We start from the raw sequence: 69,365 nt of genomic DNA on the forward strand, positions 1-69,365 counted from the left end.
GCTGGGAGGAGAGGGGTTACTGAATGACAGTGTGAGGGAGCTGGTTTAACATCAGTACAGATACAGTCAGTAACACAGGGTGCTGGGGGGTGAGGGGTTACTGAGTGACAGTGTGAGGGAGCTGGATTAACATCAGTACAGGTACAGTCAGTAACACAGGGTGCTGGGGGGAAAGGGGTTACTGTGTGACAATGTGAGGGAGCTGGATTAACATCAGTACAGGTACAGTCAGTAATACAGGGTGCTGGGGGGAGAGGGGTTACTGAGTGACAGTGTGAGGGAGCTGTATTAACATCAGTACAGATACAGTCAGTAACACAGGGTGCTGGGGGGGTGAGGGGTTACTGAGTGACAGTGTGAGGGAGCTAGATTAACATCAGTACAGATACAGTCAGTAACACGGGGTGCTGTTGGGAGAGGGGTTACTGAGTGACAGTGTGAGTGAACTGGGTTGAAAATAAATATTTTGTTGTTTGACTTTTAAATGAGAAATGAAGTACCATCTGGGACCCCCTGGGGACCTGCAACACTGAAGTCATCACTAAAGGTTTGTGAGAAAAGCCCACATGTAAAACAGGATTGTAGAAGGAAGAATTTTCCTCACACTCACACTCTCATATTCCCCTCTCCTCTGTCCATTTAGCCACTGATAATGCATTGACTCTACGGAACCGGCCTGTGCTGGTCGACCTCAGAACAGAGCGTTCAACGTATGATGTGATTCCACAATCGGACAGCACTTGCAGAATAATCCCAATTACAGTGACAACCAATTTAAGAACCAATTGGCTCTCAGTGTGGCTTACTTGTACGTGCTAGAGGTACACATATTCACACACAGGACCCTGTCCTTGGCAGACACAAGGAGCATTGCACCTTTCTCAACTCAACAAAAGCTTGGGGCACAGCCATTACCGATTCATTCTGCAGGGCAATGCTTTGACCAATTAAGAGTTGACCTGCCTGGTCTTAATGTAAAAAAAAAGCCTGGCAGCGGACTGTTCCCTACTGCATTCTCCAGACAACACCTCTACCGATAAGAGTCCACTAGCCAACGAATCAGCACTCTCTTCCCGTTCAGTATAAACTGTAGTTCCCTTTCCAGTTGGTGTTCTTGTGAAATGTCCTGACTTCAAGCCAAAACACGTCCACAATATGTCTCTTATTTTAGCAATGCCCAAGCTCTGTATTCCCAAACAATTACTCTCTGAAAAAACCCTACACCCCTCACGGTAACACTCTCTGATATATCCACATCCCTCACTGTAACACTCTCTGAGATACCCCACATCCCTCACTGTAACGTTTTCTGATATACCCCACACCCCTCACTGTAACACTCTCTGATATATCCCACATCCCTCACTGTAACACTCTCTGATATACCCCACACCCCTCACTGTAACATACTTTGATATACCCCACACCCCTCACTGTAACACTCTCTGATATACCCCACACCCCTCACTGTAACACTCTCTGATATACCCCACACCCTTCAGTGTAACACTATCTGATATATCCCACACCCCTCACTGTAACACTCTCTGATATATCCCACACCCCTCACTGTAACACTCTCTGATATATCCCACACCCCTCAATGTAACACTCTCTGATATACCCCACACACCTCTCTGTAACACCCTCTGATATACCCCACACCCCTCACTGCAACACTCTCTGATATACCCCACACCCCTCACTGTAACACACTCTGATATACGCTACACCCTTCACTGTAACACACTGATATACCCCACACCCCTCACTGTAACGTTCTCTGATATACCTCACACCCCTCAGTGTAACACACTGATATACCCCACACCCCTCACTGTAACACTCTCTGATATACCCCGTACCCCTCACAGTAACCCTCTCTGATATACCCCACAACCCTCACTGTAACACTCTCTGATATATCCCACACCCCTCACTGTAACACTCTCTGATATACCCCACACCCCTCACTGTAACACTCTGATATACCCCACACACCTCACTGTAACACTCTCTGATATACCCCACACCCCTCACTGTAACATTCTCTGATATACCCCACACCCTTCACTGTAACACTCTGATATACCCCACACAACTCACTGTAACACTCTCTGATATACCCCACACCCCTCACTGTAACACTCCCTGATATACACCACACCCCTCACTGTAACACTCTCTGATATACCCCACACCCCTCACTGTAACACTCTCTGATATATCCCACACCCCTCACTGTAACACTCTCTGATATACCCCACACACCTCTCTGTAACACACTCTGATATACCCCACACCCCTCACTGTAACACTCTGATATACCCCACACACCTCACTGTAACACTCTCTGATATACCCCACATCCCTCACTGTAACACTGTCTGATATATCCCACACCCCTCACTGTAACACTCTCTGATATACCCCACACCCCTCACTGTAACACTCTGATATACCCCACACCCCTCATTGTAACACCATCTGATAAACCCCACACATTTCACTGTAACACTCTCTGATATACCCCATATCCCTCACTGTAACACTCTGATATACCCCACACACCTCGCTGTAACACTCTCTGATATAGCCCACACCCCTCACTGTAATACACTCTGATATACCCCACATCCCTCAGTGTAACACTCTCTGATATACCCCACACCCCTCACTGTAACACTCTCTGATATACCCCATATCTCTCACTGTAACGGCTGAAGGCACTGGATACTGCAAAGGCTATGGGCCCTGACAATATTCCGGCAATCGTACTGAAGACTTGAACTCCAGAACTTGCTGCACCCCTAGCCAAGCTGTTCCAGTACAGCTACAACACTGGCATCTACCTGGCCATGTGGAACATTGCCCAGGTATTTCCTGTACTCAAAAAACAGGATAAATCCAACTCGGCCAATTACCACCCCATCAGTCTACTCTCGATCATCAGTAAAGTAATGTAAGGGGTCATTAACAGTACTATCAAGTGGCACTTGCTTAGCAATAACCTGCTCACTGACACCCAGTTTGGGTTCTGACAGGGCCACTCAGCTCCTGACCTCATTACAGCCTTGGTTCAGACATGGATAAAAGAGCTGAGCTCCCGAGGTGAGGTGAGAGTGACTGCCCTTGACATCAAGGCAGCATTTGACTGAGTGTGACATCAAGGAGCCCTGGCAAAACTGGAGTCAATGGGAATCAGGGGGAAAACTCTCCACTGGTGAGTCATAACTAGCACAAAGGAAGATGGTTGTGACTGTTGGAGGTCAGTCATCTCAGTTCCAGGACATCACCGCAGGAGTTCCTCAGGGTGATGTCCTCGGCCCAACCATCTTCAGCTGCTTCATCAATGACCTTCCTTCCATCATAATGTCAGAAGTGGGGATGTGCGCTGACAATTGCACAATGTTCAGCACCATTCGCGACTCCTCAGATACTGAAGCAGTCCATGTCCAAATGCAGCAAGACCTGGACAATATCCAGGCTTGGGCTGACAAGTGGCAAGTGACATTCTCGCCACACAAGTGTCAGGCAATGATCATTTCCAACAAGAGAGAATTCCAACCATAGCATCTTGACATTCAATGGCATTACCATCACTGAATCCCCCCAACATTCTGGGGGTTACCATTGACCGGAAATTGAACTGGAACTGGACCAGCCATATAAACACTGCGGCTACAAGAGCAGATCAGAGGCTGGGAATCCTGCGGAGAGTCACTCACCTCCTGACTCCCCAAAGCCTGTCCACCATCTACAAGGCACAAGTCAGGAGCATGATGGAATACTGCCCACTTGCCTGAACGAGTGCAGCTCCCACAACACTTGAGATGCTCGACACCGTCCAGGACAAAGCAGCCACTGCTCAATTGGCATCCCATCCACAAACATTCACTCCCTCCACCACCGACGCACAGTAGCAGCAGTGTGTGTACCATCTACAAGATGTACTGCAACAACTCACTGAGGCTCCTTTGACAGCACCTTCCAAACCCACGACTGCTACCATCTAGAAGGACGAGGGCAGCAGACACACGGGGAACACCACCACCTGGAAGTTCCCCTCCGAGCCACTCACCATCCTGACTTGGAAATATATCGGCCTTCACTGGTAAACGGCAAATGTGAGCAAAACGGAGTCCATGAATTTCTCAACAAAGTCAGAGGTAAGACAATTTACACTATCTACCGTATATTCTAACGTTCAGGTAAGAATGAGGCAATGGGAATTAACAGGTAAACTGTGGTCGAACACACTGCACAGTACCATAAATGGCAAATGTGGCCAAAACAGAATCCATGGATTTCTCAACAATCCACCCAGGCATCAGTAAACGCCATTGAGTCAACCTGTCTCACTGAAACTTCGCCTCTCTCTGAGGGATTCCAGTCTGCACCTTTTGAAGATTCCCCCACCTTGGAATTCTCTTCAAAGACTGCTCCAACTTGGATGGCCTCAACGACGGCTGCCCCTTGTAGGGTTTCCAACTCGTCTCCCAAAATTCCCTCCCCCGGATTCCGACGACTGCACTCCAGCCCCAACTCAGGGGCGCAGCTTCGGCTCTTTGGCTGTGCCCAGTAGGGCACAACGGCCCCCGAAGGGATACCTCTGCCCCAGCGGCCCACGGCCTCCTTGGATCCTCAGGGTTTCTCCAGAGCCTGCTTCCGTGACCGGGGCTCAGACGGCATCAACTGCGGCCTGCTGCGCTCCTCCTACCCCCTCCTGCTCCTTCCCTCCCCCTCCTCCCATCCCCCCATCCCATCCCCTCTCCCCTCCTCCCCTCCCACCCTCCTCCCCTCCCCCCTCCTCTCCCCTCCCCCTTCTCCCCGCTCGATAGGCACCCCATCCACCAACATTCACTCCCTCCACCACCGACGCACAGTGGCTGCAGTGTGTGTACCATCTACAAGATGCACTGCAGCAACTCACCAAAGCTCTTTCGACGGCACCTTCCAAACCCACGACCGGCACCATCTAGAAGGAAAAGGGCAGCAGACACACGGGGAACACCACTACCTGGAAGTCCCCCTCCAAGCCACTCGCCGTCCTGACTTGGAAATATATCGGCCGTTCCTTCACTGTTGCCGGGTCAAAATCCTGGAGCTCCCTCCCCAACAGCACGGTCGGTGTAACTACACCACAGGGACTGCAGCGGCTCGAGAAGGCGGCTCACTACCACCATCTTCTCAAGGGGCAACTGGGGATGGGCAATAAATACTAGCTTAGTCAGTGACTTCCACACCCTGTGAATGAGTAAAATAAATAAATAAATAAAACATACATGGCTTTATCCATCGCGCGTGGTGTATAAAAACAAGGAGTTATGTTGAACTTGTATAAGACACCGGTTTGGCTTCAGCTGGAGAACTGTGTCCAGTTCTGGGCACCACACATTAGGAAGGATGGAGCCTTGGACAGATTGCCGATTGGATTATGGGAATGGTTCCGGAGGTGGGATTCTTCAGTGACGGAGACAGAATGGAGAAAACGGGGACCGTTTTCCCTGGAGAAGAGAAGGCCGGGAGGAGATCTGATCGAGGTGCTCAAGATCAGGAGGGGCCTGGACGGAGCCAAATGCGAGAAACTGTTCCCACGCGGGAAAGGATCAAGATCGACAGGGGTGACGGGCAAAAGAAGCGAAAGCGACAACGCGAGAAAAAATGTTTTCGTGCAGCAGGTGCTCAGGGTCTGGTATGCACTGCCGGAGAGCACAGTGGAGGCTTTCTGAAGGGAATTAGACTGTTATCCAAAAAGGAAGAATGTGCAAAGTGGCATGGAGAAGATGAGGAAGGGTGTGAGGGGTTGGGGCAGGTAAGAGTGTGGGGACACAGCTCAAGGCTTTTGGTCGAATGGCGTTTTGCTGCGCTGTAATAAGGGTGTGTGTGTGTATGTGTGTATGTGTGTCCGTCCGTCCTGTAATGGAGGCTATCCAGACCCACAGTGCCCCGCGGGGCGGAATAAGCCCTACACAGGGCTAGCGCGCAGGCGCACGAAAGCCCGGCCAGTCTGAGCTTGTGGGAGGAGAAAGGGGAGGCGAGCCGCGCAGGCGCGGTGCCGGCCAGCTGGCAGGAGACGCAGGCGCGGTGCCGGACGGCCCGCCGGAGGCAGGGGTCGCATGCGCGGTGCCGGCCGGACGGGTGAAAGGCGGGATCGCATGCGCGGTGCCGGCTGGAGGAAGGGGTCGCATGCGCGCTGACGGCCGGCGAGAGAGAGAGAGAGAGAGGTTTGAGCGACCGCCGCTGCCGCCGCCATCGGAGCTGGAGGAGGGAAGAGGGTGAGCCGATCAGACCTCTCGGGACCTTGTTATCCACTCCGACCACACAACATCCGAACGCTTTGTAGTCACCGGGCACCGTAACCGACCCGTGGTCCAGGTTTGTGTGGGCTGGATGTGGGGAGGTGGGGGGAGGCGGGGGGTCGGGGAAGGGCCGAAAGCCGCCATATTGTGGCTCCTTTGGGCTTCTCGCTCAGGCGCCCAAAATGGCGGCGCGCCTGGGCCGCGCATGCGCACATCCCGCCTTCCGGCTGACCCATAGAGGGCTTTCTGGAGCGCAGGGCATTGTGGGAGCTGCGGTCCGCCATGACTGAGCCTCCCTCAAGTTATATATTGCAACTCCGCTCCCCCACCCCACCTCGCCGCCACCAATACCCCCTCCCCACCACCACCACCACCACCAACAACACCTCTCCCCACCACCACCAACCCCCCCTTCACCACCACCAACAACAATAACACCCCCAACACCCCCTCCCCACCACCACCACCAACAATAACACCCCCAATACCCACTCACCACCAGCACCCCCCCAACACAGCCACCATACACCCCCTCACTGCCACCACCCCCCTCACCCGGGGGGGGTGGGGGGGGGACGAGTAAATTCCCCAGGCCGACAACCTCTTCACCACCCGCCTATTCGATAAGATCGTGGCTGATCTGATTGTGGCCTCGATTCCACTTTCCTGTATGCCCCCCTACTTCATAACCCTTGACCCCCTCATCGATCAAAAACCTGTCTAAATCGGCCTTGGATATAATCAGTGACCCAGCCTCTGAGAGCTGTCTGCGTCTGAATGTGTGTATGTGAGAGAGCTGTCTGATTGTTATGGGAGAGAGCTATCTGTGGCTGAGTGTGTGTGTATGTGAGAAAGCTATCTGTGTCTGAGTGTTTGTGAGAGTGTGTGTGTGTGAGAGAGCTATCTGTGTCTGAGTGGGTGTGTGTGAGAGCTGCCTATGTCTGAGTGTATGTGAGAGTGTGTGTGAGAGAGCTGTCTGAGTGCGTGTTTGTGAGGGAGCTGTCTGTCTGACTGTAAATGAGAGAACTGTCTGTGTCTGAGTCTGTGTATGTGAGAGAGCTATCTGTGTCTGTGTGTGTGTATGTGAGAGAGCTGTCTGTATCTGAGTGTATGTGAGAGTGTGTGTGTGTGAGAGAGCTGTCTGTGTCTGTGTGTGTGTGTGTGTGAGAGCTGTCTGTGTCTGAGTTTGTGTATGTGAGAGAGCTGACTGTCTGACTGTGTATGTGAGAGAGCTGTCTGTGTCTGAGTGTGTGTATGTGAGAGAGCTGTCTGTGTCTGAGTGTACGTGAGAGTGAGTGTATGTGAGAGCCATTTGTCTGAGTGTATGTGAGAGAGTGTGTGTGAGAGCACTGTCTTGTCTGAGTTTTTGTGAGAGTGTGTGTGAGAGCTGTCTGAGTGTATGTGAGAGTGTGTGTGTGTGTGTGAGAGCTGTCTGTGTCTGAGTGTATGTGAGAGTGTGTGTGTGAGAGCTGTCTGTGTCTGAGTGTATGTGAGAGTGTGTGTGTGTGAGAGCTGTCTGTGAGAGTGTGTGTGTGTGAGAGCTGTCTGTGTCTAAGTGTATGTGAGAGTGTGTGTGTGTGTGAGAGCTGTCTGTTTCTGAGTGTATGTGAGTGTGTGTGAGAGCTGTCTGTGTCTGAGTGTATGTGAGAGTGTGTGTGTGTGTGAGAGCTGTCTGTGTCTGAGTGTATGTGAGAGTGTGTGTGTGAGAGCTGTCTGTGTCTGAGTGTGTGTGCCTGACTGTATAGTCAGACTGGGCTATATCACCTTCAGTTGGACCGACAGCTGCACAGCAGAGTATGAAATGGCACTGGTTGTCAAGGTCACCATCAATTTCTATGCATGCTGTTCCTTCCGGGTGAAAGCAGACTTCGTAGCCAACATTCCACAGTTTTCCATGCTCCGTTATAACGGCGGGGGTGGGGGGTGGGGGGCGGTGGGGAGGTGTCTGAGAGCTTGAATGGCAGGAGAGGGTGTTTCTTCATCTTTTTTAAGCCGAGGGTAGCGGGACGAGCAGACACGTGGCTTTAGCAAGGTCGAGAAATTCCAAATTGTGCAGGGAATCCCAGCTACACAAACCTGGCTCTGTGGGCCCCATGTTTACATGGAGAAAGATATAGGAACCACAAAGTTGACTGCTCCATCAATGTTCAGTTGGTGTGTGCAAGCCTGCCCAGAACATCACCTTGGCAAGTGCCTGTTAAACTGACAGCAGTCGCAACAGTTTCACTCTGAGGCAGTCAGTCAGTTACCCCCAAGATCCTTGAGTCACTGTGACAAATGAGAAACGAAACTCAGAAAATGCTGGAAAAACTCTGCAGGCCTGTCAGTGTCTGTGGAGAGAGAAACAGAGTTAAAGTTTTGAGTCCCTGTGGCTCTTCTTCAGAGCTACAGAGAAATGGAAATGTGATGAAATTTATACTGTTTAAGGGAGGTGGAGCTGTGTGTGTGTGTCAGTGTGTGTGTGTCTCTGTCAGTGTGTGTGTGTGTGTCTCTGTCAGTGTGTGTGTCTCTGTCAGTGTGTGTGTCTCTGTCAGTGTGTGTATGTGTCTGTCAGTGTGTGTCTGTGTCTGTGTGTGTGTGTGCGTGTCTGTCTGTGTGTGTGTGTGCGTGTCTGTCAGTGTGTGTCTATGTCTGAGTGTGTGTGTGTGTCTGTCAGTGTGTGCGTGTCTGTCAGTGTGTGTGTGTGCGCGCGCACCTGTATGTGCGCACACGCATCTGCCTACCTTGCTGTCTGTGTGTGCATCTGTGTGCGTACTTGTGTAAAACTGTGAATCACTCCTTCCACAGGCCCCATTTCCCGTCTCTGCGAAGCCCTTGGTGAGATGGTCACGTGATTTCTTGGAAAGCCTGTGACTGAGGCGAGTCTATAAAGGGAGAGGGCGGGAGTCTGGAGGTGGTTTTTAAACAGCTCGAGCGAGCCGGGCAAGGCTCTAACATTCTCCTGGAGAGAAAGCAGCTCCTCCTCGACCCACCCCAGCTGCTGCTGGACCGAGATCGGGGGAAATGTGAGTTGCGTCTGGGGGATCGCATGAGCGTTCTGTTAAAACCTGCGTCCGTGTTGGAACTTTTAAATAAAATTATCCATTCACGGGACGTGGGTGTCGCTGGCTGGGCCCAGCATTTATTGCCCATCCCTAATTGCCCCCTTGTGTTCAAAGGGCAGCTAAGAGTCAGCCACATCACTGTGGGTCTGGAGTCATGTGTAGGCCAGACCGGGTAAGGACGGTAGATTTCCCCCTTCCCCTAAAAGGGGACATGAGTGAGCCAGATGGGGTTTTTTACGACACTCGCCAGTGGTTTCAGGGTCATCATTAGACTTTTAATTCCAGATTTTTATTGAATTCAAATTCCACCATCTGCCCGTAGGTGGGATTCGAACCCGCGTCCCCCTGCAGACCATCACCCCGGGGTCTCTGGAATACCAGACCAGCGACATGACCACAGCGCCACCTCCTCCCCTAAACTTGGGTTTGGATTCAATGGGACTGTCAGGGGGGTGATGGGACCACATCCTCCCTCCCCCTAACTCGCCCCTCCATCTCCCTAACTCCCCCCTCACCCTCCCCTAACTCCCCCCTCCCCTAACTCCCCCCTCCCCTAACTCCCCCCTCCCCCTCCCCTAACTCACAAATCCCCCTCCCCTAACTCCCCTTCCCCTAACTCCCCCCTCCCCTTCCCCTAACTCCCCCCTCCCCCTCCCATAACTCCCCCTCCCCCAACTCCCCACTCCCCTCCCCTAACTCACCCCTCCACTCCCCAACTTGCCCCCCACACCCTCTCCCACCCCCCCTACTCACCCCCCCACTCCCCCCATCCCTCTCCCCCACTCTCCCCACCCCTCCCCCCAACTCTGTCACTCACTCTCATATGCTCACTCACTCACACACTCACTCTCACACCCACTCACACTCTCACTCTCACACCCACTCACACACCCATTCACACACCCACTCTCACACACCCACTCTCACACACCCACTCTCACACACCCACTCTCACACACCCACTCTCACACACCCACTCTCACACACTCACTTTCACACACTCTCACACTCACTCTCACACACTCACTCTCACACACTCACTCTCTCACACTCACTCTCTCACACTCACTCTCTCACACTCACTCTCTCACACTCACTCTCTCACACTCACTCTCTCACACTCACTCATAAACACTCTCACTCACACACTCTCACTCTCACACACTCACTCTCACACACTCACTCTCACACACTGACTCTCACACACTGACTCTCACACACTGACTCTCACACACTGACTCTCACACTCTCACACTCTCACTCTCACACTCTCACTCTCACACTCACTCACACATTCACTCACACACTCATTCACACACTCACACACACTCATACACACACACTCACACACTCACACACTCACTCACACACTCTCACACTCACACACTCTCACTCTCACACTCACTCTCACACACTCACACTCTCACACTGTCTCACACACTCACTCTCACACACTCTCACTCTCACACTCATTCTCACACTCTCACACACACACTCACTCACACACCCACTTTCACATTCACTCTCACACTGACTCTCACTCACACACTCACATTCACACACTCTCACTCTTACACACTGACTCTCACACACTCACTCACACTCACTCACTCTCTCACACACTCACACTCACTCACTCTCTCACACACTCACACTCTCTCACACACTCACACTCACTCACACACACACACTCACACACACACTCACACACACACTCACACACACACTCACACACACACTCACTCACACTCACACACTCTCACTCACACTCTCACTCTCACACTCTCACTCTCACACTCTCACTCTCACTCTCACACTCTCACTCTCACACTCTCACTCTCACACTCTCACTCTCACACTCTCACTCTCACACTCACGCACTCTCTCACACATTCATTCTCACACACTCACTCTCACACTCACTCACTCACACAACCCACTTTCACACACACTCTCAGACACACTCTCACACACCCTCTCACTCACACACTCACACACACTCTCACATTCACACTCTCACTCTCACACTCTCACTCTCACACTCTCACTCTCACACTCTCACTCTCACTCTCACACACTGACTCTCACACACTGACTCTCACACACTGACTCTCACACACTGACTCTCACACACTGACTCTCACACACTGACTCTCACACACTGACTCACACACTGACTCTCACACACTGACTCTCACACACTGACTCTCACACACTGACTCTCACACTGACTCTCACACTGACTCTCACACTCACTCTCACTCTCACTCTCACACTCACTCTCACTCTCACACTCACACTCACTCTCACACTCACACTCACTCTCACTCTCACTCTCACACTCACTCTCACTCTCACTCTCACTCTCACTCTCACTCTCACTCTCACTCTCACACTCACTCTCACACTCACTCTCACACTCACTCTCACACTCACTCTCACACTCACTCTCACACTCACTCTCACTCTCACACTCACTCTCACACTCACTCTCAAACTCACTCTCACTCTCACTCTCACACTCACACACTCACTCACACTCTTACACTATCTCTCCTTCACACCCTCACCCTCACGCCCTCTCCCTCCCTCATCCTCTCCCTCCCTCACCCTCTCCCTCCCTCCGTCTCCCTCCCTCCGTCTCCCTCCCTCCGTCTCCCTCCCTCCGTCTCCCTCCCTCCGTCCCCCTCCCTCCGTCCCCCTCCCTCCGTCTCCCTCCCTCCGTCTCCCTCCCTCCGTCTCCCTCCCTCCGTCTCCCTCCCTCCGTCCCCCTCCCTCCGTCCCCCTCCCTCCGTCCCCCTCCCTCCGTCCCCCTCCCTCCCTCTCCCCCTCACGCTCTCCCTCTCCCCCTCACGCTCTCCCTCTCCCCCTCTCGCTCTCCTCTCCCCTCACGCTCTCCCTCTCCCCCTCACGCTCTCCCTCTCCCCCTCACGCTCTCCCTCTCCCCCTCACGCTCTCCCTCTCCCCCTCACGCTCTCCCTCTCCCCCTCACGCTCTCCCTCTCCCCTCACGCTCTCCCTCTCCCCCTCACGCTCTCCCTCTCCCCCTCACGCTCTCCCTCTCCCCCTCACGCTCTCCCTCTCCCCCTCACGCTCTCCCTCTCCCCCTCACGCTCTCCCTCTCCCCCTCACGCTCTCCCTCTCCCCCTCACGCTCTCCCTCTCCCCCTCACGCTCTCCCTCTCCCCCTCACGCTCTCCCTCTCCCCCTCACGCTCTCCCTCTCCCCCTCACGCTCTCCCTCTCCCCCTCACGCTCTCCCTCTCCCCCTCACGCTCTCCCTCTCCCCCTCACGCTCTCCCTCTCCCCCTCACGCTCTCCCTCTCCCCCTCACGCTCTCCCTCTCCCCCTCACGCTCTCCCTCTCCCCCTCACGCTCTCCCTCTCCCCCTCACGCTCTCCCTCTCCCCCTCACGCTCTCTCCCTCCCCCTCACGCTCTCTCCCTCCCCCTCACGCTCTCTCCCTCCCCCTCACGCTCTCTCCCTCCCCCTCACGCTCTCTCCCTCCCCCTCACGCTCTCTCCCTCCCCCTCACGCTCTCTCCCTCCCCCTCACGCTCTCTCCCTCCCCCTCACGCTCTCTCCCTCCCCCTCACGCTCTCTCCCTCCCCCTCACGCTCTCTCCCTCTCCCCCATGCTCTCTCCCCCATGCTCTCTCCCTCATGCTCTCTCCCTCACACTTTCTCTCTCTCCCTCATGCTCTCTCCCTCACACTTTCTCTCTCTCCCTCATGCTCTCTCCCTCACACTTCCTCTCTCTGTCTCTCCCTCACACCCTCTCTCTGTCTCTCCCTCACACCCTCTCTCTCTCTCCCTCTCCAGGATGACTGGCGTACCGAGCAGCACTCCCAAGCTGAAGCAATGGATGATCCAGCAGGTGGACAGCGAGAAGTACCCGGGCCTGGTCTGGGAGGACCGCAAGCTGGGAATGTTCCGGATCCCCTGGAAACACGCCAACCATCAGGACTACAGGCACGACAAGGATGCCGCCATCTTCGAGGTAAGCCCCCCAAAACCACCGCCTCACCCACTCGCCACCTTCACAGCAACTGCAGCCAAGGTCGCAGGTTGAGGCTGGGCTCGGTGCGCGGGTGGGGGGGGTGGAGGGTGTGGGGAGAGGAGCGGGGATGGCTCAGAGGGACAAAGGCAGAATGCGAGGCCAAGCCCTGGGCTCAGTCGACATCGCGACGATGGGAAATAATTTCTGTGGGTATTTCACGCCCAACAACAACAACTTAGATTTATATAACGCCATTAGAGCGAAGAAACCCTCCCAAGGCCCTTCACAGGGGGCAGGGAGTCAGTCCACGTGCGACACCGGGCCGAATGAAGCCTTCCGAAGGCAGACGACCCAGAATCTCGGTCTCCGAGGTCGGTTTTTAAGGAGCGTCTCAACAGAGGAGAGAGAGCGAGCGAGGGAGGTAGAGGGGTTGAGGGAGGGAATTCCAAGGCTCAGTGACGGGTGGGGGCAGGCACTGAAGGCAGGGCCGCCAATGGCGGAGCGCTCACCTTTCACCCTCAAGGGTCAAATCCAGTCTCAGGCTCGGGGTGGTGGTGAAGTGGGGAGGGACGGCATCACCCGGGGTTTGAATGAGAGCCTGGGTCAGATATTGCGATGTGTTTGATGGGGACAGTGTAGAGGGAGCTTTACTCTGTATCTAACCCCATGCTGTACCTGTCCTGGGAGTGTTTGATGGGGACAATGTAGAGGGAGCTTTACTCTGGATCTAACCCTGTGCTGTACCTGTCCTGGGAGTGTTTGATGGGGACAGTGTAGAGGGAGCTTTACTCTGTATCTAACCCCGTGCTGTACCTGTCCTGGGAGTGTTTGATGGGGACAGTGTAGAGGGAGCTTTACTCTGTATCTAACCCCGTGCTGTACCTGTCCTGGGAGTGTTTGATGGCTACAGTGTAGAGGGAGCTTTACTCTGTATCTAATCCCATGCTGTCCCTGTCCTGGGAGTGTTTGATGGGGACAGTCTGTGTGTGTTGTAACATAGGTACATGAGTCAGCCACTCGGTCTCTCGAGCCTGCTCTCATTCGATAGGATCATGGCTGATCTTCTACCTTAACTCCCTCACCTGGCACTATCCCCTTGATACTGTTACCACTTGGAAATCTATCGATCTCAGCCTTGAACATGCTCAGTGACTAAGTCTCCACAGCCCTCGGATAGAGAATTCTGAAGATTCACCACCTTCTGAGTGAAGAAATCCCTTCTCATCTCAGTCCTCACTTCCCCTTTATCCTGAGATGGGAGTTAGATCCATCTCGTTCTCCGCAGTAACAATCTGTCCTCTCTCTCCCGCTCTCCTTCTCTACCTTTCCTTCACTCTCTCGCTCTCTCCCTCGTGCGCTCTCCCTCGCACGCTTGCCCTCTCTCTCTCCATCTCGCTTACTCTCTCTTGCTCTCCCCCGCTTTCCCTCGCTCCCGCTCTCTCTCTCCCTTCCTCCTGCACTCTCACTCTCCCTCGCTCCCGCTTTCTCTCTCCCTTCCTCCTGCACTCTCACTCTCCCTCGCTCCCGCTCTCTCTCTCCCTTCCTCCTGCACTCTCACTCTCCCTCGCTCCCACTCTCTCTCTCTCCCTTTCTCTTGCACTCTCACTCTCCCTCGCTCCCGCTTTCTCTCTCCTTTCCTCCTGCACTCTCACTCTCCCTCGCTCCCACTCTCTCTCTCTCCCTTTCTCCTGCACTCTCACTCTCCCTCGCTCCCGCTCTCTCTCCCTTCCTCCTGCACTCTCACTCTCCCTCGCTCCCACTCTCTCTCTCCCTTCCTCCTGCACTCTCACTCTCCCTCGCTCCCACTCTCTCTCTCCCTTCCTCCTGCACTCTCACTCTCCCTCGCTCCCGCTCTCTCTCTCCCTTCCTCCTGCACACTCACTCTCCCTCGCTCCCGCTCTCTCTCTCCCTTCCTCCTGCACTCTCACTCTCCCTCGCTCCCACTCTCTCTCTCTCCCTTTCTCCTGCACTCTCACTCTCCCTCGATCCCATGCTCTCTCTCTCCCTTGCTCCCGCTCTCTCTCACTCTCACTCTTCCTCACACCGCTCCCTCACCCTCCCTCATCCCCGCTCTCTCGCCCTCCCTCATCCCCGCTCTCTCGCCCTCCCTCATCCCTGCTTTCTCGGTCTCCCTCATCCCTGCTCTCTCGGTCTCCCTCATCCCCACTCTCTCGGTCTCCCTTGCCCCCGCTCTCTCGCCCCCACTCTGTTGCCCTTCCTCGCCCCTGCTCTCACACTCCCTTGCCCCCGCTCTCTCACACTCCCTCGCCCCCGCTCTATCGCCCTCCCTCCCCCCGCTCTATCGCCCTCCCTCCCCCCGCTCTGTCGCCCTCCCTCGCCCCTGCTCTGTCACACTCCCTCGCCCCCGTGCTCTCGCCCTCCCTCGCCCCTGCTCTCTCGCCCTCCCTCGCCCCCGCACCCTCACCCTCCTTCGCTCTCTTGCCCCTGCTCCCTCGCCCTCCCTCGATCTCTCGCCCTCCCTCACCGCACTCCCTCACCCCTGCTCTCTCGCCCTCCCTCGCACCCCCCTCGCTCTCTCGCTCTCTGTCTTTCCAGGCATGGGCCAAGTTCAAGGGGGCGTACAAAGACAGGCACAGGTTGAACCCGAGGACGTGGAAATCCCGGCTGCGCTGCGCTCTCCACAAGAGCAGTGATTTCCAGGAGGTGCCCCACCGCTCGCAGCTCAACACCTTCGAGCCCTACAAAGTCTACCAGATCGTCGAGGACAGCACCGAGAAGAGTGAGTGAGCGTCCGCTGCTCGTGGTGGGGGTGGAGGGGTGTGGGGCAGAAGGGGAGGGTGGCATTATCAATGAGGGAGGGGGTTGTCGGTGAGGTGGGGGTGGGGAAGGTGCGTCGGTGGATGGGTGTCAGTAAGGTTGGGTTGATCAGCGGGCGGGTGTGGGACATGTATCAGCGGAGTGTTGGTTAATCAGCAAAGAGGGGATTTATCAGTGGGAGGTTATTTATCCGCAAGGTTGGCGTTTATTGGCGATGGGATTCACCCCCCCCGCCCCCCAACCGTTCCCCACCCTCTATCGGGCCCTGTCTCTCTCTCTTCTCTGACCCGTGTTTTCTGGGCTCTGTTCACAGAGAGCCCACCGTCGACCGTCCACCTGATCACGGTGAAAGTGCAGGGGTGCGAGACCGTGGGATCGAAGGACCCGCTGCACAGCTCCCCCAGCAGCCCGCTAGGAACAACGGAGAAGGTGAGGTTGGGGGGGTGGTGTGGGGGAGGGGGAGCATGGGGGCCGTGAGGAGGGGTGTGCAAGGATGAAGGTTTGTGCCATTTGGTGGCGAGGCAGGCAAGGGAGAGGAGGTGTCGAGGGGACCAAGTAGAGGGTGGCCTTCCTGTTCCATTTTCCCAGCAGGTAGAGAGTGACTCTCCTGTTCCTGTTTCCCAGCAGGTAGAGAGTGACTCTCCTGTTCCAGTTTCCCAGCAGGTAGAGAGTGACTATCCTGTTCCCATTTCCCAGCAGGTAGAGAGTGACTCCCTGTTCCCGTTTCCCAGCAGGTAGAGAGTGACTCTCCTGTTCCCAATTCCCAGCAGGTAGAGAGTGACTCTCCTGTTCCTGTTTCCCAGCAGGTAGAGAGTGACTCTCCTGTTCCCATTCCCCAGCAGGTAGAGAGTGACTCTCTTGTTCCCGTTTCCCAACAGGTAGAGAGTGACTCTCCTGTTCATCTTTCCCAGCAGGTAGAGAGTGATTCTCCTGTTCCAGTTCCCCAGCAGATAGAGAGTGACTCTCCTGTTCCCGTTTCCCAGCTGGTAGAGAGTGACACTCCTGTTCCAGTTCCCCAGCAGGTAGAGAGTGACAGTCCTGTTCCCAATTCCCAGCAGGTAGAGAGTGATTCTCCTGTTCCCGTTTCCCAGCAGGTAGAGAGTGACTCTCCTGTTCCCATTTCCCAGCAGGTAGACAGTGACTCTCTTGTTCCTGTTCCCCAGCAGGTAGACAGTGACTCTCTTGTTCCTGTTCCCCAGCAGGTAGAGAGTGACTCTCCAGTTCCCATTTCCCAGCAGGTAGAGAGTGACGCTCCTGTTCCCATTTCCCAGCAGGTAGAGAGTGATTCTCCTGTTCCCATTTCCCAGCAGGTAGAGAGTGACTCTCCAGTTCCTCTTTCCCAGCAGGTAGAGAGTGATTCTCCTGTTCCCATTTCCCAGCAGGTAGAGAGTGACGCTCCTGTTCCCATTTCCCAGCAGGTAGAGAGTAACTCTCCTGTTCCCGTTTCCCAACAGGTAGAGAGTGACTCTCCTGTTCATCTTTCCCAGCAGGTAGAGAGTGACTCTCCTGTTCCAGTTCCCCAGCAGGTAGAGAGTGACTCTCCTGTTCCCATTTCCCATTAGGTAGAGAGTGACTCTCCTGTTCCCATTTCCCAGCAGGTAGAGAGTGATTCTCCTGTTCCCGTTTCCCAGCAGGTAGAGAGTGACTCTCCTGTTCCTCTTTCCCAGCAGGTAGAGAGTGACTCTCCTGTTCCCATTTCCCAGCAGGTAGAGAGTGACTCTCTTGTTCCCGTTTCCCAACAGGTAGAGAGTGACTCTCCTGTTCATCTTTCCCAGCAGGTAGAGAGTGACGCTCCTGTTCCCATTTCCCAGCAGGTAGAGAGTAACTCTCCTGTTCCCGTTTCCCAACAGGTAGAGAGTGACTCTCCTGTTCATCTTTCCCAGCAGGTAGAGAGTGACTCTCCTGTTCCAGTTCCCCAGCAGGTAGAGAGTGACTCTCCTGTTCCCATTTCCCATTAGGTAGAGAGTGACTCTCCTGTTCCCATTTCCCAGCAGGTAGAGAGTGATTCTCCTGTTCCCGTTTCCCAGCAGGTAGAGAGTGACTCTCCTGTTCCTCTTTCCCAGCAGGTAGAGAGTGACTCTCCTGTTCCCATTTCCCAGCAGGTAGAGAGTGACTCTCTTGTTCCCGTTTCCCAACAGGTAGAGAGTGACTCTCCTGTTCATCTTTCCCAGCAGGTAGAGAGTGATTCTCCTGTTCCAGTTCCCCAGCAGATAGAGAGTGATTCTCCTGTTCCCGTTCCCCGGCAGGTAGAGAGTGACAGTCCTGTTCCCAATTCCCAGCAGGTAGAGAGTGATTCTCCTGTTCCCGTTTCCCAGCAGGTAGAGAGTGACTCTCCTGTTCCCATTTCCCAGCAGGTAGAGAGTGACTCTCCAGTTCCTCTTTCCCAGCAGGTAGAGAGTAACGCTCCTGTTCCCATTTCCCAGCAGGTAGAGAGTGACGCTCCTGTTCCCATTTCCCAGCAGGTAGAGAGTGACTCTCCTGTTCATCTTTCCCAGCAGGTAGAGAGTGATTCTCCTGTTCCAGTTCCCCAGCAGGTAGAGAGTGACAGTCCTGTTCCCAATTCCAGCAGGTAGAGAGTGACTCTCTTGTTCCCATTTCCCAGCAGGTAGAGAGTGACTCTCCCGTTCATCTTTCCCAGCAGGTAGAGAGTGACTCTCCTGTTCCCATTTCCCAGCAGGTAGAGAGTGACTCTCCTGTTCCTGTTCCCCAGCAGGTAGAGAGTGACTCTCCTGTTCCCATTTCCCAGCAGGTAGAGAGTGACTCTCCTGTTCCTCTTTCCCAGCAGGTAGAGAGTGACTCTCCTGTTCCCGATTCCCAGCAAGTAGAGAGTGACTCTCCTGTTCCTGTTCCCCAGCAGGTAGAGAGTGACTCTCCTGTTCCCGATTCCCAGCAAGTGGAGAGTGACTCTCCTGTTCCTGTTCCCCAGCCGGTAGAGAGTGACTCTCCTGTTCCTGTTCCCCAGCAGGTAGAGAGTGACTCTCCTGTTCCCGATTCCCAGCAAGTGGAGAGTGACTCTCCTGTTCCTGTTCCCCAGCAGGTAGAGAGTGACTCTCCTATTCCCATTTCCCAGCAGGTAGAGAGTGACTCTCCTGTTCCCATTTCCCAGCAGGTAGAGAGTGACTCTCCTATTCCCATTTCCCAGCAGGTAGAGAGTGACTCTCCTGTTCCTGTTTCCCAGCAGGTAGAGAGTGACTCTCCTGTTCCTGTTCCCCAGCCGGTAGAGAGTGACTCTCCTGTTCCTCTTTCCCGGCAGGTAGAGAGTGACTCTCCTGTTCCTCTTTCCCAGCAGGTAGAGAGTGACTCCCTGTTCCCATTTCCCAGCAGGTAGAGAGTGACTCCCTGTTCCCATTTCCCAGCAGGTAGAGAGTGACTCTCTGTTCCCATTTCCCAGCAGGTAGAGAGTGACTCTCCTATTCCCATTTCCCAGCAGGTAGCGAGTGACTCTCCTAATCCCATTTCCCAGCAGGTAGAGAGTGACTCTCCTGTTCCCATTTCCCAGCAGGTAGAGAGTGACTCTCCTGTTCCCGCCAGCAGGTAGAGAGTGACTCTCCTGTTCCTTGTTTCCCAGCAGGTAGAGAGTGACTCTCCTATTCCCATTTCCCAGCAGGTAGAGCGTGACTCTCCTGTTCCTGTTTCCCAGCAGGTAGAGAGTGACTCTCCTATTCCCATTTCCCAGCAGGTAGAGAGTGACTCTCCTGTTCCCATTTCCCAGCAGGTAGAGCGTGACTCTCCTGTTCCTGTTTCCCAGCAGGTAGAGAGTGACTCTCCTATTCCCATTTCCCAGCAGGTAGAGAGTGACTCTCCTGTTCCCATTTCCCAGCAGGTAGAGAGTGACTCTCCTGTTCCCGCCAGCAGGTAGAGAGTGACTCTCCTGTTCCATGTTTCCCAGCAGGTAGAGAGTGGCTCTCCTGTTCTCGTTTCCCAGCAGGTAGGGAGTGACTCTCCTGTTCATCTTTCCCAGCAGGTAGAGAGTGACTCTCCTATTCCCATTTCCCAGCAGGTAGAGAGTGACTCTCCCGTTCATCTTTCCCAGCAGCTAGAGAGTGACTCTCCTATTCCCATTTCCCAGCAGGTAGAGAGTGACTCTCCTGTTCCTCTTTCCCAGCAGGTAGAGAGTGACTCTCCTATTCCCATTTCCCAGCAGGTAGAGAGTGACTCTCCTATTCCCATTTCCCAGCAGGTAGAGAGTGACTCTCCTGTTCCTCTTTCCCAGCAGGTAGGGAGTGACTCTCCTGTTCCCGTTCCCCAGCAGGTATAGAGTGACTCTCCTATTCCCATTTCCCAGCAGGTAGCGAGTGACTTTCCTATTCCCATTTCCCAGCAGGTAGAGAGTGACTCTCCTGTTCCTGTTTCCCAGCAGGTAGAGAGTGACTCTCCTATTCCCATTTCCCAGCAGGTAGAGAGTGACTCTCCTGTTCCTGTTCCCCAGGAGGTAGAGAGTGACTCTCCTATTCCCATTTCCCAGCAGGTAGAGAGTGACTCTCCTGTTCCTGTTCCCCAGGAGGTAGAGAGTGACTCTCCTGTTCCTGTTCCCCAGCCAGTAGAGAGTGACACTCCTATTCCCATTTCCCATTAGGTGGAGTGTGACTCTCCTGTTCCCGATTCCCAGCAGGTAGAGAGTGACTCTCCTATTCCCATTTCCCAGCAGGTACAGAGTGACTCTCCTGTTCCTGTTTCCCAGCAGGTAGAGAGTGACTCTCCTGTTCCTGTTTCCCAGCAGGTAGAGAGTGACTCTCCTGTTCCCGATTCCCAGCAGGTAGAGAGTGACTCTCCTATTCCCATTTCCCAGCAGGTAGAGAGTGACTCTCCTGTTCCAGTTCCTCAGCAGGTAGAGAGTGACTCTCCTATTCCCATTTCCCAGCAGGTAGAGAGTGACTCTCCAGTTCATCTTTCCCAGCAGGTAGAGAGTGACTCTCCTGTTCCCATTTCCCAGCAGGTAGAGAGTGACTCTCCTGTTCCCATTTCCCAGCAGGTAGAGAGTGACTCTCCTGTTCCCATTTCCCAGCAGGTAGAGAGTGACTCTCCTGTTCCCGTTCCCCAGCAGGTGGAGAGTGACTCTCCTGTTCATCTTTCCCAGCAGGTAGAGAGTGACTCTCCTGTTCCCATTTCCCAGCAGGTAGAGAGTTACTCTCCTGTTCCCATTTCCCAGCAGGTAGAGAGTGACTCTCCTGTTCCTGTTTCTCAACAGGCAGTAAATGACTCTCCTGTTCCTGTTTCCCAACAGGCAGTAAGTGACTCTGCTGTTCCTGTTTCCCAACAGGCAGGAAGTGACGTCCCTTCAATCGATTCCCAGCAGATGGGGAGTGACAGCGGCTGCGATCCAAGTTCTGGCTGTGAAATGTCCGCCCAGGAAGAAGGTTCCGGTGAAACCACCCCACTGGAGGGGAGCCTGACCCCCAGCACTGAAGGTAGAGACTGAGGGCACAACGCCCACAACCCAGCAGCAGATGGGACCTGGGCAATGGGCCAGGCCCCCCTCTGATCTCCCGTCATTGGTTAAAGGGGCCCTGGCCTGCTCCTGCCCTCTCACCTCTGGGTGACAGGCGCCAGTGTTCACCAGCGGCAATGGCCTCCTGTGAATGAAAGCGGTATCGGTGATTGGGAAGGGCCTGCGATTGAGGGAGTGGTGGGCGAGGGAGGGTGGGGAAGTAAAGAGCGAGGGAGGGGGAGGGGGGAATGACGGGGTTGGAGGAGCGAGGGAGTGGGGGGGTGAACGGAGGAGCAAGGGTGGGTGTGGGGTGGTGAGCGGGGAGGGAGGAGCAAGGGAGGGGGGAGAGTAGAGCGAAGGAGGGTTTGGATGTGCGAGGGGAGGAGGAGGGGAATGGGGAGGGGTGCGGGAGGAGCGAGGGGAGAGGGGGAGGGAGGAGTGGGGGGAGGGAGGACCGAGCGAGGGAGAGGGGAAGCGAGAGGGGAAAGCGGGGCAGGAGCGCGCAGGACGGGCAATGGGGAACACGGTTGGGGGAAGGGTGGTGGAGGGGAGAGCAGGGGAGGGGGAGCGCGGGTCAGTGGGGAGGGAGGGGAGGGGTAGCAGTGGAGGCGGAGTGCGGGCGGGGGTGTTTTATCAGTGAGGATGCGGTCTCTCTGTAAGGCTGTCTCTCTCTCTCTCTCTCTCTCTCTCTCTCTCCTCTCTGACCCATGTTTACTATGGCTCTGCCCACAGAGAGCCTGCCCTTGGCCGGACCCCTGAGCACAGTGAAAGTGGAGGGCTTAGAGTGCGTTGGAATGGAGATCACACAGCCCAGCTCCCCCAGCGGAGAGCTGGGGATGACTGAAAAGGTGAGGAGGGGGGTTGGGGCTAGTTGGGGAGGAGGTGGTGTGTTCAGGGTGAGGGGGGTGGCGTTCAGAAGAGGAGGTGGCGAGGGGAGAGGAGGAGGTGTGGATGAGAACAAGCTGCCGGGAGCATTCTGGAGAGAACGTCTCTCCTGTTCCCGATTCCCAGCAGTTAGTGAGTGACTCTCCTGTTCCCATTTTCCAGCGGGTAGAGAGTGACTCTCCTATTCCCCTTTCCCAGCAGGTAGAGAGTGACTCTCCTGTTCCCATTTTCCAGCAGGTAGAGAGTGACTCTCCTGTTCCCGATTCCCAGCAGGTAGAGAGTGACTCTCCTGTTCCCATTCCCCAGCAGGTAGAGAGTGTAGAGAGTGACTCTCCTGTTCCCATTCCCCAGCAGGTAGAGAGTGACTCTCCTGTTCCCGATTCCCAGCAGGTAGAGAGTGACTCTCCTGTTCCTGTTTCCCAGCAGGTAGAGAGTGACTCTCCTGTTCCCATTCCCCAGCAGGTAGAGAGTGACTCTCCTGTTCCTGTTTCCCAGCAGGTAGAGAGTGACTCTCCTGTTCCTGTTTCCCAGCAGGTAGAGAGTGACTCTCCTGTTCATCTTTCCCAGCAGGTAGAGAGTGACTCTCCTGTTCCCATTTCCCAGCAGGTAGAGAGTGACTCTCCTGTTCATCTTTCCCAGCAGGTAGAGAGTGACTCTCCTGTTCATCTTTCCCAGCAGGTAGAGAGTGACTCTCCTGTTCCCATTTCCCAGCAGGTAGAGAGTGACTCTCCTGTTCATCTTTCCCAGCAGGTAGAGAGTGACTCTCCTGTTCCCATTTCCCAGCAGGTAGAGAGTGACTCTCCTGTTCATCTTTCCCAGCAGGTAGAGAGTGACTCTCCTGTTCATCTTTCCCAGCAGGTAGAGAGTGACTCTCCTGTTCCCGATTCCCAGCAGGTAGAGAGTGACTCTCCTGTTCCCATTCCCCAGCAGGTAGAGAGTGTAGAGAGTGACTCTCCTGTTCCCATTCCCCAGCAGGTAGAGAGTGACTCTCCTGTTCCCGATTCCCAGCAGGTAGAGAGTGACTCTCCTGTTCCTGTTTCCCAGCAGGTAGAGAGTGACTCTCCTGTTCCCATTCCCCAGCAGGTAGAGAGTGACTCTCCTGTTCCTGTTTCCCAGCAGGTAGAGAGTGACTCTCCTGTTCATCTTTCCCAGCAGGTAGAGAGTGACTCTCCTGTTCCCATTTCCCAGCAGGTAGAGAGTGACTCTCCTGTTCCCATTTCCCAGCAGGTAGAGAGTGACTCTCCTGTTCATCTTTCCCAGCAGGTAGAGAGTGACTCTCCTGTTCCCATTTCCCAGCAGGTAGAGAGTGACTCTCCTGTTCATCTTTCCCAGCAGGTAGAGAGTGACTCTCCTGTTCCCATTTCCCAGCAGGTAGAGAGTGACTCTCCTGTTCCCATTTCCCAGCAGGTAGAGAGTGACTCTCCTGTTCATCTTTCCCAGCAGGTAGAGAGTGACTCTCCTGTTCATCTTTCCCAGCAGGTAGAGAGTGACTCTCCTGTTCCCATTTCCCAGCAGGTAGAGAGTGACTCTCCTGTTCATCTTTCCCAGCAGGTAGAGAGTGACTCTCCTGTTCCCATTTCCCAGCAGGTCGAGAGTGACTCTCCTGTTCCCGTTTCCTAGCAGGTAGAGAGTGACTCTCCTATTCCCATTTCCCAGCAGGTAGAGAGTGACTCTCCTGTTCATCTTTCCCAGCAGCTAGAGAGTGACTCTCCTGTTCATCTTTCCCAGCAGGTAGAGAGTGACTCTCCTATTCCCATTTCCCAGCAGGTAGAGAGTGACTCTCCTGTTCATCTTTCCCAGCAGGTAGAGAGTGACTCTCCTGTTCCCATTTCCCAGCAGGTAGAGAGTGACTCTCCTGTTCATCTTTCCCAGCAGGTAGAGAGTGACTCTCCTGTTCCCATTTCCCAGCAGGTAGAGAGTGACTCTCCTGTTCCCGTTGCCCAGCAGGTAGAGAGTGACTCTCCTGTTCATCTTTCCCAGCAGGTAGAGAGTGACTCTCCTGTTCCCATTTCCCAGCAGGTAGAGAGTGACTCTCCTGTTCATCTTTCCCAGCAGCTAGAGAGTGACTCTCCTGTTACCATTTCCCAGCAGGTAGAGAGTGACTCTCCTGTTCATCTTTCCCAGCAGGTAGAGAGTGACTCTCCTGTTCCCATTTCCCAGCAGGTAGAGAGTGACTCTCCTGTTCATCTTTCCCAGCAGGTAGAGAGCGACTCTCCTGTTCATCTTTCCCAACAGGCAGTAAGTGACTCCCCTGTTACTATTTCTCAGCAGGTAAAGAGTGAGGATCCTTCAATCGATTCCCAGCAGATGGAGAGTGACAGCGGCTGCGATCCAAGTTCTGGCTGTGAAATGTCCGCCCAGGAAGAAGGTTCCGGTGAAACCACCCCACTGGAGGGGAGCCTGACCCCCAGCACTGAAGGTAGAGACTGAGGGCACAACGCCCACAACCCAGCAGCAGATGGGACTTGGGCAATGGGCCAGGCCCCCCTCTGATCTCCCGTCATTGGTTAAAGGGGCCTGGGCCAGCTGCCCTCTCACCTGTGGGTGACAGAGGCCAAAAGATACCAGCAACAATATCCTCCTGTCACCCATCCCCAGCCCCGGGACAGGCCCCGAACCTAGACCTCACCAGGGTTGAGTAGGCCCCGCCGTGGTCAGTTAGGCCCCAACAAGATCAACCAGACCTCACCAGGGTTGAGTAGGCCACACTCTGATCAGTTTGGCTCCAGCAAGGTCAAGCAGGCCTCACCAGGGTTGAGTAGGCCCTGCTTGAGTCAGTTAGGCCCCAGCAAGGTCAAGCAGGCCTCACCAGGGTCGAGTAGGCCCTGCTTGGGCCAGTTAGGCCCCAGCAAGGTCAAGCAGGCCTCACCCGGGTTGAGTAGGCCCTGCTTGGGTTAGTTAGGCCCCAGCAAGGTCAACCAGGCCTCAGGGTTGAATAGGTCCTTCCCAGAAGGTAGAGAGTGACGTTCCTGTTCATCCTTCCCAGCAGGTAGAGAGTGGCGTTCCTGTTCATCTTTCCCAGCAGGTAGAGAGTGACGTTCCTATTCATCTTTCCCAGCAGGTAGAGAGTGACGTTCCTGTTCATCTTTCCCAGCAGGTAGAGAGTGACGTTCCTGTTCATCTTTCCCAGCAGGTAGAGAGTGACTCTCCTGTTCCCGTTTCCCAACAGCTAGAGAGTGACTCTCCTGTTCCCATTCCCCAACAGGTAGAGAGTGACTCTCCTGTTCCCATTCCCCAACAGGTAGAGAGTGACTCTCCTGTTCCCATTCCCCAACAGGTAGAGAGTGACTCTCCTGTTCCCATTCCCCAACAGGTAGAGAGTGAGGATCCTTCTGTCGATTCCCAGCAGATGGAGAGTGACAGCTAGGGTCAGTTAGGCCCCAGCAAAGTCAACCAGACCTTACCAGGGTTGAGTAGGTCCCAGCAAGATCAACCAGGCCTTACCAGGGTTGAGTCGGCCCCGCCGGGTCAGTTAGGCCCCAGCAAGGTCAACCAGGCCTCACCAGGGTCGAGTAGGCCCCTCCTGGGTCACTGAGGCCCCAGCAAGGTAAACCAGGCCTCACCAGGTTCGAGTAGGCCCTGCTCTGGTCAGTTTGGCCCCAGCAAGGTCAAGCAGGCCTCACCAGGGACGTGTGGGCCCTGATTGGGTCAGTTAGGCGCCAGCAAGGTCAACCAGGCCTTACCAGGGTTAAGTAGGTCCCAGCAAGGTCAACCAGGCCTCACCAGGGTCGAGTAGTACCTGTCCGGTTCGAATTGGACCTTCGGCTTAAATGGGGCTGTCCCAGCCAAGGTCAGCTTGGCCCCCAAGCAGGTCACATCGGCTCAATAGGCCCTTCATGCCTCCCTTAACAGGAACACCATTTCTCATAGAGCTCCTTTGGCTCTGCTCGACCCGCAATCAGGACAGAAGGCAGGGAACCGATGGGGGTTGAGTGCAAGCCGGGTAATGTGCCCCTTGGTTGCTGAGGGAACGTAGATTTCGGTGAGGGAGCCGGGTCTGTCGGGGTCTGAGGAGGTCGTCAGTGAGGGAGGAGGGGCTGTGAGGGTATGAGGGGGTTTTCAGCGAGGGAGGATGGGCTGTGAGGGTATGAGGGGGTCATCTGTGAGGGAGGAGGGGCTGTGAGGGTATGAGGGGCTTGTCAATGAGGGAAGAGGGACTGTGAGGGTATGAGGGGGTCGTCAATGTGGGAAGAGGGTCTGTGAGAGTATGAGGGGGTCGTCAGTGAGGGAGGAGGGGCTATGAGGGTATGAGGGGCTCGTCAATGAGGGAAGAGTGGCTGTGAGGGTATGAGGGGCTCGTCAATGAGGGAAGAGGGGCTGTGAGGGTATGAGGGGGACATCAGCGAGGGAGGAGGGGCTGTGAGGGTATGAGTGGGTCGTCAGTGAGGGAAGAGGGGCTGTGAGGGTATGAGGGGTTTGTCAGTGAAGGAGGAGGGGCTGTGAGGGTATGAGGGGGTCGTCAGTGAGGGAGGAGGGTCTGTGAGGGTATGAGGGGGTCGTCAGGGAGGAGGGGCTGTGAGGGTATGAGGAGGTCATCAGTGAGGGAGGAGGGGCTTTGACGGGATGGTTGGTGAGTGCGGTGGGCCTGTGAGGGTGGATGGTGTCGGTGGCTCTTTCTCTCGCGCTTTCTCCCTCCCGCTCTTTCTCTCGCTGTTTCTCCCTCCCGCTCTTTCTCTCGCTGTTTCTCCCTCCCGCTCTTTCTCTCGCTGTTTCACCCTCCCGCTCTTTCTCTCGCTGTTTCTCCCTCCCGCTCTTTCTCTCGCGCTTTCTCCCTCCCATTCTTTCTCTCGCTCAATCTCCCTCCCGCTCTTTCTCCCTCCCGCTCTTTCTCTCGTGCTTTTCCCCCCTCGCTCTTTCTCTCGCTTTTCCCCCTCCCGATCCCTCTCTCGCTCTCTCTACTTCTCTCTCCCTCCCTCTCGATCCCTCTCTCTCCCCCTCTTCCCCCCACTCCCTCTTTTCCACCCTCCCTTTGTTCCCCGCTCCCTCCCTCCCTCTGTTCCCCTCCCACCTCCTGCTCCCTCCCACTCTCTCTCTCTCTCCTTGCTCCCTCTCTCGTTCTCTCCATTTCTCTCTCTCTCTCTGACCGTATTTACCGACCCTCTGTTCACAGAGAAGTCACCATCACCCATTCCCCTGAGCTCAGTCAAGGTGGAGAGCAGCGAGAGTGTTGGAACAGAGAGGTCGCAGCCCAGCTCCCCCAGCCCCCAGCTGGAAACGACAGAGCAGGTGAGCAGTTGGGGCGGGAGGAAATGGGTGGCCTGCATTGGGTGAGGGGCCTGGTGATGACAAGAGGGGAGGGGCTGAGGGGCGCAGCGTTGGGAAGACAGGGCGGTGGTGAGAAGTGTGGTGTTGGGAACAAGGGGTGTCAAGGGGGTAGAAACCACAGCGAGGATTCTGGAGAGAGTGACTCTCCTGTTCCCGTTTCCCAGCAGGTAGCGAGTGACTCTCCTGTTCCCGTTTCCCAGCAGGTAGAGAGTGACTCTCCTGTTCATCTTTCCCAGCAGGTAGAGAGTGACTCTCCTGTTCCCGTTTCCCAGCAGGTAGAGAGTGACTCTCCTGTTCCGATTTCCCAGCAGGTAGAGAGTGACTCCCCTGTTCATCTTTCCCAGCAGGTAGAGAGTGACTCTCCTGTTCCCGTTTCCCAGCAGGTAGAGAGTGACTCCCCTGTTCATCTTTCCCAGCAGGTAGAGAGTGACTCTCCTGTTCCCGTTTCCCAGCAGGTAGAGAGTGACTCTCCTGTTCATCTTTCCCAGCAGGTAGAGAGTGACTCTCCTGTTCCCGTTTCCCAGCAGGTAGAGAGTGACTCTCCTGTTCCCGTTTCCCAGCAGGTAGAGAGTGACTCTCCTGTTCATCTTTCCCAGCAGGTAGAGAGTGACTCTCCTGTTCCCGTTTCCCAGCAGGTAGAGAGTGACTCCCCTGTTCATCTTTCCCAGCAGGTAGAGAGTGACTCTCCTGTTCCCGTTTCCCAGCAGGTAGAGAGTGACTCTCCTGTTCATCTTTCCCAGCAGGTAGAGAGTGACTCTCCTGTTTCCATTTCCCAGCAGGTAGAGAGTGACTCTCCTGATCCTGTTTCCCAGCAGGTAGAAACTGACTCTCCTGTTCCCGATTCCCAGCAGGTAGAGAGTGACTCTCCTGTTCCCATTTCCCAGCAGGTAGAAACTGACTCTCCTGTTCCCGTTTCCCAGCAGGTAGAGAGTGACTCTCCTGTTCCCGTTTCCCAGCAGGTAGAGAGTGACTCCCCTGTTCATCTTTCCCAGCAGGTAGAGAGTGACTCTCCTGTTCCCGTTTCCCAGCAGGTAGAGAGTGACTCTCCTGTTCATCTTTCCCAGCAGGTAGAGAGTGACTTTCCTGTTCCCATTCCCCATTAGGTAGAGAGTGACTCCCCTGTTCCGATTTCCCAGCAGGTAGAGAGTGACTCTCCTGATCCAGTTTCCCAGCAGGTAGAAACTGACTCTCCTGTTCCCGATTCCCAGCAGGTAGAGAGTGACTCTCCTGTTCCAGTTTCCCAACAGGTGGAGAGTGATTCTCCTGTTCCCATTTCCCAGCAGGTAGCGAGTGACTCTCCTGTTCCCATTTCCCAGCAGGTAGAAACTGACTCTCCTGTTCCTGATTCCCAGCAGGTAGAGAGTGACTCTCCTGTTCCCATTTCCCAGCAGGTAGCGAGTGACTCTCCTGTTCCCATTTCCCAGCAGGTAGAGAGTGACTCTCCTGTTCCAGTTCCGCAGCAGGTAGAGAGTGACTCTCCTGTTCCCGTTTTCCAGCAGGTAGAGAGTGACTCTCCTGTTCATCTTTCCCAGCAGGTAGAGAGTGACTCTCCTGTTCCTGTTTCCCAGCAGCTAGAGAGTGACTCTCCTGTTCCCATTTCCCAGCAGGTAGAGAGTGACTCTCCTGTTCCCATTTCCCAGCAGGTAGAGAGTGACTCCCTGTTCCCATTTCCCAGCAGGTAGAGAGTGACTCCCTGTTCCCATTTCCCAGCAGGTAGAGAGTGACTCTCCTGTTCCCGATTCCCAGCAGGTAGAGAGTGACTCTCCTGTTCCCATTTCCCAGCAGGTAGAGAGTGACTCTCCTGTTCCCATTTCCCAGCAGGTAGAGAGTGACTCCCTGTTCCCATTTCCCAGCAGGTAGAGTGACTCTCCTGTTCCCGATTCCCAGCAGGTAGAGAGTGACTCTCCTGTTCCCATTTCCCAGCAGGTAGAGAGTGACTCTCCTGTTCCCATTTCCCAGCAGGTAGAGAGTGACTCTCCTGTTCCCGATTCCCAGCAGGTAGAGAGTGACTCTCCTGTTCCCATTTCCCAGCAGGTAGAGAGTGATGTTTCTGTCCCCGTTTCCCGGCAGACTCGGAGTGACTGCCCTTCTCATTTTTCCCAGCAGGCTAACAATGACGGTCCAGCAGTCGATGCACAGCAGGTGGAGGGTGACTGCAGCAGCCAGCCCAGCTTTGGCCCCGAGGTGCCTGCTGTTCCCGAGGAAGGTTCCGGTGAAAGCGCCTTGCCGGAGTGGAGCTTGACCCCCAGCACAGAAGGTAGAGACCGAGGGCACAGCGCCCACGCCCAAGCAGCTGACCAGCAGAGGAAGGGGCTGCCCCCTGCCCTCCTGTCCACTTGGCAACAGGCCCCGAGCCTGCGTATGACCTCTCACATCTGGCTGGCAGGGGCCAAAGAGCACTCCCCCAAACCACCCAGCAATGGCCTCCTGTGCCCTTGCCCCTCAGGGGAACAGGGTCAAGCGGGTACTGTGGGTGTTGCGCACGCAAGAAACAGGAGGAGACCACTCGGCCCGTCGAGCCTGCTCCCCCATTCAACATGGTCGCGGCTGCTCTTGGGCTTCGGCTCCACTTTCCCTGCCCGTCTCCACTTTCCCTTCCTCAACACCGCCCCCCCCAGCTACCAAGAGAGAAGAGAGACCGGAAATCTGTCCATCCTGGCCTTAAATGTCTTCAGTGATGGGGAGCGTCTGCTACCCCCCCCCTTCCCTGGGGTGGAGAATCCCAAAGATTCACAAACTCTCCAAGTGAAGAAATTTCTCCGCGTCCTGGTCCCCAAAATGTCCGGCCCCCTCATCCCGAGACTCTGCCCCTCATCTCCCCTGCAACCCACCCCCACCCCCCCCCCCCCCCCCCACCCCCCCTCCATCCCGGGTGTTTTAGATTCTGGGCGTCCGCCCTGTCGAACCCCCCACTTCAGAACCGCACGGGTCCCGACGAGGTCGCCTCTCGTTCTCCTCGATTCCCGGAGAATCCGAGCCCGGTTTTACTCAGCCTCTCGTCGCAGGACAACCCACCCCCTCCTCCCCACCTCCTCCACTCCCCCCCTCATCCCGGGGACCCATTGAGTGAACCTTCCCCCCGCTCCGTCTCCAAGGCGAGTCTGTCCTTCCTTCAAACGCGGAGACCAAAGCCGCACAGCGCTCTCCCCGCTCCGGACACGGTCTCACCAAAACCCTGTAACAATCTCAGCCAGACGTCCTTATTCTCGGTAGATCCTGCCTGAGTTGCGCAGGCCCCGCAAGAGCTTTACAGGCCTCACCAGTAGGCCGAGTAGGCCCTGCCCGGGGTTGACTAGGCCCCAGGCAGGTCACGTTGACTCTGTGGGACATACGTGTCCGTCTGAGAGGCTGGGAATCCTGCGGAGAGTCACTCACCTCCTGACTCTCTCTCTCTCTCTCTCTCTCTCTCTCTCTCTCTCTCTCTCTCTCTCTCCCCCCACCCCCCCGCCCCACAAAGCCTGTCCACCATCTACACGGCACAAGTCAGGAGTGTGATGGGACACTCTCCCCCCACTTGCCTGGATGAGTGCGGCTCCCACAACACTTGAGAAGCTCGACACCGTCCAGGACAAAGCAGCCCCCGCTCGATCGGCACCCCATCCACCAACATTCACTCCCCCCACCACCGACGCACAGCAGCAGCAGTGTGTGTACCATCTACAAGATGCACTGCAGCAACTCACCGAGGCTCCTTCGACAGCACCTTCCAAACCCACGACCGCTACCGTCTAGAAGGACGAGGGCAGCAGACGCACGGGGAACACCCCCACCTGGAAGTTCCCCCTCCGAGCCGCACTCGCCATCCTGACTTGGGAATATATCGGCCGTCCCTTCACTGTCGCCGGGTCAAAATCCTGGGAACTCCCTCCCTCACAGCGCGGTGGGTGTACCTACACCACAGGGGGCTGCGGCGGCTCAAGGCGGCGGCTCACCCACCGCCACCACCTTCTCAAGGGGGCAGCTAGGGGGATGGGGGCAATAAATGCTGGGCCCGGCCCAGCGAGGCCCACGTCCCCGTGAATGAATAAAAAAGCACTGGTTGGGGGGGAAGGGGTTGGTGGGATTGAGTTGGGGGAGGTGAAGTGTGTGAACCTTGGTCTAAATCTCCCTCTTTTGCTCCCCGCTCACAGTCACAAGGCCTTATACCACCAGCATCGACAGCCCGGTCCCACCGAACCTGCCAGAGAAAAGCGACACTTCTCTGATGCGTAAGTTATTCTCTCTCTCTCTCTCTCTCTCTCTGTCTCTGAAAGCGGCCTGGGGTGGGGGAATCTGAGGATGGACGGGGGTTGGCGAGGGAAAGAGGGGGTGGCAAGTGGGGGTGCGCACGACCTTTGTAAAGGAGCCTCGCTGAGGCCCAGCGCTGCACTGCTGGTGGGCCAGGCGTCACCGTGCTGTGGCGGGGACTGCGCGGGCCAGGCGGATTCAGGCACGTCTCCCCAGGCCACAGGGAGCAGCCCAGCTGCCCGGGCCGCTGGCTGCCTTCCCTGGGCCTGGGCCTGGGCCTGAGCCTGGGCCTGGGGTGGAGCTGGGCCGCCTTGACTCGGGCCCTGGAGGCCAGGATGCCCTCGGCAGGCTCAGCCAGACTTGTGCAGAGGCCCCGCCCAATTCGCCCAGGCAGGGCCCGGGGTTCCCTCGGCCCAGAAGGGAAGCCCCGGCCCAGCCTGGTTCACGGCCGGCCCAGTCCGATAGTTCCCCCCACCCCCCCGGCCCAGTCCGATAGATCCCCCCACTCCCCCGGCCCAGTCCGATAGTTCCCCCCACCCCCCCGGCCCAGTCCGATAGTTCCCCCCACCCCCCCGGCCCAGTCCGATAGTTCCCCCCACCCCCCCGGCCCAGTCCGATAGATCCCCCCACTCCCCCCGGCCCAGTCCGATAGTTCCCCCCACCCCCCCGGCCCAGTCCGATAGTTCCCCCCCACCCCCCCGGCCCAGTCCGATAGTTCCCCCCACCCCCCCGGCCCAGTCCGATAGTTCCCCCCACCCCCCCGGCCCAGTCCGATAGTTCCCCCCACCCCCCCGGCCCAGTCCGATAGTTCCCCCCCACCCCCCCGGCCCAGTCCGATAGTTCCCCCCACTCCCCCGGCCCAGTCCGATAGTTCCCCCCACCCCCCCGGCCCAGTCCGATAGTTCCCCCCACCCCCCCGGCCCAGTCCGATAGTTCCCCCCCACTCCCCCGGCCCAGTCCGATAGTTCCCCCCACTCCCCCGGCCCAGTCCGATAGATCCCCCCCACTCCCCCGGCCCAGTCCGATAGTTCGCCCCACTCCCCCGGCCCAGTCCGATAGTTCCCCCCACTCCCCCGGCCCAGTCCGATAGTTCGCCCCACTCCCCCGGCCCAGTCCGATAGTTCCCCCTGGCCCAGTCCGATAGTTCCCCCTGGCCCAGTCCGATAGTTCCCCCTGGCCCAGTCCGATAGTTCCCCCTGGCCCCAGCCCAGACCAATAGTTCCCCACCACCGGTCCCCAGCCCCGTGCGAGAGTCCCGCAGGCTCTGCCCAGTCAGGCGCATTCGGCCATCCCAGGGTCGGGTCGGCTTTGCTTGCGCCGAGCAGCCCCTTCTCGGGCCAAAGGAGCTAAAGCAGGACCGAGCAGGCCCCGGCGTGGTGGCACAGGCAGCATCCAGCACCGAGCAGCCAAGCAGGCCCTGCCGGGGTGAGTAGGCCCCGGCGTGGTAGCACAGGGAGCCTGCAGCGCTGAGAAGCCGAGCAGGCCCTGATACGAACGCGTTTTTCAGGCCATTTTGGCTCCAAGGCCCTGCATTCAGGACGAGGAGGGGGTGGGGAGGAGTCGGTTGGGGGGGGGGGGTTGCGGGGAATGAACTGCAGCGTGACCCTCAGCCTAAATGGTACCTCTTTCATCCCCTGCCCAGTCATGAACAATTACACCTTCAACATCGGCAACCTGACGCCGGCAAGCCTCCCAGAGACAGGTAACGGAAGTTTCCAGAACCTCACTCACTGCGATCGACTCCTCGGGGTAGGGGAGGCGGTGGGGCCGGTGTGGCGGGGTGGGGGAGGGAGGGCGGTGGTGAGCGCGTGGCGTTTGGGTGGCGATAGGCCGAGGCCTGGCACTGCCCCCTCGCTGGTGCCCGGGGACGTCTCGGCCCCCAAGTGCCGGTTCCCCCCCCCGCCCCCCGGGGCCCAGGCGGCCCTGTTGCCCTCGGTGGAGTTGGGCCACCTTTGACCGGATTCCCCCGAGCTCCCACCGGGCCCAGGCTGGCTTCGGGAGAGGCCTGCGGTGGTGCGTTAGCCTGGCAAAGGCCTGGGCCGGGCTGGCCCCCTCCCACCTGCACCCCCACCGCCACCACCACCACCACCAAGGCTAACCGGACCCACCCCCAACGTGCCCCGCCCCGAGCAGGCTTTGGAACTCAGTGGGACTCAGTTCCGGGCAGGGGGCCAGAAGGAGGGGCTGGGTGCGGTCGAGAGCTGACGAGCGGTCCATCCCCCCACCCACCCCACCCCCCTGCCCTGGTCTAAAATTTCCCTCTTTCTTTCCCGACCAGCAGCCGCGAACGTTTACACCATCAACATCAACAGCCCGGCACCGCCGAGTCTGCCGGAGAAAGGTAACGCGCGTTCTGGGGCATGAGGTAGTTTTCTTTGAACGCTCTGTGAAAGAGGCCTGCGGTGTGGAATGGAGGGGGTGCGGGTGTTACCGAGGCCTGCGGTGTGGAATGGAGGGGGTGAGGGGGGGGCGAGGGTGTTACCGAGGCCTGCGGTGTGGAATGGAGGGGGCGAGGGTGTTACCGAGGCCTGCGGTGTGGAATGGAGGGGGTGAGGGTGTTACCGAGGCCTGCGGTGTGGAATGGAGGGGGCGAGGGTGTTACCGAGGCCTGCGGTGTGGAATGGAGGGGGTGAGGGTGTTACCGAGGCCTGTGGTGTGGAATGGAGGGGGTGAGGGTGTTACCGAGGCCTGCAGTGTGGAATGGAGGGGGCGAGAGTGTTACCGAGGCCTGCAGTGTGGAATGGAGGGGGTGATGGGGGGTGCAGGTGTTACCGAGGCCTGCGGTGTGGAATGGAGGGGGCGAGGGGGGGGCGAGGGTGTTACCGAGGCCTGCGGTGTGGAATGGAGGGGGCGAGGGGGGGGCGAGGGTGTTACCGAGGCCTGCGGTGTGGAATGGAGGGGGCGAGGGGGGGGGGGCGAGGGTGTTACCGAGGCCTGCGGTGTGGAATGGAGGGGGCGAGGGTGTTACCGAGGCCTGCGGTGTGGAATGGAGGGGGTGAGGGTGTTACCGAGGCCTGCAGTGTGGAATGGAGGGGGTGCGGGTGTTACCGAGGCCTGCAGTGTGGAATGGAGGTGGCGAGGGTGTTACCGAGGCCTGCGGTGTGGAATGGAGGGGGCGAGGGGGGGTGCGGGTGTTACCGAGGCTTGCGGTGTGGAATGGAGGTGGCGAGGGTGTTACCGAGGCCTGCGGTGTGGAATGGAGGGGGTGCGGGTCTTACCGAGGTCTGCAGTGTGGAATGGAGGTGGCGAGGGTGTTACGGAGGCCTGCGGTGTGGAATGGAGGGGGTGAGGGGGGTGCAGGTGTTACGACACAGCCGGTGGTAAATGCTAAGCTGTTCAGACCCCGGAGAGAAGCTCGAAACCACTGTCGTAACCCATTTTTTGCAATTCGTACTTTTCGAGATGCCGGCTTTGAACTCGGTAGTAATAAGACCACCGAGTTTCAAGAGGATTTTTTACAAGCCTAAATTAAACATTTATTAGTTAAAGGATTGTGAGCACATACATAGCTCTACAAATTTTTTCGATAATAACTTCCTACCAAAAAAATCCCCTAATTAATCTGACTCCCAGTGATGCCTCTGTTAAGGCAGCAGTAAAACACACAGAATTAAACAGACCCCTGGCAAGGGCCAATCGCATTCAAAATGAGTTTCTTTCGGCTCTGGGCCCATGCAGACAGCGGCTGGAGGCTTTAGATCTTCGAATCCCTCTCCCCTTTTACCAACCGCCTTCTCTTCCTTTATACATATTTTCCCCTATGAATACAAATTCTCATTGTTTCACTCGGCTTTTTGAACTTTATCTCTTCTAACAATAAAACCCTTTCATAACGCCAATTTTATAAGGGAGCTTTGGAAAAAAATGTAAACACGTTATTTGGTTTCTCCCGCTCTTTTGAATGGTTTGTTCAAAAATGCGAATCGGCCCCCTTTATACTTCACCTTGCAGCTTCCCTATGTTTACCTAACTACCATTTCAAACCTCCTTCTCTCCTGTCCAACAAAGCCTCTAGACCAGCTGGCTTTAATCCAATTAATACACACACACACACACACACAGACACACAGACACACACACACACATACACATACACATACACACACATACACACACAGACACAGACACACAGACACACACACACACATACACATACACACACACACACACACACACACACACACATACACACACACATACACACACACACACACACACACACACACACACACACACAGACACACACACACACACACACAGAGACACACACAGACACACAGAGACACACAGACACACACACACACACACACGTATACATACACACACACACACGTATACACACACACACACACACACACACACACACACACACATATACATACACACACACACGTATACACACACACACAGACACACACATACACACACACACACACACACACACACACACACACACACACACACGGACACGGACACCCCTAGAACTCTATTTTAAAATGATTTCCAAAAACACTATGGACATTATTATATCCTCCTGGCAGCAGGGAAGGGTGCTGGTGGCCTGTGTAAGGTGCCACGCGGTAAAGCGCGTCCAGCCTAGGCATCACTAGGTAGTCACCAAGGGTAGGACAGCCCTGCTGGGATGACGAGGTTCTCCCCTGGTCCTGGGAGTCCGTCCGGTGGTTCCTGGGCCACTGGCCTCCCTGCGGCCTTGCGGGCCTCAGCAGAGTTTAGGGCTGCCCTGACCGGCGACCTGGAGCCTCCCGCTGGGCTCGGGCAGGCCTCACGAGAGGCCTGCGGCGCACGGCCGGCCTCACCAAGAGCAGGGAGGCCACCCCGTGTCAAGGCCGCGCGAGCCTCGTTCGGGGGTGGTGCCAGGGCCCGGCCCAGAACCGAGTAGGCCCGAAGCAGGTCGTGTCGCCCCAGCGGGATAGTCGCGCCTCTGATTTAAAAGGTTGGGGGGGGGGGGGGGATTCCTGTGTTCGTTTCGGACCTGCCCGGGAACAGGAGGATGGGAGGAGCTGGAGCGTTCGAAGGAGCGGGGGTGATGGTGGGGGGGTGGGGGTGGTGGTGGGAGGGAGGTGGGGAGGAAGGGCGGTCCGCAACTTGGTCTTAAACCTCCCTCTTTACCTCCCGGCTCGCAGTCTTGAACAACTACACGATCAACATCAGCAACCCGACACCGCCCAGCCTGCTGGAGAAAGGTAACACGTTTTCGGCGCTGTTGATTCAGGCCACTGGCCCTTTGAAGGTGGCCACGGGCTGAGGCCTGGCGCTGCCCAGCTATCAGCCAGGCCTCGCTCGCGTCTGGGGTTGGGGGGTGGTGGTGGGGGTGGGCACAGCCCTGGCGGGATCATTGCCGCTCTCCCTCGGCCCTGGGCGTACTCCAGCTGCCTGGGGTCGCAGGCCTCGCTGGGCTCACCCGGGCCTCAGTAGAGTCGGGCCGCCCTGACTAGGTCCCTCGAGTCCCCGCCGGGCTCAGGCCGTCTTCCCGAGGGGCCTGCCATGTTGTGCTGGCCTCGCAAAGGCCCCATCCGGGTCGTGCAGGCACCCCCCCCCCCACCCCCCACCGAGGGTCATCTAGGCCCCATCTGGGTCAAGTAGGCCCCTCCAGGGTCTTCCAGGCACTGTCTGGGTCAAGTAGGCCCCTTGAGGGTCACCTAGGCCCCATCTGGGTCAGGTAGGCCCCTTGAGGGTCACCTAGGCCCCATCTGGCTCAAGTAGGCCCCTTGAGGGTCACCTAGGCCCCATCTGGCTCAAGTAGGCCCCTTGAGGGTCACCTAGGCCCCTCGAGGGCCACCTAGGCTCCGTCTGGGTCAAGCAGGGCTTCAGAGTGTCCTCTAGGGCCCTGTCTGGGTCAAGCAGGTCCATCAAGGGTCACCTAGGCCCCGTCTGGGTCAAGCAGGCCACCCCCGAGGGTCTTCCAGGCCCCGTCTGGGTCAAGCAGGTCCCTCAAGGGTCATCTGTGCCCCGTCTGAGTCAAGCAGGCCCTGTCAGGTTCGTACAGGCCCTCAAGTGTTGCTTAAACCCCGTCAGGGTCGACTGGGCCCCAAGCCGGCCTTGTGGACTCAGCGTGGGATATACGTGTCTCCAATTTAAGACGGAATCCGATTTGGAGCTGTTCCGGACAGGGGGATGGGAGGAGTTGGAGGGGTTGAGGGCTGGAGGATGGGTATGAGCCTCGGTGTAACTCTTTCCCTCTTTCTCTCCCCACCCACCACCCCACCAAGTCCCGAACAATTACACCATCAACATCAACAACCCGACACCACCAAGCCTCCTGCAGCAAGGTAACACGCTTTCTGGGCTGAGAGTTTTTTTTTTACAAACCCCCTCTTCGGCGGGGGAGGCAGCTGGAGGGAGTGCGCGTGGCCTTTGTAAGACGCCAAGGCGTCAGCATAGTTTTGTTAAAGGCAAGTCACGATTAACCAATGTATTGGAGTTCCTCAAAGGAGCAACGTGCACTGTAGATAAAGGGGAACCTGTAGATGTGCTGTACTTGGATTTCCAGAAAGCATTTCATAAGATGCCACATCAAAGGTTATTGTAGACAATAAAAGTGCGTGGTGTAGCGGGTAACCGATGAGCCTGGGTAAAGGATTGGTTGGCTGGTAGAAAACTGAGAGTATGCATAAATGGGTTTTTTTTCCCCAATTTGGCAGTACGTGACAAGTGGAATCCCACAGGGGCCTGTGCTGGGGCCCCAACTTTTTACAATTTACTACAATGACTTAGATGAGGGGAGCGAAGGCAGGGTAGCTAAATTTGCAGCTGACACAAAGATAGGTAGGAAAGTATGTTGTGAGGAAGACGTAAGGAGGTAGCAGAAGAATAGTTTGAGCGAGTGGGCAGAAATCTGGCAGATGGAGTACAATGTGGGAAAATGTGAAGGTGTTCACTTTGGCAGGAAGAATGAAAAAGCAGAGTGCTATGTAAACGGAGAACGACTGCAGAATTCGGAGGTGCGGAGGGATCTGGGTGTTCTAGTGCATGAAGTTAGACTGCAGGTACAGCAAGTCATGAAGAAGGCTAATGGAACGCTATCCTATATTGCGAGAGGGATTGAACATAAAAGTTAGGATGTTATGCTTCCGTTGTACAGGGCGTTGGTGAGACTGCCTCTCGAATACCGTGGGCAGCTTTGGTCTCCTTATTTGAGGAAGGGTGTAAATGCGTTGGAGGCGGTTCAGAGGAGGTTTACTGGATTGACGCCCGGAATGAGCGGGTTGTCTTATGGGGAGAGGTGGGACAGACTGGGCTTGTTCCCATTGGAGTTTAGCAGAGTGAGGGGCGATTGGATTGAAGTTTACAAGACCCTGAACGGCCTTGACAAGGCGGGCGTGGGAAGGACGTTTCCTCTTGTGGGTGAGTCCAGAACTAGCGGGGGTGGGGGGGGTGGGGGGGTGGGGGGGGGGGTATGGTGGTGGTGGTGGGTGGTGGTGGTGGGGGGGGTCACTGTTTTAAAATTAGAGGGGTCACCCTTTTAAGATGGAGATTAGGAGAAATGTTTTCTCTCTGGGGAGGCGGGGTCTCTGCCTCAGGAGGCGGGGGAGGCGGGGTCTCTGCCTCAGGAGGCGGGGTCTCTGCCTCAGGAGGCGGGGGAGGCGGGGTCTCTGCCTCAGGAGGCGGGGGAGGCGGGGTCTCTGCCTCAGGAGGCCGGGTCTCTGCCTCAGGAGGCGGGGTCTCTGCCTCAGGAGGCGGGGGAGGCGGGGTCTCTGCTTCAGGAGGCGGGGAGGCGGGGTCTCTGCTTCAGGAGGCGGGGGAGGCGGGGTCTCTGCCTCAGGAGGCGGGGTCTCTGAATATTTTTAAGGCGGAGGGAGATGGATTCTTGTCCGGCGAGGAGATCGAATGTCATCGATGGGGGGGTAGATGGGAACGTGGAACTCAAAACACAAGCAGATCAGCCGTGATCTTATTGAATGACGGAGCAGGGCTCGGGGAGCCGAATGGTCTACTCCTGCTCCTATTTCGTATGCTTGTAAACTGAGATCATACAGGCCCCATCCAGAGTTGCACAGGGCCCACGAGGGTCACGCAGGACTCACAAGGGGCGCACAGGCCCCACCCAGGGGCACACCCAGGGTCACGCAGGCCCCATTCAGAGTTGCACAGGACCCACCTAAGCCACACTGGACTCATGAGGGGCTCACAGGCCCCATCCAGGTTGCACAGGCTCCATCCAGGGGCACCTGGGACCCATCCAGGGCACACAGGCCCAATCCAGGTCGCACAGGCCCAATCCAGGTCGCACAGGCTCCATCCAGGGGCACCTGGGACCCATCCAGGGCACACAGGCCCAATCCAGGTCGCACAGGCCCAATCCAGGTCGCACAGGCCCAATCCAGGTCGCACAGGCCCAATCCAGGTCGCACAGGCCCCGTCCAGGTCGCACAGGCCCCATCCAGGAGCACTTAGGCCCCACGAGGAGCGCACAGGCCCCACAAGAAGTGCACAGGCCCCATCCAGGTCACACAGGCCCAATGAGGAGTGCATAGGCCCTGTCCAGGTCGCCCAGGCCCCGTCCAAGTCGCCCAGGCCCCGTCCAAGTCACACAGGCCCCATCCAGGGGCACACAGGCCCCGTCCAGGGGCACACAGGCCCCGTCCAGGAGCACACAGGCCCCACGAGGAGCGCACAGGCCCCACAAGAAGTGCACAAGCCCCGTCCAGGGCGCACAGACCCCAACCGGCAGCACACAGGCCCCACCCAGGATCGCACAGGCCCCACCCAGGGTCGCACATGCCCCACCCAGGGTCGCACAGGCCCCACGGTGGGACGTATAGGCCACCTCAGGCACGTCCAGGTCAGGATCGCACAGGCCCTCAAGTGGGTCACAATGGGATTCCCATGTCTCTAATTTATAAGGGAATCCGCTTCGTTCAGGACAGCGGGATGGAGGAGTCAGAGGGGTTGAGGGCCAGAGGGCGGGTATGGCCCTCGGTGTAAACTCTCTCCCTCTTTCTCTCCCCACACAGCCCCGAACAATTACACCATCAACATCAACAGCAGCCCGACACCACCCAGCCTCCCAGGGAAAGGTAACGCACTGCCTGAACTCCAGGCTTTTTCTTTGTCTGTCTGTCTGCCTGTCTGTCTCTCTCTCTGTCTGTGTGTAAAAGATTCTCTGGCCTAGGGGAATGATGAGGGCGTAACCTTCGTAAGATGCCACGTTGAGGCCTAGCGCTGCCTTGCGATCAGCCAGGCCTCCCTGCTGCCCACAGGTTGGCACAGCCCTGGGCAGGATAATCCCGGCCTCCCCATGGCCCTGGGAGTGGTCCAGTTGTGGCTGGGCCACTGGTTTCACGGGGATTATGTGGGCCTCGGTGGAGTTGGGCTTGACCGGAGGCCTGGAGCTCCCACCCCGGGGCTCGGGCTGGCCTCACGAGAGGCCTGCCGCGTGGTCCCGGCCTCCCAAAGACCAGGAAGGGCCCGTCAAGAACCACCCAGGAACCCCCGAGGGGCCTTGGGAAATCCTGTCAGGGTCGCTTCGTCCCACTCGGGGTCGCACAGGCCCGGCCAGCGTTGCGCAGGCCCCGGTCCCCCCACGCAGGCTGCACACAGACCGAGGCCCCCCCCGCAGAGGCCCCGGCCTAGGTCACGCAGGCCCCGGTCTAGGTCTCGCAGGCCCCAGCCTAGGTCGCGCAGGCCCCGGCCTAGGTCGCGCAGGCCCCGGCCTGGGTCTCGCAGGCCCCAGCCTAGGTCTCGCAGGCCCCAGCCTAGGTCGCGCAGGCCCCGGCCTAGGTCGCGCAGGCCCCGGCCTGGGTCTCGCAGGCCCCAGCCTAGGTCTCGCAGGCCCCGGCCTGGGTCTCGCAGGCCCCAGCCTAGGTCTCGCAGGCCCCGGCCTGGGTCTCGCAGGCCCCGGCCTAGGTCGCGCAGGCCCCGGCCTAGGTCTCGCAGGTCCAGGCCTAGGTCTCGCAGGTCCAGGCCTAGGTCTCGCAGGTCCAGGCCTAGGTCGTGCAGGTCCAGGCCTAGGTCTCGCAGGGCCCGGCCTAGGTCGCGCAGGGCCCGGCCTAGGTCGCGCAGGCCCCGGCCTAGGTCGCGCAGGTCCAGGCCTAGGTCTCGCAGGTCCAGGCCTAGGTCTCGCAGGGCCCGGCCTAGGTCGCGCAGGCCCCGGCCTAGGTCGCGCAGGGCCCGGCCTAGGTCTCGCAGGTCCAGGCCTAGGTCGCGCAGGTCCAGGCCTAGGTCGCGCAGGCCCCGGCCTAGGTCGCGCAGGGCCCGGCCTAGGTCGCGCAGGGCCCGGCCTAGGTCTCGCAGGTCCAGGCCTAGGTCTCGCAGGGCCCGGCCTAGGTCTCGCAGGGCCCGGCCTAGGTCGCGCAGGCCCCGGCCTAGGTCTCGCAGGGCCCGGCCTAGGTCTCGCAGGGCCCGGCCTAGGTCGCGCAGGCCCCGGCCTAGGTCTCGCAGGGCCCGGCCTAGGTCTCGCAGGTCCAGGCCTAGGTCGCGCAGGCCCCGGCCTAGGTCTCGCAGGGCCCGGCCTAGGTCTCGCAGGTCCAGGCCTAGGTCGCGCAGGGCCCGGCCTAGGTCGCGCAGGCCCCGGCCTAGGTCGCGCAGGCCCCGGCCTAGGTCTCGCAGGGCCCGGCCTAGGTCTCGCAGGGCCCGGCCTAGGTCGCGCAGGCCCCGGCCTAGGTCTCGCAGGGCCCGGCCTAGGTCTCGCAGGGCCCGGCCTAGGTCTCGCAGGCCCCGGCCTAGGTCGCGCAGGCCCCGGCCTAGGTCGCGCAGGGCCCGGCCTAGGTCGCGCAGGGCCCGGCCTGCCACTCAGGCCCCGTCAGTCTTGTACAGGCCCTCGAGTGTCTGTCAGGCCCTGTCAGGGTTGAGCGGGCCTCAAGCCGGCCATGTCGGGCACAGTGGCACACACACACGTGTCTCCGATTTAAGAGGGAATCCGATTTGGAGCTGTTCCGGACGGTGGGTGGGGGGCGGTGGGGAACGGGACGAGTCGGAGGGGACGAGGGCCGGAGGGCGGGTGTGACCCTCGGTCTAAATTCTCTCCCTCTTTCTCTCCCCACTCAACTCTTCCCCCCCCCCCCCCCCTCCCCCCGCTCTCTCCCCCACAGTCCCGAACAATTACACCATCAACATCAACGACAGCCCGACACCACCCAGCCTCCCAGAGCAAGGTAAACACGCTTTCTGAGCTGGGGGAGGTTACTTTACACCCCCTTCTCCCCCCCCCCCCACCCACCCACTCTGTGGACGAGGCCTGCGGGGTGAGGGGGGTGTTGGTGGGGTGGGGGGGGCGGTGTTGGTGGTGGAGGCAGGTGGAGGTCGGGGGTGTTGGTGGCCTTTGGAAGGTGCCAAGCTAAGGCCTCACTGGCACCCAGGGATAGACCAGCCCTGGCAGGAAAACGCCGGTCTCTCTCTCTCTCTCTCTCTCTCTCTCTCTCTCTCCCACCCTGGGAAAGACTGGACCCCCACACCTCCTCCTCCTCTGGGACCGTGAGGGGCCCCGGTAGAGTTAAGCCGCCTCCCAGCAGTCGCCTGGAGCTGGCGTTGGGCTCGGGCCTGCTCGTCAAGAGGCCAGGGAGTCACCCGACTCCGTCAGGAGCTTGCGGGTAGGGAGGGAGGGAGGGAGGGGGAGCTGCAGGCTGAAGGGCAGCCGGTCCCTCGAGTCTAAACTCTCCCTCTCTATCTCCCGCCTCACAGTCGTGAACAATTACACCATCAACATCAACAAACCAACACTACCCAGCCTGCCAGAGAAAGGTAAGATGTTTCCCCTCTCTGTCGCTCTCTCTCTCTCTGTCGCTCTCTCTCTCTCTGTCGCTCTCTCTCTCTCTGTCGCTCTCTCTCTCTCTGTCGCTCTCTCTCTCTCTGTCGCTCTCTCTCTCTCTGTCGCTCTCTCTCTCTCTGTCGCTCTCTCTCTCTCTGTCGCTCTCTCTCTCTCTGTCGCTCTCTCTCTGTCTGTCGCTCTCTCTCTCTCTCTGTCGCTCTCTCTCTCTCTGTCGCTCTCTCTCTCTCTGTGGCTCTCTCTCTCTCTCTGTCGCTCTCTCTCTCTCTGTCGCTCTCTCTCTCTGTCGCTCTCTCTCTCTCTGTCGCTCTCTCTCTCTCTCTCGCTCTCTCTCTGTCGCTCTCTCTCTCTGTCGCTCTCTCTCTCTGTCGCTCTCTCTCTCTGTCGCTCTCTCTCTCTGTCGCTCTCTCTCTCTGTCGCTCTCTCTCTCTGTCGCTCTCTCCCCCCCTCTCTCTCTCTCTGTCGCTCTCTCCCCCCTCTCTCTCTCTGTCCCTCTCTCTCTGTCCCTCTCTCTCTGTCCCTCTCTCTCTGTCCCTCTCTCTCTGTCCCTCTCTCTCTGTCGCTCTCTCTCTCTCTGTCTCTCTCTTCCCCCACTCTCTCTCTCTGTCGCTCTCTCTCTCTCTGTCGCTCTCTCTCTCTGTCGCTCTCTCTCTCTGTCGCTCTCTCTCTCTCTGTCGCTCTCTCTCTCTCTGTCGCTCTCTCTCTCTCTCTGTCGCTCTCTCTCTGTCGCTCTCTCTCTCTGTCGCTCTCTCTCTCTGTCGCTCTCTCTCTCTGTCGCTCTCTCTCTCTGTCGCTCTCTCTCTCTGTCGCTCTCTCTCTCTGTCGCTCTCTCTCTGTCGCTCTCTCTCTGTCGCTCTCTCTCTGTCGCTCTCTCTCTGTCGCTCTCTCTCTGTCGCTCTCTCTCTGTCGCTCTCTCTCTCTGTCTCTCTCTCTCTGTCGCTCTCTCTCTCCCTCTCTCTCTCTCTGTCGCTCTCTCACCCCCCCCCTCTCTCTGTCGCTTTCTCTCTGTCGCTTTCTCTCTGTCGCTCTCTCTCTGTCGCTCTCTCTCTGTCGCTCTCTCTCTGTCGCTCTCTCTCTGTCGCTCTCTCTCTGTCGCTCTCTCTCTGTCGCTCTCTCTCTGTCGCTCTCTCTCTGTCGCTCTCTCTCTGTCGCTCTCTCTCTGTCGCTCTCTCTCTGTCGCTCTCTCTCTGTCCCTCTCTCTCTGTCCCTCTCTCTCTGTCCCTCTCTCTCTGTCCCTCTCTCTCTGTCCCTCTCTCTCTGTCCCTCTCTCTCTGTCCCTCTCCCTCTGTCCCTCTCCCTGTCGCTCTCTCTCTCCCTGTCGCTCTCTCTCTCTCTCTGTCGCTCTCTCTCTCTCTCTGTCGCTCTCTCTCTCTCTGTCGCTCTCTCTCTGTCGCTCTCTCTCTGTCGCTCTCTCTCTGTCGCTCTCTCTCTGTCGCTCTCTCTCTGTCGCTCTCTCTCTGTCGCTCTCTCTCTGTCGCTCTCTCTGTCGCTCTCTCTCTGTCGCACTCTCTCTGTCGCACTCTCTCTCTGTCGCTCTCTCTCTCTGTCGCTCTCTCTCTCTGTCGCTCTCTCTCTGTCGCTCTCTCTCTGTCGCTCTCTCTCTCTGTCGCTCTCTCTCTCTGTCGCTCTCTCTCTCTGTCGCTCTCTCTCTCTGTCGCTCTCTCTCTCTGTCGCTCTCTCTCTCTGTCGCTCTCTCTCTCTCTGTCGCTCTCTCTCTCTGTCGCTCTCTCTCCCTGTCGCTCTCTCTCCCTGTCGCTCTCTCTCCCTGTCGCTCTCTCTCCCTGTCGCTCTCTCTCCCTGTCGCTCTCTCTCCCTGTCGCTCTCTCTCCCTGTCGCTCTCTCTCCCTGTCGCTCTCTCTCCCTGTCGCTCTCTCTCCCTGTCGCTCTCTCTCTCCCCCCCTCTCTCTGTTGCTCTCTCTCCCCCCCTCTCTCTGTTGCTCTCTCTCTGTTGCTCTCTCTCGCTCTCTCTCTGTCGCTCTCTCTCTGTCGCTCTCTCTCTGTCGCTCTCTCTCTGTCGCTCTCTCTCTGTCGCTCTCTCTCTGTCGCTCTCTCTCTGTCGCTCTCTCTCTGTCGCTCTCTCTCTGTCGCTCTCTCTCTGTCGCTCTCTCTCTGTCGCTCTCTCTCTGTCGCTCTCTCTCTGTCGCTCTCTCTCTGTCGCTCTCTCTCTGTCGCTCTCTCTCTGTCGCTCTCTCTCTGTCGCTCTCTCTCTGTCGCTCTCTCTCTGTCGCTCTCTCTCTGTCGCTCTCTCTCTCTGTCGCTCTCTCTCTGTCCCTCTCTCTCTGTCCCTCTCTCTCTCTGTCCCTCTCTCTCTCTGTCCCTCTCTCTCTGTCCCTCTCTCTCTCTGTCCCTCTCTCTCTCTGTCGCTCTCTCTCTCTCTGTCGCTCTCTCTCTCTCTGTCGCTCTCTCTCTCTCTGTCGCTCTCTCTCTCTCTGTCGCTCTCTCTCTCTCTGTCGCTCTCTCTCTCTCTGTCGCTCTCTCTCTCTCTGTCGCTCTCTCTCTCTGTCGCTCTCTCTCTCTCTCTCTCCCTGTCTCTCTCTCTCTCTTCCCCCGCTCTCTCTCTCTCTCTGTATCTCTCTTCCCCCACTCTCTCTCTCTGTCGCTCTCTCTCTCTCTGTCTCTCTCCCCCTCTCTCTCTCCCTGTCGCTCTCTCTCTCCCTGTCGCTCTCTCTCTCTCTGTTGCTCTCTCTGTCTCTCTCTCTCTCTCTTTCCCCCCTCTCTCTCTCTCTCTCTCCCCCTCTCTCTCTCCCCCCACTCTTTCTCTCCCCCTCTCTCTCTCCCCCTCTCTCTCTCCCCCTCTCTCTGTTGCTCTCTCTCTGTTGCTCTCACTCTCTGTCTCTCTCTCTCTCTTCCCCCACTCTCACTCTCTTTCTCTGTTGCTCTCTCTCTCTGCCTCTGTCTCTCTCTCTCTTCCCTTCTCTCTCTCTTCCCCTCTCTCTCTCTTCCCCCTCTCTCTCTTTCCCCCTCTCTCTCTCTCTTTCCCCCTCTCTCTCTCTCTTCCCCCCTCTCTCTCTCTGGCACTCCCTCTCTCTCTCTTTTCCCCCTCTCTCTCTCTCTCTGTCGCTCTCTCTCTGTCCCCCTCTCTCTGTGTCTCTCTCTCTGTCCCCTCTCCCTCTCTGTCCCCCTCTCCCTCTCTGTCCCCGTCTCTCTCTCTCTCTCTCTCTCTCTCTCTCTCCATCCGCCTCTCTCTCTCTGTGTGTGTCCCCATCTCTCTCCCTCTCCCTCCAGCTCCCCCTCTAACACCCTCTTTCTCTCTCTCTCCACCCCCTACTCCCTTCCTTCCTCTCTCTCAATCTCTATCTCCGTCCCCCTCTCTCTCTCTCTCTCTCCCTCTCTCCCTCTCTGTCACCCTTGCTCTCTCTCTCTCTCTCTCCCTCTCTCCCTCTCTGTCACCCTTGCTCTCTCTCTCTCTCTCTCTGCCTCCCTCTCCATGAAAGAGGGCTGGGCTGGGGAGAATGGAGGTTAGACTGTGGGGTGGGGGGAGTGTGTCCGCTGCGAGGTGCCACTCCGGGTCCTGGCGCTGCCCCCCCCTTCCCTGTGGACGACACTGGTGGCCGAGGGGAGCCCAGCCCACTAGACCAGCCTCCCTCCCCCTGTACTGGGCGTAGTCCGGCTGTGGCTGGGCCGCTGGTCTCACTGAGACCCTGCGGGGCCCCCACAGGGGGGAGCAGAGTTTACCGAGCTCCCCCTGGGCCTCGGGCAGGCTCAGCGAGAGGCCCGGCCGTGTTCAACCAGCCTCACCAACGCCTGTCAGGCTGGCAGGGCCCCCGCTGTGCCCACTCAGACCCCCCCTACCCCCGCTGTGCCCACTCAGACCCCCCCACCCCCGCTGTGCCCACTCAGACGCCCCCACCCCCGCTGTGCCCACTCAGACGCCCCCACCCCCGCTGTGCCCACTCAGACACCCCACCCCCGCTGTGCCCACTCAGACCCCCCCACCCCCGCTGTGCCCACTCAGACGCCCCCATCCCCGCTGTGCCCACTCAGACCCCCCCACCCCAGCTGTGCCCACTCAGACCCCCCCACCCCAGCTGTGCCCACTCAGACCCCCCACCCCCGCTGTGCCCACTCAGACCCCCCCGGCTTTGTCCACTCAGACCCCCCCAGCTGTGCTCACTCAGACCCCCGCGGTCCCCTGGGGTAGGGAATCCCGGAGATTCGCAACCCTCCTGAGTACTGAAATCCACCCCCCCCCCCCCCCACCCCCAGCCATTCAGGAAATGCCCTGCAACCCCTGTTTCCCCCCCCCCAGCCCAAGGAGGTTACCATCTCTATCCGCTTTCCTCGCCGCTTGCTGGGACCCTGCCTGCTGACCTCGCTCCCCCCACCCCACCCCGGTGAAGCAGCGGGCATCCCTGGAGGAGCGAGGGGCGGGGGGGGGAGAGCCTTCGGGCGCGGCGAGCGCTCGCTGGCGGACCGGGAGGCGCTGGCGGGAAAGGGGGAGCGGGTTCAAGAGCGAGGGTGGGTGACTTCCGAACCACCTTCAAAAGAGCGCCTCTCGGCTGAGGTAGGCGGGCGGGTTTCGTTCCGTCTCTTTCTCTCTCCACCTATGACGGGAGCCGAGGGTTTACGGTGCGCCGGCAAGCCAGATAGCGGCACCTCCAGCCACGATTTACCCCTCCCAAGGGGTACGACTTGGTGATGGGTGGGGGAGCGTCGGGGCCTGGATATGTGGGACGTGGACGGGAAGGACAGTCAGCACCACCCCCCCCCCCCCCCAATATAAAACAGAAACGCGCCTTTGGCCTGATTTCTTCATTGTGTTTCCTCTGTCTCTCTCTCTCTCTCTCTACCCGCCCCACCTTCCTCCAGATGTGCCAAGCCCCCCCTAATCCCGCACCGGCCTCGACGGACGACAGTCGCCAGGGGGAGGAAGCAAGAAAATTGAGTTTGAAGCCTTCAAGATGGCCGACGCCCTCCTTCGCTCGCACCCCAACGCCCCCCACCCCCCCCCCAAAAGCCTTTCTGGATAGACCCGTTGCCACGACGATGGAGACATTTCCTCCCTCATGAACCAGCCGGCGGGAGGAACCGTGGGGAAACGAGACTCTTTGTATTGTTTAACCCAACCATCTGGAATCAGGACCTTTCGTCCCCTCCTTTTTCTCCCCTCCTCTCTCTCCCTCCGCTCCTCTCTCTCCCTCCCCTCCTCTCTCCCTCCCCTCCTCTCTCTCCCTCCGCTCCTCTCTCTCCTCCCTCCTCTCTCCTCCTCTCTCTCCGCTCCTCTCTCTCCCTCCCCTCCTCTCTCCCTCCTCTCTCTCCCTTCCCTCCTCTCTCTCCCTTCCCTCCTCTCTCTCCCCTCCTCTCTCTCCCTCCTCCTCTCTCTCCCTCCCCTCCTCTCTCCCTCCTCTCTCTCCCTCCCCTCCTCTCTCCCTCCTCTCTCCTCCTCCTCTCTCTCCCTCCTCTCTCTCCCTCCTCTCTCTCCCTTCCCTCCTCTCTCTCCCTCCTCTCTCTCCTCCTCTCTCTCCCTCCTCTCTCTCCCTTCCCTCCTCTCTCTCCCTTCCCTCCTCTCTCTCCCCCTCTCTCTCCCTCCTCTCTCTCCCTCCCCTCCTCTCTCCCTCCTCTCTCTCCCTCCCCTCCTCTCTCCCTCCTCTCTCCGTCCTCTCTCTCTCCCCCTCTCTCTCCCTCCTCTCTCTCCCTTCCCTCCTCTCTCTCCCTCCTCTCTCTCCCCCTCTCTCTCCCTCCTCTCTCTCCCCCTCTCTCTCCCTCCTCTCTCTCCCCCTCTCTCTCCCTCCTCTCTCTCCCCCTCTCTCTCCCTCCTCTCTCTCCCCCTCTCTCTCCCTCCTCTCTCTCTCCTCCTCTCTCTCCCTCCCCTCCTCTCTCCCTCCTCTCTCCCTCCTCTCTCTCTCTCCCCCTCTCTCTCCCTCCTCTCTCTCTCCCTTCCCTCCTCTCTCTCTCCGCTCCCCTCCTCTCTCTCCCCTTCCCTCCTCACTCCCCTTCCCTCCTCTCTCCGCTCCCCTCCTCTCTCTCCCCTTCCCTCCTCTCTCCCCTTCCCTCCTCTCTCTCCCCTCCCCTCCTCTCCCCCAGGTTTGGTTTCTCTGGATTTGACCCCTGAACCCTCGTGCGTTGGGCCTCCCGAAGGCCTCGAGCCTGACCCCCGAGCTCCCGCTCTCCCCCGAGGGAGTGAAGACCCACTCGGCGAAGCTGGGCGGGGGGCTCGGGGTGTCGAGGGGGGGGGGCGGGTGTTGAGGGCGGGGTGGGTGGGGTAGCTGAGGAGTGAGTGTCCTGCGGTTGGGGAGGTTGGAGTCGAGTCTATAATGTGAAGGGAAAGCTCTGTGTTCTTAGCCCTGTTGTAAATACTATTAAATGACGTTTTCAATCTGTAACCTCCTGGGGTTCTCATTGCCGGAGCTGCCGAATGCGCCCCCGATCCTTCACCGAGACCCCTGCCCCCTCGCGGGGAGGGGGGTACAGGATCCACGCGCGAGGGCACTGCCCACCACCCCGCTCGCCCAGTCCCCCTGTCACTGAGCAGAGGGAGGGCAGCGCAGCCCAGGCCGTTCACACTGGACAAGGAGCCCGGATTTGGTGGCGGACGGCCCGGCGTGACATGAAGGTGGCTCCCCCCCCTCCCCCCCACTCCCCCCCCCCCGACAGCGATGTCGACCCCATCGAGTGCGGCGCCGGTCTTGAACAGCGAGGGACACGAAGCAGCCGCCGACATCCTCCATTCGGGTAAGGCTGACCCCTCTCCCCCCCACCCACCACCGATGGGAAGAGACGGAGACAGAGACCGTCCACCGAGAAGTGGACCCGTCGGTTTATGTGGAAACTGCGAGATGTGGTCGGTGGCGCAGCCGGATTGTCACTGGGCTGGTCATCCAGAGACTCCGGGGGGGGAGGGTGTTGGGTGGGGGGTGATGCTCAGGGGGACCCGGGTTCGAATCCCATCTCGGGCGGATGGTGGAATCCGAATTCGCTACAAATCTGGAATTAAAAGACCACGAAACCTTTGTCGATCGTTGTGAAAACCCATCTGGTTCACCAATGCCCTTTAGGGAAGGAAATCTGCTGAACTTACCCGGTATGGCCTATGTGTGACTCTTAAATGTCTCTGAACATTAGGGATGGGCAAAATGTCACCTGGCCGCACATGAACGAGTAAGAAAAAATAATGGGGACTGGATAGAGAGGGAAAACCGGGGAATTACAGACCAGTTAGAGAGGGCAAACTGGGGAATTACAGACCGGTTAGGGAGGGAAAACTGGGGAGTTACAGACCGGTTAGAGAGGGAAAACTGGGGAGTTACAGACCGGTTAGAGAGGGAAAACTGGGGAGTTACAGACTGGTTAGAGAGGGGAAACAGCGGAATTACACACTGGTTAGAGAGGGAAACCGGGGAATTACAGACCGGTTAGAGAGGGGAAACCAGGGAATTACAGACCGGTTAGAGAGGGAAACCAGGGAATTACAGACCAGTTAGAGAGGGGAAACCAGGGAATTACAGACCGGTTAGAGAGGGAAACCGGGGAATTACAGACCAGTTAGAGAGGGGAAACCAGGGAATTACAGACCGGTTAGAGAGGGGAAACCGGGGAATTACAGACCGGTTAGAGAGGGAAAACCGGACAATTACAGACCAATTAGAGAGGGAAAACCGGGGAATTACAGACCGGTTAGAGAAAACAGGGGAATTACAGACCGGTTAGAGAGGGAAAGCCAGGGATTTACAGACCGTTTAGAGAGGGGAAACCGGGTAATTACAGACCAGTTAGAGAGGGAAAACCGGGGAGTTACAGACACTTGAGAGTGAGAAAACCAGGCCAGTTAGCTCTCATCCTACTGTTGGGAACTTTAACTAGAGTCGATATGAAGATGGACAGAGTGACTGAGGACCTTGAAGGATTTGAGCTGGTTGGAGAGAGCCCACACGGATTTGTAAAGGTCAGTCCCGCCTGGTGGACCTGGTTGAATTTGTAAAAAGAGGGGCGCTAAAACGATGACCATGACCGGGGAATATCTCTGGATGTTATTGACCTGGACTTCCAGAAGACACTGGGTAAAATTCCACATAAGAGACTGTTAGCTGAAGTTGAAGCTCCTGGGAGTTGAGGGCGGCTTATGAACTCGGTTCAGGGACCGATTTAGTGAACCTTCACTGTACCACCTCCATGGCGAGTCTATCCTTCCTTCAATGCGGAGACCAAAACCGCACAGCGTGCTCTCCGGACCCGGTCTCACCAACACCCTGTAACAACCGCAGCGAGACTTCCTTATTCCCGCGCTCCGACCCCCCTCGCGATAAAGGCCAACGTGCCATTCACCTTCCTGGTTCCTTGCTGTGCCTCCACTGTAACTTTCCGTGTACCAGCACACCCCAGCCCCTCCAAACATCAACACTTATACCTGGAAAAACTCAGCAGGTCTGGCAGCATCGGCGGAGAAGAAAAGAGTTGACGTTTCGAGTCCTCATGACCCTTCAACAGAACTAGGTGAATCCAATGAGAGGGGTGAAATATAAGCTGGTTTAAGGTGGGGGGGGGGGTGCGGGGGTGGGGGGGAGAGAAGTGGAGGGGGGTGGTGTGGTTGTAGGGACAAGCAAGCAGTGATAGGAGCAGATCATCAAAAGACGTCACAGACAAAAGAACAAAAGAACACATAGGTGTTGAAGTTGGTGATATTATCTAAACGAATGTGCTAATTAAGAATGGATGGTAGGGCACTCAAGGTACAGCTCTAGTGGGGGTGGGGTGGAAAGGCTAGCAGGGCATAAAAGATTTAAAAATAATGGAAATAGGTGAGAAAAGAAAAATCTATATAAATTATTGGGAAAAAGAAAAGGAAGGGGGAAGAAACGGAAAGCGGGTGGGGATGGAGGAGGGAGTTCAAGATCTAAAGTTGTTGAACTCAATATTCAGTCCGGAAGGCTGTAAAGTCAGAAGATGAGGTGCTGTTCCTCCAGTTTGCGTTGAGCTTCACTGGAACAATGCAGCAAGCCAAGGACAGACATGTGGGCAAGAGAGCAGGGTGGAGTGTTAATGGCAAGCGAATTATTCTTAATTAGCACATTCGTTTAGATAATATCACCAACATCAACACCTCTGTGTTCTTTTATTCTTTTGTCTGTGACATCTTTTGATTATCTGCTCCTATCACTGCTTGCTTGTCCCTACAACCACACCACCCCCCCACTTCTCTCCCCCAACCCAACCCTCCCACCCCCCACCTTAATCCAGCTTATATTTCACCCCTCTGCTTGGATTCACCTAGTTCTGTTGAAGGGTCATGAGGACTCGAAACATCAACTCTTTTCTTCTCCGCCGATGCTGCCAGACCTGCTGAGTTTTTCCAGGTAATTCTGTTTTTGTTTTGGATTTCCAGCATCTGCAGTTTTTTGTTTTTATCTCTGTGTTTAATTGACTGCCACTCCTCTTCAAGAAATGCCGACCTTGAAGAAGTTCTGTTCCTTTCTGCGACAAGATTTCCGAATCTCTCTATTGCCTTGTTCACCTTCATTGCTTTCCATCTCTCTCCTGGTGTTTGACAAGGTGTTTACTAAAACCCGCTGTCACAGCCATATCTCCTTTCTCAGTGACTGTCTCTGTCTCTGACTTACCCCATGTGGATTTCAATTGAAATTCCACCCCTCATGTTTCGAACCCACCCAGGATTACAGGTATCTCCAGGACATAAAACGTTTCTCGGACTGCTGTTCCAGTCACATTCTGAGATCCACACTCAGTGCCATGCGCTACCATATGAACACACTCGACCTCTCCCTCCAGCAGCACTGCCGCACCCTTTTCCAAAGCTGTGCGTGCCCCCAGTTTCATTTTATTCTTCGTCTCATCCGACGCCTCAACAAGAAACTTTTTCTCTTTCTCTCAAGTGCTAAGGAACGCAAGCTGCAACAACTCATTGACACCAACACCCATCTAGGACCCTCCACCCCTGCCTGTTCCTCCGTCCCCACCCTTTCTTCCAGTCCCAACCCCAGCCGTGTATTCACTAAACCCCCTGACCTTCCCCTCTCCGCGCTGAACGTTCAGTGCTCAACAAAGGACTTAGTTTCATACCCTTACACCCTCATCTCAATGAATTTCGGGCTCGGCACGATGCTGAACTCTTCTTCCGCCGCCTTCATCTCCTTGCTCACTTCTTTGGACAGCAGTCCTCTCCCCGTTCAACAGATCCTTTTACCCACCTCCAATATTCTCCCTCCACCTGGACCCTTCCCTCTGGATTCTTACCTTCTCTTGATCTTTTCATTGAGAACTGTCGGCGCGACATTAGTCGTCTCAATTTCTCTGCTCCTCTCATCCAATCTAATCTGTCTCTCTCTGAACTTACTGCACTCCATTCTCTCAGGTCCAACCCTGACATTGTCATCAAACCCGCTGACAAGGGTGGTGCTGTTGTTGTCTGGCGCACTGACCTCTACCTCGCGGAAGCTGAGCGTCAACTCACAGACACTTCCTCCTACCTCTCCCTGGACCATGACCCCACCACTGAACATCAAGCCATTGTTTCCAGGACTGTCACTGACCTCATCTCCTCTGGGGATCTTCCTCCCACAGCTTCCAACCTGATAGTCACCCAACCTCGGATGGCCCGCTTCTACCTCCTACCCAAAATCCACAAACAGGACTGTCCCGGTAGACCGATCGTGTCAGCCTGTTCCTGCCCCACAGAACTCATTTCTTGTTATCTTGACTCCCTTCTCTCTCCCCTTGTCCAGTCCCTTCCCACCTACATCCGTGATTCCTCTGTCACCTTATGTCACATCAACAATTTCCAGTTCCCTGGCCCCAACCGCTTCCTCTTCACCATGGACGTCCAATCCCTCTACACCTCCATCCCCCACCAGGATGGTCTGAGGGCCCTTAGCTTCTTCCTCGAACAAAGGCCCGAACAATCCCCATCCACCACTACTCTCCTCCATCTGGCTGAACTTGTTCTCACGCTGAACAATTTCTCCTTCAACTCCTCTCACTTCCTCCAAATAAAAGGTGTGGCTATGGGCACCTGCATGGGCCCCAGCTATGCCTGTCTCTTTATGGGGTATGTGGAACATTCCTTGTTCCAGTCCTACTCCGGCCCCCTTCCACAACTCTTTCTCCGGTACATCAATGATTGCTTCGGTGCTGCTTCATGCTCTCGTCGGGACTTGGAAAAATTTATTAATTTTGCTTCCAATCTCCACCCCTCCATCATTTTCACGTGGTCCATCTCTGACATTTCCCTTCCCTTCCTTGACCTCTCTGTCTCAATTTCTGGTGATAGACTGTCCACCAATATCCATTACAAGCCTACCGACTCCCACAGCTACCTTGACTACAGCTCCTCACACCCCGCTACCTGTAAGGACTCCATCCCATTCTCTCAGTTCCTTCGCCTCCGTCGCATCTGTTCCGATGATGCTACCTTCAAAAACAGTTCCTCTGACATGTCCTCCTTCTTCCTTAACCGAGGTTTTCCACCCACGGTCGTTGACAGGGCCCTCAACCATGTCCAGCCCGTCTCCCGCGCATCCGCCCTCACGCCTTCTCCTCCCTCCCAGAAACATGATAGGGTCCCCCTTGTCCTCACTTATCACTCCACCAGCCTCCGCATTCAAAGGATCATCCTCCGCCAGTTCCAGCATGATACCACCACCAAACACATCTTCCCTTCACCCCCCCCCCCCCACCCCCCCGTCGGCATTCCATAGGGATCGTTCCCTCTGGGACACCCTGGTCCACTCAACCATCACCCCCTACTCCTCAACCCCCTCCTATGGCACCACCCCATGCCCATGCAAAAGATGCAACAGCTGCCCCTTCACTTCCTCTTTCCTCACCGTCCAAGGGCCCAAACACTCCTTTCAAGTGAAGCAGCATTTCACTTGTGTTTCCCCCAACTTAGTCTACTGCATTCGTTGCTCCCAATGCAGTCTCCTCTACATTGGAGAGACCAAATGTAAACTGGGCGACCGCTTTGCAGAACACCTGCAGTCTGTCTGCAAGAATGACCCAAACCTCCCTGTCGCTTGCTATTTTAACACTCTTGCCCACATGTCTGTCCTTGGCTTGCTGCATTGTTCCAGTGAAGCCCAACGCAAACTGGAGGAACAGCACCTCATCTTCCGACTAGGCACTTTATAGCCTTCCAGACTGAATATTGAATTCAACAACTTTAGATCTTGAACTCCCTCCTCCATCCCCACCCCCTTTCCGATTCTTCCCCCTTCCTTTTGTTTTTTTCCAATAAATTATATAGATTTTTCTTTTCCCACCTATTTCTATTATTTTTAAATCTTTTATGCCCTGCTAGCCTTTCCACCCCACCCTCACTAGAGCTGTACCTTGAGTGCCCTACCATCCATTCTTAATTAGCATATTTGTTTAGATAATATCACCAACTTCAACACCTATGTGTTCTTTTGTCTGTGACATCTTTTGATGATCTGCTCCTATCACTGCTTGTTTGTCCCTACAACCACACCAACCCCCCAAACTTCTCTCCCCCCCACCCCCACCTTAAACCAACTTATATTTCACCCCTCTCCTAAGATTCACTCAGTTCTGTTGAAGGGTCATGAGGACTCGAAACGTCAACTCTTTTCTTCTCCGCCGATGCTGCCAGACCTGCTGAGTTTTTCCAGGTATTTCTGTTTTTGTTTTGGATTTCCAGCATCTGCAGTTTTTTATTTTTAACGCTTATACCTTTCTGAGCTTTTAGAGAATATTCTGCCTTTTTATTATCCCTACAACCCAAAAGAATAACCTCGCACTTGCCCAACATTATACTTCATCTGCCATCTTTGTTGGCCACTCACCTGACCCCTGACCCGTTCACGTCTCTTCGCACAGCCGCTCTGTGTCCTCCCCACAGCTTACCTACCCACCGAGTTTGGTATCATCAGTGAATTTAAATACATTGCTCTCTCTCTCTCTCCCCATCCAAGTCATTAACGTAGATTGTAAATGGCTCAGACCCCAGAACTGATCCTAGTCGCTCTCCACTGGTCACTGCCGGCCAACTTGAAACAGCCCCGTTTACCCCAGAGTCCTGGACTTCCCAAGCAGTGGGAATAATTTCTGTGTGTGTGTGTGTCTCTCTCTCTCTCACTTTCTCTATCTCTCTTTGTCTGTCTCTCGATCTCTCTATCCCTCTCTGTCTTTCTCTTTCTCTCTCTCTCTCCATCTCTCGCTGTGTTTTTCTCTCTCTCCCCAGCGAGTTTGGTATCATCAGTGAACTTAAATACATTTCTCTCTCTCTCCCTACATCCAAGTCATTAATATAGATTGTAAATGGCTCAGGCCAACACTGCCCCACACATCCCTGCCCCCACCCCGCCTCCACCCCCCCCTCCCAACCCCACTCCACCTCCCCGATCCACGCCACACCCCCTCCCGGCCCCTGTCACGATGACGACCCTGCGCTCAGGTACAGACCCAGACTGCACCCCCTTGTTGCCCCTCACCTTCCAAATCTGACCGTTCACAGAGCTCATGGTCCCCGCCTGGTCCTCGGACTTGACAGGGGGCTGGGGCCGAGGTCTGCCAAATAGGAAGCCTCCGCCCAGAGGCCAAGAGGCCAGCCTGTCAGGCCTGAGGCCTCCTTTCACAGGGATCAGCCTGTCAGGCAGTGCAAATTCAGGAACAATGCTGCCAGGAGGAGGCCATTCAGCTCCCCCTCTTGGGCCTGTTACACAGGAGCAGGAGGAGGCCATTCAGCCCCTCTCGGGCCTGTTACACAGCAGGAGGAGGCCATTCAGCCCCTCTCAGGCCTGTTACACAGGGACAGGAAGAGGCCATTTAGCCCCCCTCTCGGGCCTGTTACACAGGGACAGTAGGAGACCATTCAGCCCCTCTCGAGCCTGTTACACAGGGACAGGAGGAGACCATTTAGCCCCCCTCTTGGGCCTGTTACACAGGGACATGAGGAGGCCATTCAGCCCCTCTCGAGCCTGTTACACAGGAGCAGGAGGAGGCCATTCAGCCCCCTCTCGGGCCTGTTACACAGGAGCAGGAGGAGGCCATTCAGCCCCCACCTCGCCTGGGAACTGGGGTCCCGCTGCTCATCAAAACCACTACCACCACTGCCCCCTCCCCCTTCTCGAGGCGGGACCTCGTCATCACTCCTGTGGGTCACCAATGACCACAGAGGACGAGGGCTTGGCCTAGTCAAGCAGGCCCCTGTTCCGGCTGGACGCTCAAGTTTGCGGTTTGGTCGGTGGGGTGGGCTCGGCCTTGGATCTTTGGCTGAGGTACTGAGGGCGATTTCCTTGCCCAATCCCCGACCACCCCCTACCCAAACTGCGCCCGCCCCCCCCGGACCGCCATCTCCCCAGGCCGACGCATTGAATCGAGAAACAGAGGACGCACAACCGAGGTTCAAATGATCTTTATTGAGAGGCCGTCCTCTTCCCAGGGAAGCCGGCCATTCTTGATCGCAGGCGAGATCGCTCTTCGCCCCCACCCCCACCCCGACCCCGCGCCCCTGCTCCACCCTCTCCAACATGGCTGCCCTGCTTCCCAGAATGCACTGCCAGCCCATGTTGCCAACCCACCTTCCCCTCCCCCCCCCAACCAGACCCTCCTCCCTGTCGCGCCAGCCGCCCTTTCACCAGAACTTCACCCCCGTCCCCTTCCCCTCCGGCGCCCTTTCTTTAGCCAGGACGTGGGCCTCGCTGGGCCGGGCCCAGCGTTTATTGCCCCATCCCCCTAACTGCCCCCTGGAGAAGGTGGTGGTGGTGGGTGAGCCGCCTTCTTGAGCTGCTGCGGTCCCCTGTGGTGTAGGTACACCCACCGCGCTGTTAGGGGAGGGAACTCCCCCAGGATTTTGACCCGGCGACAGTGAAGGGACGGCCGATGTATTCCCAAGCCGGGATGGCGAATGCGGCTCGGAGGGGGAGCTCCCGGGGTGGGGATTCGGTGGGGGAGGGGGCAATGGGGGCTGTGTGAGGCCGCAGAGGGATTTGAAAACAAGGACGAGAACTTCAAAAGCTTTTGTTTTATTTATGGGAAGCGGGCGCCTCGCTGACTGGGGCCAGCGCCTATTGCCCTTGTTCAGAGGTGAGGACTCCCTCACTGAAAGGGCACATGTACCACCGTGCTAGGGTTCGAACCCGTGACCCCAGAGCATTTACCCTGGCTCCCTGGATTACTACGCCACCAACTCCATCTCCGCCCCCCCCACCCCCCACCCCCGCCCCCCCAACCCCCACAGCTAGATCGGTGCGAGTTAGGGGCAGCGGAGTTTCGGACGGGCTGAAGTTTAAGGAGGGTGGACTGTGGGACAGCAGCCAGAAGCGGGCTGGGAATAATCGAGTCCGGAGACGATCGATGTTTCGCCGCAGGCTTCCATTGACGGGTCGAGCGGATTTGCGTTTTTCATTCCCTTTTTTCCTCTTCCAGGACAGAATGAGAAAGTCCCAAACGGCGGAGGTGGGGGGTGCCGGGACTTTCAGACACCCTGCTGCTGCTCAGTTTCCCGCCACTTGGGCTGGGGTTCAGTCTCGGCATCGACGAGGGTCTCCGCAGCCGCCGGTTCCACCTCCTCCACGACTGCGTCATCTGAAAGAGCAACAAACACACGGGGTCACCGGGAGATGCCCAGCCTCAGCAGCTCTCACACAGGCTGAGAGTACTCAGACACACACACACACACACTCTGACAGACAGGTAGACACACAGACAGACAAACACACACTCAGACAGACATACACACACACACACTGATAGACACACACAAACACACATGCACACACTGACAGACAAATGTACACACACACTGACATACAGGCATACACACGCTGACAGACAGATATACACACAAACTGACAGGTACACACATGCTGACAGACAGATATACACACAGAGAGACACACACACACATACACGCACACACTGACAGACAGACACACAAACATGCACACACTGGCAGACAGACACACACAAACACACACACAGGCACACAGAGAGACACACAGACACATACACACAGATAAAGAGATGCACACGCAGACATTGACACACACAGAGACACAGAGATGCACACACAGACAGAGAGACACAGACACAGAGACACAGTTACACAAACACACGTACAGAGACACACACGTACACACATACACACAAAGAGAGAGACTCAGACACACAGAGACACATACATATGCACAGAGAGACACACAGGCGCACACACACACATACAATGACACAGCACACACAGACTCACACATAGATACACATACAGGCACACAACAGGTACACAAACAGACACAGACAAGCAGGCACACACAGAGACACAGACAACACACAGATACAAGCACACATGCAGAGACACACAAACATGCACGCACACACATACATGGACACACACAAAGACAGAGAGAGACACACGGACAAGCACAGACAAACACGCACACATACACACACACACCCACGGACACAGACAGAGAGACACACACATGGGGCTGAATTTTACATCGATCAGGCCAGCGTGCGCCCCCGACCCGATCGGGTGTGAAATCGCACGAGATGGCGTTGGGCGAGCGCCCCGATGTCATCGCGCACTATCTCGTTCAGTGGGCACGCGCAAAGGCTGGAAGCACGCCCGCCGGCGATTAAGGGGGCAATTAATCCCATTAAGGGCGCCATGGACCGCGATTTTCCATCGCCCGTCCAACCTTACAGCAGCCGGACGGGCGAATTGGCCATGTGGCCCCGGCACTTTTCATCAAACCTCATCCAAGGGCGGGTTGAGGTTTCCCTAATGAAATAAAAATCGGTGGGCAGCATTTTTACCGTCTATATTTTCGGGTGTCTCATTCTGATGCTGGGACATCCTTTTCAAACTTTATTGGGACGTTTTGGGGTCAGCAGCTCCCCTGGGGCATCTCTCTGCCTTCAGGGGGCTTTCTCCCAGCGCTGGCCCGCGCCAGCCCTCCTGCCACCCACCGCCCCCCCCCCCCCCCCCCCCCCCCCCCCACCCTAGTGCACCCTTCTCGCTGGCCGGCCGTTAACTGACCAGCCAGTGTGAAATCGTGGTCGGGGGCTGCTCGCGGTCGATGGTCTGTTTCTTGGACAGACAGACAAACACACACGGACACACACAGAGACACAGACACATGGACACAGACAGACAAACGCACATAGACACACAGATACACAGACACATACACACACACATGCACATGGACACAGACAGAGGGACACACACATGGACACAGACAGACAAATACACACAGGCACACAGAGGCACACACACACACAAATATACAGACACATTCACACGCACACAGACACACACAGATGGACACATAGACAGACAAACACACACACGCACACGCACAAAGACACACGCACATGGACACAGACAGACACACACACACACACACACACACACACACACAGGTATATAGACACATTCACACGCACAGCGACAGAGTGACACACATGGACACAGACAGACAAACACACACATGCACACGCACACAGACAGATACACACACACACACATATAGACACTGACAGGCAGTCAAACATACACATGCGGACACACTCGCACACACAGAGACACACTGACACACCCTCACTGATACACCATAGAGGCACAAACGCACAGATGTGAACAGACGCAGACACAGACAATCACACACACACGTACTCTCACACACACACACACACACACACCCCAGACACAGACAATCACACACACACACACACACACCCCAGACACAATCACACACACACACACACACCAGACATAGACAATCGCACACGCACACACACCCCAGACATAGACAATCACACACACACACACACACACACACACACACACACACACACACCAGACATAGACAATCGCACACACACACCCCAGACATAGACAATCACACACACACACCCCAGACATAGACAATCACACACACACACACACACACACACACACACCCCAGACATAGACAATCACACACACACACACACACACCAGACATAGACAATCACACACACACACCCCAGACATAGACAATCACACACACACACACACACACCCCAGACATAGACAATCACACACACACACACACACACACACACACACCAGACATAGACGATCGCACACACGCACGTGCGGAGGATGCGGTGGGGGGGAAGCATGTTGAGGTGGGGGGGGGGGGGCGGGAAACGGAGTGTGAATGAAGCGGGTTTCTGACCACCGCCTCCCACCCCCCCTCCCCTCCCCACCCCCGCCTTACCTGCTCCTTGGGGCCTGTCCACCTGGGTGCCGCTGGTCCAAGGGCGCAGCTCCACGCGGGTGCGAAAGAACCCGCTGTCGGGCCGCCCCTCGCTGCCGTATCGGATCTCCCGGCCGCCCCCGGCCCGCGGGTCCCCGACGCGCAGCCTCACCTCCGCCGACCAGCACAGCCGTTCCTTCAGGCGGCCGCGGGGGGTCCTGACCCGGGTGCGCTGGCTCTCCAGGCGCACCAGCCGCTCCCTGACCTCCTCCTCCGGCCAGACCCCCAGCCCCTCGAGGGCTGGGTCCGGATCGCCGCCCTCCAGCGCCTGGACGGGGAGGGCCAGAGGCCAGGGGGCGGCGGGCAGCTGGAGATCCGCCCGCTGTGCAGCCATCATCCCGGGCAGAGGAGCAGCGGGTGGGGTAGATGCTCCCAGGGAATCTCCTCTTCTCTCCCCTCTCCCCGACGCAGAACTCCTGCCCTTTTAAATAAGCAGCCCCTGCTGCGTCTCTCTCTCTCTCTCTCTCTCTCGATATGCCCGTGAGACATTTCACACCTCCCCCCTGCACTCCCTAGCTCAGCAAACCTGGAGGGCGGGGAGTGTGGGGGTGGGACCGGTGGATGGAGAACGAGGAGGCAAAGAGGCACCTCGGTGTTATTTTTCAGAGCAGCGTGCCACTTCCACAGTCCGGTTCGAGGCTCCTGACCCTGCCCCACAGCCCCTACCACCCCCCCCACCCACCCCACCCCGCAGAGCCATCCACTCCTATTTAACCCCCTCCACGCCGGCCCGAAGGAGAGCAAGGGGCTGACTGTTCGGTCCCCACCGTCCAGCCCTCTCCGCTGCTCAACACGGGTCACGGCCGAACTTGAGTGGGGGACTTCAAGTCCCCTCTCCCCGCCCCCTGTATCCCTCGATCCCCCCTCCCCCCTCCCCGAGAGAGACCGGGAATCTGTCCGTCCCGGCCTCGAATGTCTTCAGCGACGATGGAGCGTCCGCTACCACCGCCCCCACACCCCCCCCCCCACCCCCCCAACCCCACCCCACTGGGGTGGAGAATCCCAAAGATTCACAAACCCTCCGAGTGAAGAAATTCCTCCTCGTCTCATTCCCCAAAATGTCCGGCCCCCTCATCCTGAGACTCTGCCCCTCACCTCCCTCCACTGCCCCCCCCAAAATCCTGGGTGTTTTAGATTCCCACCCCCTCCCCCACCTCCTCCCCACTCCCCCCCTCATCCCAGGGACCAATTGAGTGAACCTTCCCCCCGTTCCGCCTCCGAGGCGAGTCTGTCCTTCCTTCAAACGTGGAGACCCAAAACCGCACAGCGCGCTCTCCGGTCCGGAGACTGGCGCTGCCCCCGGAGTGGGGGTCTGGGAGGGGGAGGGGAGGGGAGGGGGTGGGTGCGGTTTAACCTCGTAAAATCAGGGCTTCGTTCCCCCAGCGAGACTCAGAAATTCCAGACCCGCTCACGATGTCGGCCGAAGTGAATATGTTCGAGGCTCCGAATGCGACATGTTTTCGATGGACGGGGGTGGGGGGGGGGTTGGGGGTGGGAGGGGGATGGCGTGGAGAGCAGAGTCGAGGCCCATCACCGGATCAGCCATGGTCCTATCGAATGGGGGAGGGGCCGAATGGCCTCCTGCTGATTCCGATGACTTTACTTATGATGTAAGTGCATTTTTTTTTAAAATTTCGTTCACAGGGATGTAGGCCTCTCTGTCCGGGCCCAGCATTTATTGCCCCATCCCCCTAATTGCCCCCTTGAGAAGGTGGCAGTGGGTGAGCCGCTTCCTTGAGCCGCTGCAGTCCCTGTGGTGTAGGTACACCCACCGCGCTGTTAGGGTGGGAGTTCTCAGGATTTTGACCCGGCGACAGTGAAGAAACGGCCGATATATTCCCAAGTTGGGATGGTGAGTGCGGCTCAGAGGGGAACTTCCAGGTGGGGGTGTTCCCCGTGCGTCTGCTGCCCTCGTCCTTCTAGACGGTAGCGGTCGTGGGTTTGGAAGGTGCTGTCGAAGGAGCCTCGGTGAGTTGCTGCGGTGCATCTTGTAGATGGTACACACACTGCTGCCACTGTGCGTCGGTGGTGGAGGGAGCGAATGTTGGTGGATGGTGTGCCGATCGAGCGGGGGCTGCTTTGTCCTGGACGGTGTCGAGCTTCTCGAGTGTTGTGGGAGCCGCACTCATCCAGGCAAGTGGGGGGAGTATCCCATCACACTCCTGACTTGTGTCTTGTAGATGGTAGACAGGCTTTGGGGGGGAGTCAGGAGGTGAGTGACTCTCCGCAGGATTCCCAGCCTCTGACCTGCTCTTGTAGCCGCAGTATTTATATGGCTGGTCCGGTTCAGTTTCTGGTCAATGGTAACCCCCAGGATGTTGATAGTGGGGGATTCAGTGATGATAATGCCCATTGAACGTCAAGGGGCGATGGTTAGATTCTCTCTTTTTGGAGATGGTCATTGCCTGACACTTGTGTGGCGTGAATGCTACTTGCCACTTGTCAGCCCCAAGCCTGGATATTGTCCAGGTCTTGCTGCATTTGGACATGGACTGCTTCAGTATCTGAGGAGTTGCGAATGGTGCTGAACATTGTGCAAACGAATATCCCCAATTCTGATCTTATAGTAGAAGGAAGGTCATTGATGAAGCAGCTGAAGAAGGCTGGGCCTAGGATGGTTGGAGGCGGTTCAGAGGAGGTTTACCGGATTGACGCCCGGAATGAGCGGGTTGTCTTATGGGGAGAGGTGGGACAGACTGGGCTTGTTCAGACTGGAGTTTAGCAGAGTGAGGGGGCGATTGGATTGAAGTTTACAAGAACCTGAACGGCCTCGACAAGACGGGCGTGGGAAGGACGTTTCCTCTTGTGGGTGAGTCCAGAACTAGCCGGGGGGGAGGGGAGAGTCACTGTTTTAAAATTTGGGGGGGGAAGTCACCCTTTTAGGACGGAGATGAGGAGAAATGTTTTCTCTCTCTCAGAGGGTTGTGAGACTTTGGAACTCTCTGCCTCAGGAGGAGGGGAGGCGGGGTCTGTGCCTCAGGAGGCGGGGTCTGTGCCTCAGGAGGCGGGGTCTCTGCCTCAGGAGGCGGGCTCTCTGCCTCAGGAGGCGGGGTCTCTGCCTCAGGAGGCGGGGTCTCTGCCTCAGGAGGAGGGGGAGGCGGGGTTTCTGCCTCAGGAGGCGGGGTCTCTGCCTCAGGATGTGGGGGAGGCGGGGTCTTTGCCTCAGGAGGCGGGGTCTCTGCCTCAGGAGGAGGGGGAGGCGGGGTCTCTGCCTCAGGAGGAGGGGTAGGTGGGGTCTTTGCCTCAGGAGGCAGGGAGGCGGGGTCTCTGCCTCAGGAGGAGGGGAGGCGGGGTCTCTGCCTCAGGAGGAGGGGAGGCGGGGTCTCTGCCTCAGGAGGCAGGGTCTCTGCCTCAGGAGGAGGGGAGGCGGGGTCTCTGCCTCAGGAGGAGGGGAGGCGGGGTCTTTGCCTCAGGAGGCAGGGAGGCGGAGTCTCTGCCTCAGGAGGAGGGGAGGCGGGGTCTTTGCCTCAGGAGGCAGGGAGGCGGGGTCTCTGCCTCAGGAGGAGGGGAGGCGGGGTCTCTGCCTCAGGAGGCGGGGTCTCTGCCTCAGGAGGAGGGGGAGGCGGGGTCTTTGCCTCAGGAGGCAGGGAGGCGGGGTCTTTGCCTCAGGAGGCAGGGAGGCGGGGTCTTTGCCTCAGGAGGCAGGGAGGCGGGGTCTCTGCCTCAGGAGGAGGGGAGGCGGGGTCTCTGCCTCAGGAGGAGGGGAGGCGGGGTCTCTGCCTCAGGAGGAGGGGAGGCGGGGTCTTTGCTTCAGGAGGCAGGGAGGCGGGGTCTCTGCCTCAGGAGGAGGGGAGGCGGGGTCTTTGCCTCAGGAGGCAGGGAGGCGGGGTCTCTGCCTCAGGAGGAGGGGAGGCGGGGTCTCTGCCTCAGGAGGCGGGGTCTCTGCCTCAGGAGGCGGGGTCTCTGCCTCAGGAGGTGGGGAGGCGGGGTCTCTGCCTCAGGAGGAGGGGGAGGCGGGGTCTTTGCCTCAGGAGGCAGGGAGGCGGGGTCTTTGCCTCAGGAGGCAGGGAGGCGGGGTCTCTGCCTCAGGAGGAGGGGAGGCGGGGTCTCTGCCTCAGGAGGTGGGGAGGCGGGGTTTCTGCCTCAGGAGGAGGGGAGGCGGGGTCTTTGCCTCAGGAGGAGGGGAGGCGGGGTCTCTGCCTCAGGAGGAGGGGAGGCGGGGTCTCTGCCTCAGGAGGCAGGGTCTCTGCCTCAGGAGGAGGGGAGGCGGGGTCTCTGCCTCAGGAGGAGGGGAGGCGGGGTCTTTGCCTCAGGAGGCAGGGAGGCGGAGTCTCTGCCTCAGGAGGAGGGGAGGCGGGGTCTTTGCCTCAGGAGGCAGGGAGGCGGGGTCTCTGCCTCAGGAGGAGGGGAGGCGGGGTCTCTGCCTCAGGAGGCGGGGTCTCTGCCTCAGGAGGAGGGGGAGGCGGGGTCTTTGCCTCAGGAGGCAGGGAGGCGGGGTCTTTGCCTCAGGAGGCAGGGAGGCGGGGTCTTTGCCTCAGGAGGCAGGGAGGCGGGGTCTCTGCCTCAGGAGGAGGGGAGGCGGGGTCTCTGCCTCAGGAGGAGGGGAGGCGGGGTCTCTGCCTCAGGAGGAGGGGAGGCGGGGTCTTTGCTTCAGGAGGCAGGGAGGCGGGGTCTCTGCCTCAGGAGGAGGGGAGGCGGGGTCTTTGCCTCAGGAGGCAGGGAGGGCGGGGTCTCTGCCTCAGGAGGAGGGGAGGCGGGGTCTCTGCCTCAGGAGGCGGGGTCTCTGCCTCAGGAGGCGGGGTCTCTGCCTCAGGAGGAGGGGGAGGCGGGGTCTCTGCCTCAGGAGGAGGGGGAGGCGGGGTCTTTGCCTCAGGAGGCAGGGAGGCGGGGTCTTTGCCTCAGGAGGCAGGGAGGCGGGGTCTCTGCCTCAGGAGGAGGGGAGGCGGGGTCTCTGCCTCAGGAGGTGGGGAGGCGGGGTTTCTGCCTCAGGAGGAGGGGGAGGCGGGGTCTTTGCCTCAGGAGGAGGGGAGGCGGGGTCTCTGCCTCAGGAGGAGGGGTCTCTGAATATTTTTAAGGCGGAGGGGGATAGATTCTTGCCCCGCGAGGGGGGTCGAAGGTCATCGGCGGGGGGGGGGGTGCGGGGGTTTTAGATGGGAACGTGGAACTCGACACACGAACAGATGTGCTACGACCTTATCGAATGGTGGAGCAGGGTTCGCGTGGCCTGACGGGACCAACCTCCGACCCCCGACCTCCGACCTGGCCCGCTCGCTTCGGGTTCGACAATGATGGGGCGGGTGGAGGGGGAGGGGGTCAGCTTCCAGGAGCTCGGACTGTCAGTGAAGTTCTTGTCCTGGAGGCCTCGAGCCCTCCCGGTTTACACAGGCGGAATGGGGGGGGGGGGGGGGGGGGGGGGGGGGGGGTAGAATTTAACGCCGGGAGGCGGTGGAATGATTAGTTTCGGTCGGGCCAAGAGAGGCAATATTGGTGTAAACTGACTTTATTAAACTGGGATCGTAAATGTGTAAAAAAAAAACACACGGTGCAATTGTAAAGGGGGGGGGGGGGGGGGGGGGGCGCCGCAGGAGCAGATGGACCTGGGGGTGGGGGGCGTAGGAGCAGATGGACCTGGGGCGGGGGGGGGCGCAGGAGCAGATGGACCTGGGGGGTGGAGTGGGGTCGGGGGGATGCAGGAGCAGATGGACCTGGGGGGGGGGGGGGGGGTGGGGGGGAGGAGTCTACGCTCTTTTAAGTGCCGAATAGGCTAATGAACGATTAAAATTCACAGCCTCACAATGGGGGGGGGCACCACGACCAAGGGACGGTTTCGATGGCGCAATCCAGCCCCCTGCGGCGCTCCCCCTCTCGGGGGGGGGGGGGGGCTTCCCGGCCGTCAAGGTAGCCGGTGGGGGGTGGGAGGGGCAGACGGTCGGGCCGGGCCCAGGGGAACGGGCCCGTCCCTCCCGAGCCCGCGCCGGGCGGCCGAGGAGCAGGAGGGTGGGGCTGAAATGCCGTCCGAGAGACTTGAGGAGCGGCGCGGGGCTCTTCACATAATCGCGACGCTGGCGGTGGTGGGGGCGGTGGGGGGGGGGTGTGGATTGTGACCTCATACAGAACGTAGGCATAAACGTCGACGTCGGCGCGGGACACGGGCTCCTCGCGATCGTCGGAAGCACAGGCGGCCTGAGGCATAAGCCACTGAAGGCGGCAGGGCCGGCGGAGAGCCGGGTCAATGAAGCGCACAGCCACCGGGGCGTGGGGGGTACGAGAGCCGGGAGGGCGGCGACGGCGACGACGACGACGACCCTGGACAATCAGCCGCAGCCTCGCGTCCGGTCCTGGGCAGGTCCGGGGAGGTGGTGGCGGCAGCGGCGTGTCGGCCGTGTCATGAGATCGGTGAGCCGGACGCTCAGGCTGGTCCCCGGGGGCGGGGGCGGGGGCGGGGGCCGTGGGTCTGAATCCCGCCCCTGGGGGCTGGTGGGGCTTCTAACTGAAACTGTTTTTAAATGAAACGAATTAAGTAAATTCGCCTCGTGGAGCTCGAGCGACGCTCCCCACCCTCGGCAACGGCGACCGTTGGGGGATAAAAAACCCCATCTGGTTCACTCCCCCCGCCCCGCCTCCTGCAGAGGGGAAATCTGCCCCCCCCCCCCCCCCCACACACCTTACCCGGCCTGGCCTACACGTGACTCCAGGACCGCACCCCCCCCTCCCCAGCCCCGACCACCCCCACCCCCCCTCCCCAGCCCCGACCACCCCCCCCTCCCCAGCCCCGACCACCCCCCCTCCCCAGCCCCGACCACCCCCACTCCCCAGCCCCGACCACCCCCCTCCCCACCCCCCTCCCCAGCCCCGACCACCCCACCCCCACCCCCCTCCCCAGCCCCGACCACCCCACCCCCACCCCCCTCCCCAGCCCCGACCACCCCACCCCCACCCCCCTCCCCAGCCCCGACCACCCAACACCCACCCCCCCCAGCCCCGACCACACCCGCTCCCCACCCCCACCCCCCTCCCCAGCCCCGACCACCCAACACCCACCCCACCCCCCAGCCCCGACCACCCCCGCTCCCCACCCCCACCCCCCTCCCCAGCCCCGACCACCCAACACCCACCCCCCCCTCCCCAGCCCCGACCACCCAACACCCACCCCCCCCTCCCCAGCCCCGACCACCCAACACCCACCCACCCCTCCCCACACCCACCGCCCCTCCCCAGCCCCGACCACCCAACACCCACCCACCCCCTCCCCACACCCACCCCCCTCCCCAGCCCCGACCACCCAACACCCACCCCACCCCCCCAGCCCCGACCACCCCCGCTCCCCACCCCCACCCCCCTCCCCAGCCCCGACCACCCAACACCCACCCCCCCCTCCCCAGCCCCGACCACCCAACACCCACCCACCCCTCCCCACACCCACCGCCCCTCCCCAGCCCCGACCACCCAACACCCACCCCCCCCTCCCCACACCCACCCCCCTCCCCAGCCCCGACCACCCAACACCCACCCCACCCCCCCAGCCCCGACCACCCCCGCTCCCCACCCCCCACCCCCCT

General features: G+C 58.0%; 2 protein-coding genes across 11 annotated transcripts in view; one reads left to right on the forward strand and one right to left on the reverse strand.

Annotated features, from left to right (window-relative positions):
* The first annotated feature begins 6,102 nt into the window (after window positions 1-6,102).
* Window positions 6,103-48,858, forward strand: LOC121273661 (interferon regulatory factor 2-like). 8 transcript variants are annotated; one of them, XM_041180811.1, is made up of 19 exons: window positions 6,103-6,378; window positions 9,090-9,307; window positions 13,163-13,340; window positions 15,897-16,080; window positions 16,432-16,547; window positions 21,343-21,526; window positions 22,279-22,394; window positions 24,703-24,850; window positions 27,542-27,657; window positions 29,800-29,953; window positions 31,827-31,904; window positions 33,566-33,625; window positions 34,202-34,264; window positions 37,068-37,127; window positions 38,154-38,213; window positions 40,899-40,961; window positions 42,975-43,037; window positions 43,564-43,623; window positions 48,458-48,858. In XM_041180811.1, coding segments are annotated over exons 2-19 (1,725 nt in total). In that variant the 5' UTR covers window positions 6,103-6,378; window positions 9,090-9,305; the 3' UTR covers window positions 48,478-48,858. The 8 variants fall into 8 exon arrangements, with proteins under 8 accessions (XP_041036745.1, XP_041036739.1, XP_041036744.1 ...); XM_041180805.1 differs by having other exon boundaries at window positions 6,104-6,378; window positions 24,700-24,850; XM_041180810.1 differs by having other exon boundaries at window positions 6,104-6,378; window positions 24,700-24,850; window positions 34,205-34,264.
* Window positions 48,859-58,800: 9,942 nt separating this feature from the next.
* The window catches only part of si:ch211-196f5.2 (uncharacterized protein LOC556372 homolog), a 16,004-nt gene continuing 5,439 nt past the window's right edge, over window positions 58,801-69,365 (reverse strand). Inside the window, exons 1-2 of one of the 3 annotated variants that reach the window (XR_005942071.1) lie at window positions 66,999-67,046; window positions 58,801-59,146 (exon numbers count right to left, since the gene is read on the reverse strand). Coding sequence is in view for 2 of the 3 variants with exons in the window: in XM_041180913.1 (XP_041036847.1) it covers window positions 59,037-59,146; window positions 61,828-62,203 (486 nt within the window). In the remaining variant the exon portion in view is untranslated. Of the gene's footprint in view, window positions 59,147-61,827; window positions 62,488-66,998; window positions 67,047-69,365 lie in introns of those variants that run through there. The other 2 variants (XM_041180913.1, XM_041180912.1) reach the window with 2 other exon arrangements.

Source organism: Carcharodon carcharias, assembly GCF_017639515.1.
Source record: "Carcharodon carcharias isolate sCarCar2 chromosome 27 unlocalized genomic scaffold, sCarCar2.pri SUPER_27_unloc_1, whole genome shotgun sequence".
Classification (NCBI taxonomy): domain Eukaryota; kingdom Metazoa; phylum Chordata; class Chondrichthyes; order Lamniformes; family Lamnidae; genus Carcharodon; species Carcharodon carcharias.

What these genes read in the sequence shown, in the direction of transcription:
- LOC121273661 (XM_041180805.1), top strand. An exon ending in AGCTGGAAACGACAGAGCAG is followed by an intron (nt 27,658 to 29,799) that starts GTGAGCAGTTGG and finishes CATTTTTCCCAG; the next exon opens with CAGGCTAACAATGACGGTCC. An exon ending in ACCCAGCCTCCCAGGGAAAG is followed by an intron (nt 40,962 to 42,974) that starts GTAACGCACTGC and finishes TCTCCCCCACAG; the next exon opens with TCCCGAACAATTACACCATC.